We start from the raw sequence: 72,089 nt of genomic DNA, 5'->3' as shown, positions 1-72,089 counted from the left end.
TAGTGGTAACATGTCATTCCACTGCAATTCAGTGACCACATGCTGTGAACCCTTCAACTAGTGTGTTGTAGCTACAGTAATGCTCACGCACAATGTTTGGCTGGATGCAGTCCAGCCATATAAAGACAGTTCTTGAGACTGTCATATTGCCAGTGTTGTTATGGAGGATAGGTGGTCTTCCTGTGTATGGGAGGGTTGTGTGTGCCAGGCTATGAACCAGATGGCAGTCCGACACACTGTTAGCTGCACATGATTAGGCCCTGATGCTTTGTGCTGTGCTAACAACCTGGAGGTGTGTGTATCTGTGGTGCCTTGGGATACCACCCCCCTGTCCATGTGTGTTACATGTGTAGGGGATGACAGGCATGGTATGGGGCATAACCTGTCAGTGATGGGTAACACCTGTGAGCCATGAATCAGGACTCTGGTACTGCACAGACATTGCAGTTCACTGTGCTGAGGACAGTGTCCAGTGCATGCATCTTGCGGTGTACACTGCTGTTGTTGTGTAGCAGCACTGTTAGTGTCCTAACCTGTGTGATACCCATGGAGGTGGCTATGTAAACCGTGTCCTGCAGCATAAGGCAGTATGTGTGTATCAAGGAGCTTTGCCAATATACATCGGGCCATGGGTGTCACGTGCAAGATGACCCTTGCACATCATTGTGGCTTCCCTAGCATGCAAGCACACGTTGACAGCCAGCGGATACCCTATGAATGACATTGGAGAGTGAGCAGAATGTAGACATACAACACCCTTCCCACATATAGTGGTAGCATACCTGGTGAGGGTATGTTGGCAACCAAGATCAGGCTCATACTGGCCTGTGCCACATGCTGAGAGATCCATTCTATGTTCCCTATCATGTCGTCCAGGGAGGTATGTCTCAGGTCAGCCATAGTGGCATGGTCAATGAGTGAGTCATATGTGTCCATGCCTCTGACTGACCTGTATGCATGTGTTCTGTGGTGGACCATAGTGCCCCTGAGGCATATCACTGTGACCTTCACCAGATACAGCCTGTTGAGCGGGACCCCAGTGCAGCACCCAAGACAGGTACCTGACATGTCTGTAGCAGGTGTGTTGTGTAGCCCTACAGGTTGTGAGTGTGTGGCACACGGGATGTGTGTGCCATGTGTGGCATGTGCTCTGTTCCGACGGAACATATGCCTGTGTGCCAGCTGCGGAGGTGTGTGATGCTCAGGCAGGATGCTATTCTGAGTCACCACATATGCCCCAGTGTGTTCAGCATGCTGTCAGTGCGTGTCAATGTCTGACTTGTATTGTAGTCACTGTAATATTCTTTATTTCTTTATTTATTTATCTTACATTTGTTGACCGGGATAGTCTGACTGGATGCATGTCCATTTTCAGCGGAGGCCCGGGGAGAAAAGCTCCAAGGGTAAGCAGATACAACATTACATAATACCAGCATTACATATTACAAACAGATTATTTACAGAGATTACATAAGTAAGCAAATTAAACAAGTTCCACAGGTTAAAGTTAGTCCTGAGCACAAGTCAGGATTAAATTAAATTACACAGTAAACTGGTTAACAGATTTTACACATTTGAGTTAGCCAGGCTTGATACATTGACATAGCCAGTTAAGTGACAAATGTTGTTTGAGTCTAGTTTTAAATTGACCTAAGGTGGAAAGTAAGGTAATATCAGCTGGAAGTGAGTTCCAGGATCTACTTAGAGAATTTGCAAAGAGAGAATCTCCGGCTGTGTTATTAATTTTGCTAGTCTGAATTAGTAGTTTGTTAGAGGATCGAAGCGGTCTAGGATTGTTATAGGGGGTGATAATATTTTTAAGTGCAGGAGTATTGTTCGGATTATAGAGGAATTTATAGGCCATAATCAGTTGGTTATACTGTAGTAGGCTAGGTAGTTCAAGCCAACCAAGCTGATTTAGATTGATGCAATGATGTGTCCTAAAAGGCAGCCCAGTGGCAAACCTGGCAATGTGGTTGTAGCAAATTGAGTGTTTGTTAAGGACAGTCTTGTTCATATTCGAGAGTAGAGGGGATGCATACAGAAGGGTTGAAAGAAGGTGTGAGTGAGCTATGGCAAATTTAGCTGGAGGGGTTAGGTAGGCTTTTATTCTGTAAAGTGACCCTAGTTTTTTATTGATGGTTTTGATAGTTTGGTTAACATGTAGGTCACATTTGAGATTATTGTCTATGATGACAACTAATAGTTTAGTAGATGGGTCAGGGGAGATTATTGTGCCATCATTTGATTTTATGGTAAAGGTGAAAGCGGTAGACCTACGTGTTGGTGAAATAACAGCAGTTTAGTTTTTTTGGGATTTAGGATCAGACGATGTTCAGAAAGCCAGTTTTCTATTGTATTAAAGGTGGTCTGGGTAGCTGACCATAACTCTACTGGAGATGTGGCTGAGCAAATCAGAGTAGAGTCTTCAGCATATTGGATACAGCTGACTTTTGGGATGACAGTATAAAGGTCGTTAATGATGATGGAGAACAGCAAGGGCCCTAGTATAGAGCCTTGTGGTACTCTGAGGGTGTTAGGTAGAAGGTTAGAGAGTTTGTTCTGCCAGAGGCCAGCCTGCTGTCGACCATTCAGGTAGGATTGAAACCATTGGAGGGCTCCAGTATCTAGACAGAATGTTTGCAGGGTGTGGATTACAAGTTGGTGATCAACCATATCATATGCCTTGGAAAGATCCAAAAAGAGGGCTGAGGATATATAATTATTGTTGCGATTATGGTTTATGGTGTTAGTAAAGGCTAGGAGGCCTGAAGTAGTGCTGTGATGAGGACGGAAGCCATGCTGAGTGTCTGCCATAAGGCGATTTTGGATTAGGTGGTGCATGAATTGTCTATGAATACATTCTTCCATAATCTTTGCAAGTGGAGAGAGTATAGCTATTGGCCTATAATTGGAGAATTCAGTAGAGCTGCCTCCTTTGTGAAGTGGGATTACAAAGGATATTTTACAGATGGTGGGAAATTTAGCTTCTACCATGGTTCGTTTGATTAGTTTTGAGATGGGGTAAGCAATAGCATCAGCTGATTTTTGTAGGTACCGCAGAGAGTTGATCAGCAGAAAGTGTAGTGGGTTTTAATTTTTCAATCAAGGTACGGATAAGTGAAGTGGTGACTGGTTGGAAGCTGAACGCAAGTAGGTTTCTAGGGGTGCTACTTTCAGGACCAGGGGAGCTAGGAGGTAGTTGGCTAGCTAGGGCTTGAAATGTCTCAGTAAAGAATTGGTTAAAACTATCAGAAACATCTTCAGGGGTTTTATCAATAGTAGCAGCAGGGATTGGGGTTGAAGTTTGTCCAGGATGTAGTATATATGACATGCTACCTGACAGGGTATGGCATTACTGGGTTCAGAGAGCTCAGTCCCCAGATTGGCTGTGTGGTGGCATCCCACACATGTGTATTACGTTCCTGGCCAAGGGTGATGGCTGACTGCATACATGTGGCAGCTGTGACATTGCCACATGACTCACATAAACCACAACTGGACCATACAGGTGATTCACAGGTTACCTTTGCACATGCTACCCTAGTAGTGTGATTGCCATGGTGAGTACCAACACATAGGGCCAATGGGGAACAACACACTGAAGGTGTGTATGTGTGGGTGTACTGCTACTGTTTCATAGCACTGGCATATATGACTGCACACGTGGGTAAATGCCAGGTAAGACATGTGCAATGTGTCACAGGCAACGTACATGCGTACAGGACAGACAGTGACGTTCTGTCATGTGTAAACTTGACATACGTGACGCACTATGCAGATGTCACTAGGAGTCTACAGAAGCACTGTAACTCTGCATTGCAGGTGTAAGCAGTGTTCCAGGGAACCCCAAGCGAACATGCATGCAAACAAAGCTACAGTAAGCAGGGCTGGAAGTAGTGCATTGTACAACAAAGAAGGGGTAACAATAACAGTAAGTAACAATGCAAATATGTAGGCACTATCAACATGTACCCAGGAATACACAGCGCAGATGCCCATGGTAGAACTGATATTATGTCATAGTTAATTGTGATTTGGAATACATTGGTACTGCACACATATCAACATGCGCAAACATCCACATTGCATAGTCGTTGTGGGCAACTTGACACCATTACTGTACATGTCCACCATTGCATATCACTACCTGCGTTAGCTTCCCCCCTGTGCTACACATGTATGCGGCTATCTGTTGACATCCTTACCACCGGCATGCAATTATGTGCAGCTATTACACTTTGGTATGTACTATGGGTGCAGATAACAATTCAGCACATTCATACGGTTACTGCATCAGGCATGCTGGGATATACACACAGTCATAGCAGCACACTGTACTGTTACCAACATGATACTACTAATACACTTCTATGTAGTCACCCTGTGCATCAGCAACGTGTTTACCTGTTCCCGCAATGATATTGGAGGTTGCAGGAGGTGTCACAGTGTCATCATATGCACAGGGTGTGAATTCGGTATGCCTGAGTCAGCCACTGATACCACCAATTGACATGTGTGTGTATGTGTGTTGGTGAGGGGCAGCAGTTCAGGGTGGGGCAGTGTTGGTGCAGTGTGTGCGTGTATGTGTTCACCCTAGGTGTTAACATTTCACATGTGTGTATGCACGCACACAGTTCCACCTCATGGCTGCCATATACAGGGGTTTGCGGACAGCCACAGACTGCACCTGGCAGGTCATACAGATCAGTGTCTGTGGGCACGGACAAGGTACCTGTGCCTGGCAGGGGTGCTACGGACCGTATCCAGTACTAAGCCAGACTGGGTACTGTCATCAGAAGCGGGAGTGTGTTGACTGGTCACAGGTCCCTGTTGGGACTGTCCAGAGCCACGTGCACGTGGTCTCCTGGGGCATTCCGATGACAGCACAGACCCAGCATTGCTGGGGCTGCTGCTGGCACTATGGGGGCATGCGCAGGCCTGTTGTCATCCGCGCCGACTGCCAGCTGCTGCTGTTGCTGGCATACGGGCACGTCGACTCCGCAAATGCCCACCATTGTCCTGGATCATGGACATTTGGTTGTGGAACTGCTGTAATATGTCCCCACAACGTCTGTCTATGACATCGGTGAAATTACAGATAGCATCCGCAATGTCACGCATACTGTCAGTCATGGCTGTGCAACATGCTCTCAGCTCCCTCAAACCCTGTCTGGTGTACCTTTCCATATGCGACTGTGCCTGCATGACAGCCTGAAACATAGCTGAGGTTGACAGACCTCTTTGGGCACGTCTGCCAGAGGCAGTACGCCCACGGATGCTCCCACGAGAACCCATGGGCAACTGTCTGTGTGGTACCATCGCAGGACCCTGCCCATGGCTGCTGTGTGGGGATGCATGTGCCACAGGTACCACATTACCCTGGTCAATGCCCACTGTATTCTGTCCATCACCTAGGGACAATGGTGACAAAGGATGTTCTGGCAGGATGACTGTGAGCAATGATGGGATTGACAGCTGTGTACTGTCAATTGGATGACCAATGGCAGACCCTGACACACCTTCCTGTACCATTACACAAATATCATCATTACCAGTACCTGTGGCACCAGATTCAGGTTCCCTGCTGCAGGACACCAGAGCAGCACCAGAACCTGTGGGAGGAAGACAGGAAACACAGTTTACAGTCTCCACACATTGTTACCAGTGATGCACTTATGCACACATGCACACTTGCACACATGGACACAGGCACACATGCACACATGGACACAGGCACACATGCAGACATGCACACGTGGACACATGCACACAGGCACACATGCACACATGCACACAGGCACACATGCACACATGCACACATGCAGACATGCACACATGGACACATGCACACGTGGACACATGCACACATGCACACATGCACACGTGGACACATGCACACATGGACACATGCACACATGCACACATGCACACGTGGTCACATGCACACATGGACACATGCACACATGCACACATGTATACATGCACACATGCACACGTGGTCACGTGTACACATGCACACATGCACACATGCACACGTGGACACAGGCACACATGCACACATGCCTCCAAAGGCAGACGTCCTGTCTGGTGGACCCCAGCCATAAACAAACTATACAATAGAAGGAGGAAGCTACTAAATGATAAAGCAAAATCCCAAAAAGGGAAGGCATCACTGATCAGTATTAGCAAAAAACTACGGGCACACATAAAATTGTCTAAGGCCAGCTTCGAGAGAAAAATTGCACAGGACACTAAGGATAATCACAAGGCTTTCTTTAGTTATGTTAGGAACCTGGGTGGTAATTCCCAGATATGCTCAGAATTAGTCCAAAATGACAAAAAATACACCAAACCCACAGACATTGCCAACATCCTAGCTGACAGGTTCAGCGCAAACTTCTCCCCTCCGCACCAAAGGGCAAATATCTATCCCAGCAGAGTGCTGCCCCTGACATCTCAGATGCTCAGGTAAGAGCCGCCTCTCCAAAGCAAAAACACAGCATCAATGGGACCAGATGGTGTCCCGGGCTGCCCTACATGAACTCCAAGAAGAGCTAAACCCAAACATAAAACTACTGTTCAATCTTAGCCTTACTACAGGATATGTGCCCAAAGAGTGGCGTACAGCAACAGTGGTCCCTCTCCATAAAGGTGGTGCCTCAACGGATCCTGGAAACTATCGCCCCATAAGCCTGACTAGCTTGGTCTGCAAAGCTATGGAAAGGATCATCATGGACCTCATAAATAAAGATATTGGGGACCTACAAACACTGGATCCTACCCAGTTCGGCTTTGTTAAAGGCAGATCCTGCCTCTTAAACCTGGTTGATTTCTTTGAAACAGTCACCAAGGCCATTGACGAGGGAAGGTGGTCCACACAGCCTACCTGGACCTCGCGAAAAGCCTTCGATACAATACCCCGGCATTATAGATAAGCTCACCAGCTTAAATATAAACCCCTATGTCACTAGATGGATTGCAAACTGGCTCAAGGACAGAACCCACATGGTTAGAATTGCTGGAGCCATGTCAGACTCCAAACCAGTTACAAGTGGTGTCCCACAAGGCTCAGTCCTGGGACCTCTCTTGTTCGGTATATATTTCTCGGAGGTACAGGCCAACACAGAAGGACTGTGGCTGACCAAGTTCGCAGATGACTGCAAACTGGCGCCATAATCGACTCTCCAGCCGACACAAGCATCCTCCAAAAGGGCCTCATAGAAACAGACAACTGGTGCCAGAGCCATGGCCTCAAGCTAAATGCCAAAAAGTGTATAGTAATCCCCTATGGCAAAAACAAAGTGCTCACAAATTACCACATAGGTGGAAATCCATTAAGTACAGAAGAAGTAATTAGGGACCTGGGGACCCAAGTTGATAGCAATCTCTCATTTGACAACCCCATGGCCAAAGTGGTTAGAAAAACATTTTATATAGCCCACCTAATCATGAAGGGATTCACATCTAGATCAGGGGAGGTCATCGTGCCTCTTTACTCATCCCTCATCAGGCCCATAATTGAGTACAATGCCCCTTTTGAGATGTACCTTACCAGACACCTGCAGCAACTGGAAAGACCCCAAAAGTACCTCACCAAGAGGATCAAAGGGCTCAAACAGATGCCATATGCTGCCCGTAAAAGAAACTCCAGCTCTACTCAGTGGCATACCGCCTGTTCAGAGGCGATCTGTGCCTGACGTATAAAGCCATGTCCAACCCGAAATTAATGGACATGCTGCACCTCAGAAAATCCAAATCCCATCGAACTACGCGCTCGAGAGACTTGAACCTCAGCACTGAAATAAATAGGACATGCTGGAGGGACAGATTCATAACCCAGAGGCTCCCTTCACTCTGGAATAAAATCCCAGTCCAGGTTAGGCAGAGTCCCTCATTGACTCTCTTCAAGAGGAATCTTGATGAGTGGATGGGAGATCATAGGTTTACCCCGGGTATCACTTCTGTGACACTGTTAGACAGAGGCACAGTATACTAACCTCGAAAAAGGGCATAGCAAAATAAATTTAAAATGGGTGGCGAAAGCCAAACACATTCTGGCTAGGCTTATAAATGCCCTAGGGCAGATAGCCTAGTATGAACCTATGAACATGCACACGTGGACACAGGCACACATGCACACATGCACACATGCACACGTGGACACAGGCACACCTGCACACATGCACACATGCACACATGGGCACAGGCACACCTGCACACATGCACACATGCACACCCCACAGTATACACACAGAGCACTACTGAGTTACACTACTGTTACTAGCACTATCAGGACTATTATAGGTATTGTTAAACACACTCACCAGCATGGATGGCCTGCCTTGCTGTAACCCCGGAGGGACCTGCAGAAATGATGAGATTAATGTCAGTGGGCACAACTGTGCCATTGATATTGCATATGATACAGTGCAGTAGTACACCAGTTGCCTTTCACACGTCAGCTGCTGATATTGCCAGTATCACAAATGCACAATTACATACTATGATGACAGATACATACCACGGACACACCTTACACATGCATAAACTAACAGTGTACAGAACAGTCAAGTGTACATATGGCATATTACCTGCACGCTCCATGTCATGCTGCTGTGTGGATCCAGCCTCCATCATGATGCAGGTGTACTACTGTTGCTGTTCCGGGGGGGCCACAACACTTAGGAGTAGCCCCTCCAGTCTGGTGAGGGGGGATGTGTGGCCACCCCACCTCCTGTGGCAACCTGTTGCCTGTGGATATCTGATGCACGCTGACGGACACTTCTGATTAAATCACTGCAGTGATGTCGTACCTGCTCATATGTCCTATTATGCGTGCCAATATCATTTACCCTACGGACAAGGTCTTACCACAGTGCAGCCCTCTCCTGCTGATTCTGACTGGTGCGGGAAAACAGGATGTCATACTCCCGCACCAGGCTCTGGTGTATCTCCTCATCTTCCGCTGCAGAGTAGGCGGGATTACGCTGACACGCCATCTCCCTGGAAGAGAACACAAACAGGATATCAGCAGACTATGTCAGCAATATATGGCACACATACTATACATGATACTCATGTGTCGTGATATACTACTACTCCCATATGTTGCATGTGTGTGTGTCGTGGTGGATACACAAGTACATGGCCAGATATCAGTGCTCAGCCAACACCTGTGCAACAATACCTGCCACATTCCACACAACATAGTAGCATGCCCCATTGGTCAGCACACACTGACAGGTCCAATGCACAACCTCTCTCTGGGGGTTCAGCCCAAGGTACTGTATGTGGGACGCCATCCACTAGTGTGATGTGGACACAATTTACTCGGCCTGGATATACATATCCCACCACCACCACCAGCACAGTAGACTACTTTGATATGTATGTGATTAGACAGTTATTCACTTGTTAGGACTGAGATGGTATCCATGCAGCACACTGGGCCAGTGGAAGCCACAACCCACACTGCTGACCCCTTTGCAAATGCTTACCACGGACATGCCACAGATTGCATGGAACTTGCACACACATTTCTAACCCAGACCCTATGCACAAAGGTTAGGCATCCTGTCCGGTGGACCCAGACAGAGGCAGATTGTATAACAATAGCAGGAGGCTACTGCAGGACAGAGCAGATTCACATTAAGGGAAGGCATCTGTGGTCAGCAGTGGTACTATGCTACGGTCCCTCATAACAATGGCCACGGCCTACTCTGGGAGGGTAATGGCCACAAATACTATGGATAACCACAAGGCCTTCTTCAGTTATGTTACACATATGGACCAAATGCCTCAGATATGCTCTGTGTTAATACACACCTACTTAACATTCACCAAACACACAGATATTTGCAACATTCTTGCAGACAGGTACGGTACATGTATCCCCCCTCCTTCTCCCCCACCAGTTGAAATAGTTATCACAGCTGTATGTAACCTCCCTATCATCTCACATGTCCAGGTGAGGGCCGCCCTCAGCAAAGCAGAACACACAGCATCACTGTGACCTCATGGTATCCTTGGATGTGTGCTACCTGCACTCCAAGAGGACATACATCTGCATATAAGACTAATAATTTATCTTGGCCGTACTACAGGATATGTACCTGGACAGTGGCATACAGCAACAGTGGTCCCACACCACTAAGGAGGCACCTCGACTGACCCTGGGAACTACCACATCATATGCATAACCGGCCTGGTCTGCTAAGCTATGGAATTATGCAGTATGGGATGCATATGCAGTGATATCGGGTACCTGCAGACACTTGTTCCCAGCCAGTGTGCCTTTGTGATGGACTGATCCTGCCTTTTGAACCTGGCTGACCTTTCAAAGCAGTCACTACAGCCATTGCTGAGGGCACCGCACAGACAACTGCTGCCAGGATCATGGCCTAACACTGATTGACATGTAATGTATAGTCATCCTCTTTTGGTGGAACTACGTACACACAACATATCACATGGACATACCTATAGATACAGACCTATGACACATTTGGGGGGTTCACAGTATGCACACTATTAACCTGCTACTTTGCATTACCTGTGTTTGTCGCAGCTGGTTGCGTTACCACTGCTTCTGATTCCTGCTGCTACTGTCACTGCTGACAGCTTAGAGTCACAGTGTGTAGCGTGTTGTTTTTTTTTTTTTTTCTCTCTGTCTCGGTTTGTCTCTCTCCCTCTGTCTGCTTCCAGACAGTGCAATGAATGTATTGCATGTGTGGAGTGTTAGTACAGGATGCTTTTGTAGGTATCTGCATAGGTCCATGTGATGGCCTCTGCACCAATTGTAAGCCAGCATTTGCTAATTGCATACAGCCAGTTGTGTACTGATTGCAGTTCTGACTGTGATTTCAGAACAGTGCTATAAAAGGGTATGTGAGATAGGCATTGCCCTTTCAGATTGTAAGAGCGGGGACCATGCTGGTATGCTGTGGACACTGTTCTGTGAGTGTAAAGGTTAGTATCTCTCTCATGATTCAGGCTGTGTTGTAGATTCACATTTCTCCATTCCTCTCTCCTGTTCCCTGTAGTAAGTGTGTATGCACAATGACACCTACAACTATATATAGATATATATTTATATATATATATGTACATATACATATACATACATTTATATATGTACATTAACTGACATTATTACCTACAAGCTACCAACTAGCATGGCTGTTTCTGTTCACACACTACTATTATGGGAATCCAGTAGTTTTGACAGTAATTCTAAATGACATGCTTTGGGTACTACACATCCTATATTCCCTTTACATTCATCCCTACTATTACATGTTATATTTATTTTAGCACAATGTTCTTGTATAAGAGTCATGGCTTAGTGGTAGGTCATACAGACTACTGTTTCCAAGGTCCTGCGTTCGGGACTAACAGTGGGATTTTATTTTGCTTTTGAACTGAGTACAGGACCTGTCAATCAAAGTGACTAAGGCACTTTTAAGCAGTTGTAACCAGGTTAGCGCTGGTTTGCGCGAAGCTCACGCATGCGCACTGGCAGTTAGCTCCGCGCACACCTGCTTACAACCGCTTAACAGTGCTTACTCTGGCGCACACCCGTGCTATTTTCTTTGAAAGAAATGAAAATGGGGAGACGGGAAAGTGGTGAAAAAGGGGTCACAAAGAGGGTAAGACAGTAGGGAAACAAGCTTGGGATTTGCAGGAGGGATGTAGGTAAGGCCCATAGCTGCCCATTTCTTCATCAGCAACAGCTGTGCATATGTATGTAATTTGGTGTGACATTTGAAACCTTCCACCCCTGAGAGAGGTGTCAGGACAACAATAATACTTGTTGTACAGCCAATTGAAATTGATAGTTTCCATGTCCAGCAGACATGTGTGCGGAATGGGCAGCTATGTATGGGGCGTAATTTTTTTCTGGGTACAGAGTGCCCTTTTTTTTTTTTTTTTTTTCAGGTGAGAGTGGTATGTCAGGTGAAGGAAGTCGGTACAGCTGGGGAGGTAGGTTGGGTAGGTAAACAGACAAGACAAACAAGACGCATACAGGGGCGGTGTATGACACATGTGGGGGGGTTACACAATTGACGGGGATGGAGGTTTGGATATCCAGAGCCCATGAGCCCACAGATGGCAACAGTGGAACTGATATCCCCACCCATAGGCAGTTGCCACTGTTCCTTCACTGCCCAGGACGGGGCTGTGCTGGGGGCTGTGTAGGCCAGACAACAGGCATGCCCATAAGTTGTGCCACCCGTGCCTCAAGCTGGTGTAGGGGCTCGAGAACAGAGTCCCGAATCTCCCTATGCACCACAGTCCGGACGCTATGGAGGGTGAGTGGTGGTTCTCCTCCGGCCACACTTGCAGAGGGGAGGCGAGCCCCATCCCCTGCAGCGCTTCCACCTGCAGGTGGCACAATGCCACCGGAGGAGGGTCCAGACTGGGCACTAGTGCCAGGTGCACTCGCCAGCTGAGGTGGGAGAGGTGGGTCCGCTGGAACCCGCCTTCCCTATCATCCTATGTTTTGCATTATGTCATGACAGTTTGGGTTAGTGACATATAATACCATTCACAATTAGTTGTAACAGCATGCATTAGTATTCCCATTAACCAAACACCCAGATATTCACACCATTGAACAGCGAGCATAACACATGAATAATTTGAACAGCAATACACAGTCCAACAACATGCAGGGTTGATTGATGGCAACAGGCCATCAGGTTTGGATGTATGAACAGGGCAGATGCATCAACGGACATGCAAATATATATGACCCAACAGGACAAATGTCCAGGGGTGTTAATTGTGATTGCACATACCATTTTCACGTGGAATGGGTTATATGTGGTTATAGGGTGGGGTGAAGAAAATAACATTAACACCTTCGAATACCAATACATATGCTGTACATTTCTAATAGCTGCACATATATACACACTACTGTTCTAACTACAGTTTCCTATAAGATAACTATTTCAACTTGGTGATAGGACTGTTACTGCAACATCAATATACATTTTATTGTTCTTCATACACATTCATATCTAGCTTTGTTCAGCTACATCATCCTGCTACATTTGCTTTATATAGCTGTAGGCAAGTGTGGATGTTTGGTATATCAGACAATCATACTATCTGCATATTGCAGACTGAGAGCAACATATCCAGATTTTGGGATACACATTCCAGATGCAGCAACACTTTAAACAGATTTCGCTGTTTGGTTTTGATTCTCACATGCATTTCATTCTGTCTTGACTGCAGTATACTTTATTCAGGGGTTATTACTACTGTATTGCTGGATTGGATTATATGTGGTTATAGGGTGGGGTGAAGCAAATAATATTAACACCTTCGAATACCAATACATATGCTGTACATTTTTAATAGCTGCACATATATACACACTACTGTTCTAACTACAGTTTCCAATATGATAACTACTTCAACTTGGTGATAGGACTGTTACTGCAACATCAATATACATTTTATTGTTCTTCATACACATTCATATCTAGCTTTGTTCAGCTACATCATCCTGCTACATTTGCTTTATATGGCTATAGACAAGTGTCGATGTTTGGTATATCAGACAATCATACTATCTGCATATTGCAGACTGAGAGCAACATATCCAGATTTTGGGATACACATTCCAGATGCAGCAACACTTTGAACAGATTTTGCTGTTTGGTTTGGATTCTCACATGCATTTCATTCTGTACTGACTGCAGTATACTTTATTCAGGGGTTATTACTACTGTATTGCTGGATTCATGACACTTTCTCACACTCTCTCACTTATTTTCATTTTACTATTCAGGATGGTACTTACTTCTAGGCTTTATTGACATGTTTTACCTGTAGTTATTACAATCCTTTCCAGCAGTCTCACTTCTGTCATGTTTCAGTATTTCAACAGGGATATATTTCACACATGTGATTTCATCATCTTCTGCAGCTATACTTTTCAGCCTGCTGCAGGTTGTGTACTATTTTCTTACAGGTGGGGCATTTTTATTTCAGAATTTATGTCAGACATTTTCATTTTTCTGTTTGGCTTGCAGGCTGTAACACACTTTTGTAATCAAGCAATACTTGCAAACACTTTCACACTGTTACTTGCACATTTTATTACTTAGTGACTACACTGCACTCTTTTGCTGACTGTCATACTTTTATATTTCTTTACAGTTACTGGTAGTGGATTACTGACCTGCCTGGTGGCACAACCGCACCAGCCTATCGCCATAGGCTCTGCGGTTCACAGAACGGACACCTGCAGCTGTAATATAAATGAAGTAATATTGGAATACACATCTCCATAATATCAGCTAGTTTAATTTCTTACATACATAATTAAATGTAACTTACTCAGTAGTGGGGCGTTGGGCATTTGCCAGGCCTCCTGGATCCAAAGGTTCAATTGGTCCTGCTTGCATCTCTTCAGGTCCGCATGGTGGTGACGGACCTGCTCACCAGTCCTTGGAATCCCTGTGGCACTGGTGAGATCATGAGCCAACCGGTCCCACGCCTCAGCCCTGTATGCTCCCCACAGGACCTGGCCCTGCATGAGTTGGGCCTCATGATTGTGGACTAGGAGCCAGACCATGTACCTGGACTCCTCAATGCCCCACCTCTGTGCTCGAAAGCAACTACCCTCTCCTAGTCCTGTCATTCTGGCTGCAGTTCAGTTCTACAATCGTTTATGCTGTGTATTCCTGCCTATGGGGCTTATATAGTCCGTTTTTCCTGCACATATCTGTGATTGGCCATTTTGGAATTGTATCAACTTCAGTAAACCTGCATTGTCATGCTCCAGTTTGTATTCATTCCTATATATTAGCTATTATTGCATGTATAGGTACTGCTGTCATGGCTTAGTGGTTCAGTACCTTGACTATGGTGTATAGTATCCTGGGTTCGAACCTGGCCACTACTTTTTATTTTTTATGACTGTCTAGACAAACTGAGGGGTGTGTCTGTGTAAAGGCAGTTTTGATACGGCTTGCTCAACGTTGCCCGTCGGTTAGCTTGTTTGCACGGTGCGCAGCTCCGCGCAAACGGGGTACGCTGGTTTAAGCCTCATTTGGCTATCAGCATGCATATTACGCTCAGCTCAGTTAGGGGCACATAGATTTAGCATGTTAAACCACTGCTCAGCTATGGGCACTCATTTTGCACCAGTTAAAGCACTGCTCACCTACGGGCAGATGCACTCACCCTTTTAAACTGTAGCTCAGCTATGGGCACATCTGGCATTTTTTATTGTTTTGTTACCTCACATTTCTTCAATATAAATGGGCTATTTCATTACATTTTACATAAAATGTGATTTTATGTGTACATATTTGTCAGGGACTTGTTTCGTGCTTATTTTGCTAAAAATAAAAAATTGGTGTTGTGGGGGATCGAACCATGAATGCCTGCTCTTCAGCCAACATCTCTACTGCTACGCTATTGCTTCTTGGCTTACTTTGCATATTTAGTTCTTATATGCTTTCCCACTGACTGCTAACTGTAGCTGTGCTACGGGCACGCCCGCGCAAATGAGCGCACTCACGGTTAAACATCTTTACAATTTAAAAAAAAATTATGTGATGTTCATTTGTACATTTTATGTTCGTAGTCTGTGGGGACATGTGTTGTGTTGTGTTTATTCACATTTCCATGAACTCTGTCGTGGGTGTTTACTTTGGGCACTTTTACTCTTCTGGGGGCGTGTCCGCTTACAGGGCTCGGCCTACGGACATGCCCCCTACTGTCTTACACGGACCGTGTTAGCCTTAGGTGTGATTCAGCATGCTCTCATGAATATGCAGAGCATGCTGACATCACTCCGTTTAACTGCAGCCTCCGTGTATGAGTTTTAACTCTTACACGGAGGCTTCGTGAATCCTGCCCACATTGTTTTAAGTTTCAAGTTATAACACAGGTAGTAGCTACTAAGAGTTTGGGTGATGTTAGAAATGCTACTGAAAGCTTAGAGAGCAATTGGGTAGCCAGGTTAAGGGTTGATTATTGTTCAGGACTAAATGAAAAAGTTCCCCTTAAACCTTTGTTACAGACACGCTCACTTTTTAGATGAATTTTACATATACTTATGTGCATTAATTGATTTTAAGTTCATCTCTTATTTTTAAGTTTTAGTACATTTATTGTTTGTATCCTTTTAATACTTGATTGGTTGATTTACTAGATGAATTTTTGTATAAATTGTATATGTGACTGAATTTCTATACTGATATCTGAAGAAGCAGCAAGAGCTGTGAAAGCACTTATTTTGTTTTAAAATAAAAGATTGTTCATTTTATGGTGAGAGCCTGGTGTGATCTCATCATTCTAGTTTTTTGGAGTGCTTTAATTTTTTTTTGTAATACGTTGGATACAGCTATTGTGAGTGGTTGATGGCATAAATTGTCTTGATCTTAGGTAAAAAGATTCCTGGTTTACATTTATGACAAAGTTAAGGGATCAGAAATCTATTCCTGTTTAGTTCTGAATAAAATTCTGAGTAATACATTTTGACTGAGATAAGATTTTAGTTATGTTAGTATCTTCTTTTTTTGTTTTAAGGTATTGTATGTGGAATTTATGTAGTTTTGTCCTGTGGTGATTTTAATTTTCCACATTAATTTCTCCAAGTCTTTTGGATTTCTAATACCATGATGGGAATTGACCCCATTCTTAAGTCAACGTATGATTAAAGTTCATGAAATTAGTATTGTTTCAATCTTTGATGTTAGCCAAAAGTGCTCTTTGTAGCACCCACAATGTGCCCAGAACTGACACCTTCTGCAATTCATATGGAGTTACATGTATTGGTAGCATATCTGAATAAGACTGTTGACCTCATCTGATCTTCTCTAGGAAAGAGGCATCATTTTTTATGAGACCCGTTTCTCCTACTACTATTGGAACTGTCTGGGTATCCTTCCACATTGCCCTCATTTCTGCCCACAAATCCTGGTATTCTATGACTTTGTATCTTTCTGTACATAAGATACTGTCATCATTGGCTCAAGCAATTTCAACGATCAATGCTACTTTTGTCTTTTTCCATAGATTAGTATATTTGGTTTTCTCACATCTATTTCTTGAACTGTTGGTAATGGGTGATTCCATGTGATATAAATTTCATCATTCTGTATAATGTTTTGCGGCTCATGCTTCCATTGCTTCTCAGCTACTTCAGTATTGTAACATTTGTACAATCCCAAATGCAATCCCTCTCCTTAACCATTCCTGTGTCAGATCCTGATCGACGAGGTTGTTCCTGGAGTTTTCTGTACTTGCAACTATATTTATGCCTTTTCCACATTTTTTGCCTTCTCATCTGAACCCTTTCCTTATATTCTTTTTTTTAGCACATTCAGTTGCTGCCTAATTTTTGTCTACTTCTGGTTTGTTTAGATTGTCACTTAACACTGATATGCCTCTGTGAAACTGAACAGAGGAGTCATCTTAGATTTGTTCTGCACAGGTTTCAAAACTTTCACTATGTTTTGATCTGATGAGGTCAACAGATACATCTACAGCTCTACGACTGCAGATCTATACATGTAATAATTTTTGAGAAGGCTCATACCTCCTTCTGAACAAGGAATATACAGTATAATGTTGGCATAACCTAATTTTTATATTTCATTTGACAATTGTGAAGCATTTTTCTTGTTTTCCTGTTCAACTGATCCAATAACTTTTGCGTCCAGTCAATTACCCCAAATATGTAAGTTAGAACAGGAAGAGTAAATCGGTTTATTGCTTGAACTTTGTTCCTAGATGTCAAGGCTGTTTTCAGTATTATTTTTAGTGCTCTAAAATCTTAATTTTTGAGATTTGTTTGCATTTGTTCATGCTTTATTGTCAATCCTTCATCAGTTCCCAAGTATTCATACACTACCTCATACTCAAGTTACTTTATATCACATTCTTCTCCAAGACTGATTTTTTTGTACTGCAACCTTCCTGCTTTAAATGTTACTCTTGTACATTTATCAAGACCAAATGACACTCATATCATCTGAGAAAGTTTTGACCACTTTCAGTTGTGCTTTAAGTTCTTCATCTGATGGATGAACTATACAGTGATAAATCATCCACTAAAGGAAGATGTGAAGTCTTTACACTTTATTGTTTTCTGGGACCCTAATTGTAACCATGACTTAATATGTTAACTAGATAGCTTCATGGGTTAAGGTCAAGATAAAAGAGCAGTGGTGACAGTGTCAGCCTGAAATATCTTCCTTTTAATTTTTATCCCTGGGATAATAATTTGTCCTGTATCATAGCTTAGCTGCAAAATGGTTTGCCACTGTTTCATGCTCAATTGCAATATAATTGATCAATGTAGGGTGTATCTTATACATCTGTAAGGACTTACTTATCCATGAATGTGGGATGCTGCTTAATGCTTTTTTGTAATCTATCCATACCATACTTAGATTCTTCCCTTTTTTTACAGTTCTCCATTATGATTTTACTTAACAACAAATAATCCTTTTTTCCCATAATACTTTCTTTTGCTACTATTTTGTTCTATTGCCGAGATTGAGTTGTCTTCTAAATGACTATAAACTATGTATACATAAATTCCAGTGTATAGTTTATATATCATCAAAGGGCAAGTTTATTGGTCTATAGTTTTTAGGATAGCTTGCAAGGTCACTTTTAAGGAGGATTATTTTTTTTTCTGTTGTTAACCTGGTTGGTGTCTGTTTAGGATGTGCATATAAGTAGTTTTTACTCAGGACTAATACATTTTCTTGTAAGGATATTAATACTTTTAGTCAGAAGTTACGTACTGCAGCTGGGCCTAAGGTTTTCCATTTTGGAGCTTTTCTTAATTTTGTTTCAGTTTCTCTGGCTGTTACTTCATCCCATTTCATATCTTGTTCAATTGAACTTCTCACTGTTTCTTTTACTTGTTCTATCCATTCAGCATGTTTATTATGTTCCACAGGGTCTTCATAGATATTTCTACAAAATGTGTCTATTTCTTCTATTTTTGGTGGTGTTTTTATTCCTTTTGCTTTGTTTCCCAATTCTCTAGAAAAAAAATTTCAAGTCATCAATGAATTGCTTATTTTGTACTTTTCCTTTATATTTATCTGCATATCTTCTAAGTTTTTCTGCCTGTACTGATATTTTTAGTTTATTATTTGCAGGTGTGTGCAATAGATCCTGATTTGTTCTAATACTGCACATTGCTTTTATCATGTCTATCTTTCTAAGTACTTTTGTTGATCTATTCTGTCTTCTATACTCTTCTAACAGTGACACTTCTTGTCTTAATTGCTTTATAGTTTTCTCTATTCAATATTTCCATGATTGCATTTGATTTATTCCCTTCCTTTCCCTTATTGTCCTGTATTTTTGTGGTAAAACTTTATTTGTTATTAATTTAGTTGCACAGTAATATATCCTATTAACTTTTGTTATGTCACATGAATTTCTGTTAATAGTCTTGATTACTGTGTTAATTTGTTTTATCAGACTTCTAACATTTTGGGTCTTATTGACTTTCTGTCATCTATTTCTTTCATTGATCTTAATATGTCTATCCATCTCTATTAAATCAAGCAACTCTTCTGTTAGATCATTTCTTCTAAACTGAGGCCACATTCTTTGTTCTCCATTTCCTGTGGGCATTCTACAGAAAGTTCCAGAACATCTTCCTGTGACATATTTTCTTCAGCTATATCCTGCGTCATCTGTTAATCTTTCCTTTGGAAACTCACTGGCCAATAACGCCACAACATTGATTGTGTCAGAGTTGCCAACGTTTCCTGTTCTTTCACTTGCTGTGCAACTCCAACTGAACTTTTGTACTGGGTTCCTACTGAAAGCTCCAGAGAATCTTCATGTGACAATTGATAAGATGCTTTCTGTTCCACCCATTTTCCTTAATTTGGGAACTCACTATTCTATCATGCTGTGATGTTACCAGAGTTGGGTTTTCTACATTAAATACTTCACTTAGCAGGTAATCCATAACTTTAGTTTTTATTTCTTTAACTTTTCCATTACTAATCCTGCTTTCTACTTTCCCCCTTTATTTTCTTATTTTTATACTGTAAAATTTTCCAAATCCATATGCCGTTGCCTGTCCATCCATCCATCTATAACCCCATTTTTCCATTTTTGCACATGGGGTCAGGATATCACCAGGTGGCTAGCCCTGCCATGGTAATTCCTATACATGACATATTCACACCTTTGGCCAATTTAGAGTGTACAATCCACCTATTGCATGTCTTTGGAATGTGGGAGGAAACCAGAGCACCCGGAGGAAACCACATGAACACAGGAAGGACCTGCAGACTCTGCAGAGAAGGCACCCCAGGTGAGAATTGAACAAGGGAACCTCTTCCTGTGAGGTGACAACACTGTCCACTGTACCACTGTGCCTTTGCCTGTGCTTCTGTTCAAATATCTTTGGTGCTGCTTTTTTTGTATTGATTTGTTTTGCTTTCTCTTTTGCTTAAATATTGCACCATAATGAAACTCTTTTTTTTCTTTCTTGTGTCCATGTTTCTTCTTCAGATGTCCTCCACTCCACCTGTTTCTCCTTACTTTGGGGACTCATTGTTCCATCATCCTGTGACTATACCATTTGTTAGACTTTGTATACTAAATCCTTCACTTCACAGGTATTCCATAATGTCAGCTTCTATTTGTTTAACTTCTTCTTTACTAATCTTCTGTTCTCCATTCCCCCCTTGTGATCTTTTTTGTATTGTGAAATTTTCCATAACTGAGTGTCTTTGCCTGTATTTCTCTTCAAATATCGTTGAAACAGCTTTCTGTATTGATTAGTTTGGCTTTCTCCTTTGCATAAATATTACACTATATCAGATCTCTCTTTCTTTCAATTGACCCTGTTTCTTTTTATACCTTTCAAATCTCTAAGGTTTGTTGTTTATATTTTCATGCTTCCTCAGTTGCATCTTTTTTCAAATGGCCTAAGATTTCTTGGTCTATATAATGTTTTTCATGAATCTGTTGTATTAATGAATGTCAATTTGCATTTGAAGCTTTTGACAGTTTTTATTGTGCAAGTATTTTTCTTTCTTCTAATTTCTCTCAATCATTTTGAATATCTTCTATGTGGGAATTCTGGGCATGTTGCATGTTACTAAGAATGCATAATTTTCTTCTTTTCCTTAACAGTCCACTCTGTCACCTTTATGGCTCTTTTTTAGCTTGTTAGTTTTTGTGTTTTTATGTGGGTACTACTTTCATCTACAACAGGGGGACATGCTTCCCCCTGAGCCTGGCCTAACCCCACTTTAGGAACTTTTCCATGTTATGAGGATTCTACATTGTCACTGTTTTCCAGTCCTGGCACCAGGATTGGACTCTTTTATTCTGGGGCTTGTGCACTCAGCTGTCTTTTTTTATTTTTTAACCCACTTCTGTCCATGATGTTTGCTATAAAAACTGCAATCTATATATCAGTGTCATCATGGTGAGATTTTTTAAAAATAAAGTCCACCTCATGAAGATACACACCCAGAATTCAGGATGAATTCAATTCCAGCAATACCACTCTCCTTTGCTTGTAGATTTTATCATCCCTCCATCTGGGCCCTTAATCTTATGTGAGAAAGTAATCATGTTATGGTAGCATTGAGTAATAATTTGTTTATTTGTTTCTGCGTTTGTAAACCAGGGTAATATAATGATCCACATGGACTATTTTTAGGCTCAGCCTAGATTTAAAATTACACAAAAAATAAATATGAATATATAATGAAACAATTCCATGCACCATATGATATGAAATGAACAAATGACTTTGTTGAGTATTACATAATAACATAGCAATGGCTTTTAACAAATGAAGATCTGTGCAGCACTGAATTCATATAATGTGCAATAAGAAAAAAAGCTCAAAGCATAAAAAAGTATTTACTAATACAGTAAGATGATAGTTGTCATCTGAAAAGTGTTTACAGCTTTTTAGGTGTATAAACTGTGGATGTGCAATATATTGGTCTCTTTAACAATTAAGCAATCCCATAATGCATCAAGTCTAGTGTGCCATTTGGTGTACTGCTTGAGAGGTTATATGAAGCTGTTAACTGTCTTTCTGCAATAATGCCATTGTGTGTGTCGTTAAAGTTGTTGTTGTTTTACTTCAAATGCTAATAATCCTAAGCAGACCTTGATTACCAGTCACTATTTTCAAATTATTTGCCAAAATGTTCTGCAAATAATTTTGCACATATGTTACACATAATGGAACATGAAATACTCTAATAAAAGAATTCATACTATCCTGTTCAAAGGTAGAGTCTGCATGTGTGGAGGTCATGTTGGATGTCCACTTTCATGCTCAGCTCCAGCATCCCTGGATGTGAAGCCCTCCAAGGGTCATTCCCATTCCCACAGTGGCTCACCACCCCTTTCATCAATGGGAACTGTGCTTGACATATGTGAGCTGCATACCCCATGCCTTAAGCACAACTCATGAACACTAGCAGGAAGAGCGTTGTGATAACAACAAACCTATGTATGAAAAATGAAAAAAAACCCTGTATTTACCTATGGAAAACTCTTCCTGCTTATGGAGAAGAACAAAAAAGAAATTAAGAAAAAAGGTAAGAAAAACCTGTCTATAATTAGAAAGATCTATACTTAGTTTGACAATTACAAGCCCTTCTCATGCAAGGGTAGTGCTAAAGATATTGTCCATGTCACATCTTCACACACATAATGAGGGTGCTTCTGCATGTCAGTTTACAGTACATTTACTGAAACATGCCCTGCTGCACAATGCCAGCCACAGCTCAGCCCACCTCCCCAAAGTTGTCCGTGCACTGGGTATCTCTGTCCACTGACAACCGTGCAAATGATTATGAATGTGAGCCTGTCAACTATGCATTTATGCATGTTGTAGGGGGAGTATCTGATGCACCATGTGAATTTACCATGCACTGAACAGCACAGCCTAAATTTTACACAGCATGTGACAATTGATAAGATGCTTGTAAGTTTAGTTTTTGTCAAGAAAAATAGCTGTGGAGTAGACACCACAGCTTCACCTGCTTTGTGGAATATCACACATGAGCCTGTCTGAGGGGGTGCCATGCTACTGGCATCACCTGCTGATCACAGTTGTCCTCACTTCTGCTATTTCCAGATGCTCTATGTGAGGGAGTTGCATGAGCAGTGATGGATCCCACAGACAGTATTAGGGGCACTGGTGCACTGGGCTAACACTGAATAATAGTGTGCAGCATGCAGCATGTGAATTGTCTGCATACAGTTGCTGAGTTCTACTGCAGAGCCAGCCCCAAAACTAATCCAGGCAATGGGCGTATTCACTCCAATGGAGCTGAGAATGTTTGCACTGTAACTTCCAATGGGTGGAGCCTAAGCCTTTTGACATAATCAAATTATGTCCTCAAATTTCAAACAAATGTTCATATCTCTGGAATCATAGGGCTTATGAAAGAAGTATAAATGGCAAACCCTTCAGCACAAACTATTTTTACAGTGACAGTATTCTTTAGATTCCAGGTTTTAAACCAAATTTTATAACTCACAATAAATACAATAACTATTACATTTGTAATATTTTGTAAACAACTTACAATATCTCAGCAACCACTCAAGTTACACACATACTGTCAGCAGCATTTTATTCATCTAGCTGAGAGCTTTCATATGTGGCTAATGAGTTCTTTCAGTGTTACTTGGTTGTTGAGATATTTTAAAAAATGTGAACATTATATCTATATAAATTAATATCATAAAAACAACAGTTAATATCTATTTGCCTGCACTAAACAGAGGTCAAATATTAATGAAGTTGTGTTTGCTATTGTGTAAACTTTAAGTTTAAATCTTTTTAAACCTTTTATATAGCATGGTTTTGGAATTATTTATGCAAATATGAACAAGCAATATTTGATGCCTAGAGGCATCAGTAGGCGTTAGCTGCAGATGCACCTGGAGGCGTCACTCAGATGTACGAGTTAAGCAGACCAACTTCCATTAATAATGGTGTGATGGGGCAGTATGTAGCACTGCTGTTCTACAGCTCCCCTTTGGTTCTATGCTGATGTTATAAACCAGGCATCTGATGTACTTACATAGTAGGAGTCCATAGGGCATCCATCTATTCAGGAAGTGGTGGTACAGTGAACTTGTGTATCAAATATGGGAATCATGGGCACTACCAGGACGATGGACTGAGACAATGGGGATGCACCCATATATATCACATATATATCACATACTACCTGGCAGTTGCTTGAATGGTAGCCTTTGCTGTTATACTACTTTTCTCCCAGTGGACCACGTGCACCCTTATAGCTACATAGGTGCAGTCTGTTGCACCAAGCACCTTATGGAAGCATGGCATATCCTAAAAGGTGTGTATAGTGGTACTTCTCCACTGTGTTGGAGGGGTGGGCATAATGGTTAAGGTATTCACTTTACACAAACAAGGTGCAGTGTTTGGTTCTGACCTCTGGTTATTGGCTAGGCTAGTAATACCCTACAGATTGATTGCCTAGTATTTAAGTAGGTATTGGGGGTTAGCATAATGGTCAAGATGTTTACCTCAGAGACACAAGACACAGTGTTTAATTTTCACTTTTAGGGAAATTGACTTTGCTTAAAATGACCATTAGGACAGCTAGCCTAATTCTTACTTTTAGGGGATGGGGTTGGTATGATGGTTGAGGTACTTGTCTTGCAGAGAGGGGGTGCATGGGTTGATTCTGGCCTTGAAGGGTAGGTTAGCTGGGCTTGGAGTGGCCCATTGGGGCAGCTAGCCTAGTTCTTGCCTATGAACCTTTTAGAACACTTACAGGTAAATAGTCGGTTTTATATATATATATATATATATATATATATATATATATATATATATATATATATATATATATAAATATATACATGTATAGGTTTACTATCAAGATCACGAACATTGGAATAAAATCTGGTCATTCGCACAACTCATATCTCTGAAAATCAGCACAGGAACTCAGGCACTATGTTGAATATAATGCTGAATTTGAACAACTGACATTATTTGACATATGCCATCCCCTGCAGTTTACTCAACACCACCAGAAGTTGAACTTGTAAGCAGTACATACATACTGCACAACACAGAAATGCCCACCCCATGTGGGGGGCCGTGTCCCCACACCCCCTGCAAATAATATATTCAAATTCTGAGATTGCACTACAGTGGGAAAAGGGTAATTTCCTGATCCCCACTGTACCATGATCTGCATTCATAATGCGAATGACAGGTGTGTGAATGCACTGTGGCATTCGTGAAACTGAACACTCGCACTGGTGCAGGTTAGACAAAACAGGAATCATCCAACTGTTGTTCAGCATTCCCATTTTCATCTAACCTGTACTCATAATTTTGATAGTAAACCATATATATATATATATATATATATATATATATATATATATATATATATATATATATAACAGATTACATGAATTAACAGATGATACATCAATAAACCTTACACTTAGCATAACTGAAATATTTTCTTTAAAAAATATACTACTATGGAAAGAAAAATAATTAAGAAGTTAAAAAATATGTTAAATCCTTTCAAGTTAAATTTAAGTTTTAATAACACCATTTAAGACTGGCACTTTGTCAGATGCATCAGCTGTCTGCCACCTGACTTCTTTGCATTCCGACATGTTTAAATCCCCTATAAAAATAGTTCCTTCCACATGATCCAGTACAAAATATAAAAATTTTTGAAGTTTGAACACATTTTTGCATGTTTTACCAATGAATTTTTGCAATCTATATTTTTAATTTTAATGTACACCACAAATCTTCAATGAAAAATCTATATTGCATTAATAAATTACATCACAGCTTGATATTTAGAATATGCTTGTGCAGCAGGTAAGGGTGATAAAGTACTCACAAGCAAGGACAGTGTGTTGAGCAGATGGAAAGAGTACTTTGAGGGGTTGATGAATTAAGAGAATGAGAGGGAGAGAAGGTTGGATGATGTGCAGATAGTGAATCATGAAGTGCAGTGGATTAGCAAGGAGGAAGTAAGGATAGGTATGAAGAGGATGAAGAACGGAAAAGCTGTTGGTCCCGATGATATACCTCTGGAAGCATGGAGGTGTTTAGGTGAAATGGCAGTGGAGTTTTTAACTAGATTGTTTAATGAAATCTTGGAAAGTGAGAGGATATCTGAGGAATGGAGAAAAAGTGTTTTGGTACAGATTTTTAAGAATAACGGTGATGTGCAGAGCTGTAGTAACTACAGAGGGATTAAACTGATCAGTCACAGCATAAAGTTATGGAAAAGAGTAGTGGAAGCTAGGTTAAGAAGGGAGGTGATGATTAGTCATCAGCAGTATGGTTTCATGCCAAGAAAGAGCACTACAGATGTGATGTTTGTTCTGAGAGTGTTGATGGAGAAGTACAGAGAAGGTCAGAATGAGTTGCATTGCGTCTTTGTGGATTTAGAGAAAGCATATGACAGGGTGCCTAGAGAGGAGTTGTGGTATTGTATGAGGAAGTCAGGAGTGTCAGAGAAGTATGTAAGAGTGGTACAGGATATGTACAAGGGTAGTGTGACAGTGGTGAGGTCTGCGGTGGGAGTGACAGATGTGTTTAAGCTGGAGGTGGGATTACATCAAGGATCAGCTCTGAGCCCTTTCTTATTTGCAATGGTGATGGACAGGTTGACAGACGAGATCAGACAGGAGGCCCCGTGGACTATGATGTTTGCAGATGACATTGTGATCTGTAGTGAGAGTAGGGAACAGGTGGAGGAGACCCTGGAGAGGTGGAGATATGCTCTAGAGAGAAGAGGAATGAAGGTCAGCAGGACTAAGACAGAATATATGTGTGTGAATGAGAGGGAGGATAGAGGAATGGTGAGGATGCAGGGAGTAGAGGTAGCGAAGGTGAATGAGTTTAAGTACTTGGGATCAACAGTTTAGAGTAATGGTGAGTGCGGAAGAGAGGTGAAGAAGAGAGTACAGGCAGGATGGAGTAGGTGGAGAAGAGTGTCAGGAGTGATTTGTGACAGACTAGTACCAGTAAGAGTGAAAGGGAAGGTCTACAAGAGGGTAGTGAGACCAGCTATGTTATATGGGTTGGAGACAGTGGCATTGACAAAAAGGCAGGAGTCAGAGCTTGACGTGGCAGAGTTGAAGATGTTAAGATTTGCACTGGGTGTGACGAGGATGGACAGGATTAGGAATAAGTATATTAGAGGGTCAGCCCAGGTTCGAAGGTTTGGAGACAAAGCCAGAGAGGCAAGATTACATTGGTTTGGACATGTGCTGAGGAGGGATGCAGAGTATACTGGGAAAAAGATGCTAAGGATGAAGCTGCCAGGTAACAGAAAAGAGGAAGGCCTAAGATAAGGTTTATGGATGTGGTGAGAGAGGACATGCAGGTGGTTGGTGTGACAGAGCAAGATGCAGAGGACAGGAAGGAATGGAAACAGTTGATCTGCTGCGGCGACCCCTAATGGGAGCAGCCGAAAGAAGAAGAAGAACAATACAAAATATATACCACAAATCCCATATCTAGTGAAGCAAAGCCTTATCAATATATCCATATCTATCTATCTATCTATCTATCTATCTATCTATCTATCTATCTATCTATCTATCAATCTATCTATATATAAGGATTCCCAGTTTTAAACCTTCAAACTGCAAATGGTCAAGACCATAAGATCGAAGTTTTGAAACTTTGAACGTTTTTAATGACGACTGATGTACAGTGCAAAATGAGAAATTTACTGTTTTTCTCACTGTAGTGCGATTTCAGATTTGGAAAATTTATTTAGCAAGGGGGCTTGTCCCACTGAAAAAACATAAACATTTTTTTTATTACAATTTCAAAGTTTCAAAACTTTGAGCTTGCAAAGTACATCGATATATATATATATATATATATATATATATATATATATATATATATATATATATATATATATATATATATATATATATATATATATATATATATATATATATATATATATATGTATATATATATATATATATATATATTGGTTAGAACTACCATCAACTAACATAGATGCATCTTCTTAACAACTATAAAATTATCTAACATCCATTTGCTTGTCCAGTGACCAAAATCTACTGTCTGTCCACAAACCTATGAAATCTACTGGGCATTATCTGTACTTGTACCATGTTGCTAAGGCCTGGAACTCCTTGTCTGGATCCATCAATCCAGTACCCTCCCTTTCATCTTTCAAAATCATTCCCAAAGACTTCCTAATCAAAATCTGGCTCTATTCTTGCTCAACATCAGAATAAACTGTATCCCTAAATATGAACAAGTACCTATTCGTACCTTACATTCTTCCTTCCATACTTCTATCAATTTCTCTCCTCTGGCTTTCTCTCTAAATATACCATAAGCCCGATTTTCCTCTCACTTCATATTGCAGTTCCTGTTTATATTAAGCTGCCTTACCTTTAATTTCTCTATAAACAAGAAAAAAAATCTCTAAATAAATCTTTGACATAGAACTTGTATCTATTCTTATTTACAAATTCTTTCATATTATGTCTAATTTGGCATAATTAATTAAACTGTAGATGCTTTGTATTAATTTTGAAGATTGTAAAATTATTGTTTGTAAAATGTTTTGTAATACTTTCAAGCTTTTTTCTGGGCATCTACTGAAAATGGGATCCTACCCAGTCAGTCTTTCCTGGTAATCAAATGTCAATAAGTAAATAAACAAATAAATAAATAATATGAAAAAATGTAGTCTTTATCACATTCATTAAATAGATGAGTATTATTTCCACAAAAAACATTTTTTTGGCTGCCCACGGTATTTTAATATATTTCTGCAGCCTGCAATAAAAGCAATACTAGGTGAATGCAAAATATTTTCATTGTCAGATTACAAATAACTTCACACTCCCAGTGCCATTCCAGATATGTCTACCATCAGAAAAAAACTAAATGAAAACTCCAGCCAAGCTAGAACTTCCAATGAGTGACCTCCCAAACCTCCTGTAACAGAGGCACATGGGATATATGCAAATGACCCTTATGAATATCAGGTGTTATTTCTTTACACATTTCTTTAAAAAAAAAAAACATCATCCTGTTCCACTATTTCTTCTGATCTAAACTGAATATAAACATTTGTATATATTTGCAGTTTCTGTCAAGTAAAAATACATTAATTTCAGGGATGTTCATTTTTCGTTTTTTTCATATATGTGAAATTTTTTTCTAATAGATTTGCATTCTCAGAATTGCATTGCAAATTGACTCTTTTCCCAAATGAATAAAATATCTCACATCAGTCACCTTAACTCATTCACTCCAATGGAGCTCAAGAAGTTTGCACTGCGACTTCCAATGGGCAGATCCTAAGCCTTTTGATAAGAACAAATTATGTCCTCATATTTCAAACAAATATTCATATCACTGGAAGCATCTGAGTTATGAAAGAAGTATACATAGCAAATTCTTCAGCACAAACTATTTTTATAGTGGTAGTATTCTTTAGGTTCCAGATCTTAAACTGAATTATATAAGTCACAGTAAACACAGTAACTATTATGTTTGTAACTCAAGTTACATACATACTGTCAGCGGCATTTTATTAATCTAGCTGAGACCTTTCATATGAGACTAAGGAGTTCTGTCTGTGTTACTAGATTGTTGAGATATTTAGAAAAATGTGAACATCAGATCTATACAAATTAATATCATAAAAACTACAGTTTTAACTGCACTAGACAGATGTCAAATATTAATGCAGTTGAGTTTTCCATTGTGTAAGCTTTGAGATGAACTATTTTAAAAACTTGTACATAGCATGGTTTTGGAATTATTGATGCAAATATGAACAATCTGTATTTGACACCTAGAAGAGTTAGTAGGAGGTGACTGCAGATGCACCTGGAGGCATTACTTGGATATAATGAGTTAATTCCCATTGGGAAAATTATTCTATCCCACAAAAATATCTGTCTATAATTTTACCTATTCTAGTTGTTATCCTCACCATGGGTCTTGGCAGTTTTTGCAAAGAATGCTTTTTTCCTTTCCTTTTTTTTTTTTCTATTCTACAACTTGTATATGTCTTTATTTTGTTTGCCAATTGCAAATAGCCCGCCTGTCCTTGCCATGTTTTATTACATTTTTTCAGCACAGGCCATGGAAATATTTTGGAAAACTAATCATAACTCCACTTACTTTCTTCTGTGTCCTGCTCTACTGCTGCATATGTCCTCAAATGATTTGCTGACTGCAAATCTTCCTTCTGGCTAATTTATAAATTCCACCCATATCCTCCTGTCTGACTTCCTGTCTGAACCTTTCTGCTGCATCTCTCCATAAAAGCATGGAATCATCTCTTGAATCAGATTTTTCTATTAAGTGCACCAAGTACTCATTATGCAATCCTCCTGATCTGATCTCAGTGATTTAAATCTCATCTTCACTGCTGCCAGCAGGGTGCCCTGCAGAAAATAATTTGCTTCTACTCACTATTAACTCCAGTTTTGCCTTTTATCTCTTCTTGCCACAAGCTATAATTTCTGATCCTTTATTTTCAACATTTTGAAGTAAATTCACCATGTCTCCATGACTCAAAGTTATTGAGTTTGAAGGTGCCTCCATGATGTAACCCTTACTAGCAGCTTTTGCACCAGGATCATGAAGAGATCACAATGATTATGGGGTCTTTATAAAAAAAAAAAGTACAATACTATTTACAAACTTACAGTTTTAAATATTTACAACTGTATACAGTGTACAAATTTCGATTCCTTTCCATTATTGTCATATAATCATAGATGCTTTACTTATTATTATGTTAAAATTCTATCTGCATTATCTTATTTGAATGCCATGCCTTACTTATCATTATTATGTTAAAATTCTATCTTCATTATCTTATTTGACTCCCACTCCTTTTTCCACAACCTCCATCTATTTTTTCTTAAAATTACTCCTAGACTCCAATTACTATTACATATGATTTAATTTAGCCTTTCATTCCAGATGGCCCACACAAATCAAATAATCTATTTTACTAACATATTCCTTATTTTTATGGCTATAATATCCATACATAACCATATCCATATTTATTTCATCTACCTCCTTTATATTTTTAAAGAAATTTTTTTACACATTTTTTTCATAATTTTTCAACCCTCATACATTGCAAAAAAATGTTCTGTTGTTTATTCTATACTATAATATATACAGACTCTACTGATTTTTATATGGCATATTTCCCTTTACTGATAATTTATTAACCAGTAATCTCCATAAAAATCTCGACATCCTAATTGCTTATTATACTATGCTTTTCATACTTTTATAGCTTTAACATTTTCATTTACTAGCTTAGCCCAAGGATTAACATAATAATATGTTATCATATTTTTATACAGCACTTTCCTCTCATTTTCTGTTTCATCACTTTTTATTTTCCATAAAATAATTGTTTTCTTGATAACATCTCTTTAGTTCATTTAAACATACTTTTCCTCTTTTTTAACATAGCTAGATGCCACTTATATTTGTATTTTAGTAAATTTACCACTAAATTTTCATTTTTATCATTTATTCAAAACAAAACTTTATACAAATTCAAGGAAGTGGCATAAAAATTGCATGTATTAATCCTAAACCTCCATCTTCCTTGTCAATGTACAAGACTCTTCTTGTCACTAGATTGAATCTTGAACCCCATATAAAAGAAATAAAAAACACTTGTAGTGTTTCTTTTTCATAGAAGACTGACAACATATAGACACAAGATAAAGATAGTCTTTCCAAGTATAACCAAATCAATCAAATAAGCCTTTTCATTAAATGATAGCATGTATGTTTTCCAAAAACAGCAAAGCTCCTTTATTTCATCTAGTATCCTATTCCATCATTCATCACTTACATTTTTACCCCGACTGTTATTTCTATCACAGAGATTTATTTAATCGAGAAATGTACTTCTCCTATCTTTACTGTCTCACCCAGTCCTTTACTTCTTTCTTAATTTAAAGTCATGTCTATTATATTTAAACATTGATGTATATAATATATAACTTCTTTTATCTAGACTTTGTTTCTCATAACCAGTATAATATCTGCATGAGTAAACATGACTGGAATGTTTATCCTTCCTTAGCAATATAAATAGAACCTCTCATGTGCACATTCACATCTCTGACTAATACATTCACAACTAATTAAAATAATACACTACTCATAGGACATCCCTGACCTATGCCATTCATTTTACCCATTTCTTTGCTTAACCATTCATTCACCAAAATCTTACTTTATTTTTATTATATGAAGAACAACATACATTGTTAATGTTCTTACTAATGTTATACTCTTCCATAATTGTTCACAAAAGTTCATGTTGTACTATATAAAAAACTTTATATAAATCTCCTATCATGATCTTAGCCTTATCAATCATGTTTATAACATCATCTACAATTTCCATTGCTATGAATGATACTTCCTGACATCCATTTCCCTTTAAACTATATATACTGTCTTCCATAATACTTTTCATTTTACGTTCCATTCTGAATTATTTTCATAAAAATTTTATAATCTGTATTTTTCAATAATATAGGTCTCCAGTTTTCAATTTTATTTTATCTTCCTTTTTTCTATACAAATTTAAGTATGCCACTGCATAAATCTTTATACATAAAACCTTAATTTAACCACTTGTTCATAACTTTTAAGAAGTATTTTTCTGCCAATCCATAACATTCTTATAAAATTGGTATCCTATTCAATCTGATCCTAAAACTGACTGTCAATTAACTTGTCTATGAACCTTATCTGATTCACATAAGAAAATCTTGTTTTCCAATTCCTTATTTTCCTGTTCTGCCAATTTTTAAGATGCAATTTTTTGTACTTTTGTCTATCTTGAAACATTTTCTTTATATAATTTATTGCAATATTCATAATTTGTTCCTGAGATCTTCTTACATCTCCTCTTTCATTTATCTGATTATACTAGTATTTTCTCCAACTATGCATGTCAAATAAGCTGATACCTCTTAATTTTTACCTTGTAAATAATATATTTGCTTAAATAATAATTTTTTAAATTTTCTCTTGATTCTTTTCATAAATTCCCTATTCCATCACATAATACTCTCTACCGTTCCTTTCCAAATTCTTTAAAGCATCTATGCACATTGTTTTTTAATTTATTTTTTTCACTTTTCTTACATCTGACAGACATTCTAAAAACATTTTGTATATTTTTCTTTCAATGTTAACCACCACTCAGACAAGTTTTATAACACAGTCTAGTGGAAATGTGATCTTTCCATAAACACATACTTATTTTTTCCATTTTCATCCTATCATTTCTTATTCTTTTTATTCCTTTTCCCACTCTGATCTACTTCTTATTTTCCTATATTTCTATCCATATAGGTGAGTGATCTGAAAGCCTGTTACAAGTGTCTCTTCCTTAGCTATATTTAAACTTTGTGATAAAATAAATAATCTCTTTCCTTCTCATATATATCTTGACTATATGTCCACAAGTTATTATTCCAAATCTTTAAATTGCTACATTTTATAACTTCAAAAATTTTCTTAACATCATTTTCTTTATTCTTTTTTCATCTTAAATCACAATTAAAATCTCTCACTATTATAGTCATATTCATTGCTTCATAATCTAAAACTTTATGAAATACATGCTCCCTTTCTTTACTTATGACATAGGAATACAATGCTACAATTTTATATCCCTCATTATGACATCTGAGCTCTACAATAGTTAATCTTCCTATCATTGCCATTGTTATGTTCAATATTTCCGCTAACGTTCTACAAAGTACAACTCTGCCTGATCATAGTTACTTTCCTAGATTCCATATTGTATCTCCTTTCCCAAGCTTCTTTGTTTGTCATCTCTCTGCTTGTGTCAAAAATCTTACATCTTCCAATATTATTACATCAGCATTTCACTTACTACACCATTGTAGAATGCCTATTCCTCGGCATATATTCTTGATGCTATTTACATTTACTAAAAGCACTCTAAAGTTATTATGTTTACATTGTAGCTTACCATAAATTGTGTAACTTTGAAGAATTTATCTCAGTTGCATTATCCATTTCTTTCTTTTTCTCTTTTACACATATCCCTTTAAACTTTCTTTTTTTGTCTCTTGCTCTTTTGTCAATAGAATTATTTTTACCTTTTGCTATTTTCCAATTTATAAGTTTCTCATTAATTATTTCACAACCTTCCTCTATATTATTTTCTGTTTCATTATTTTATTACTTATCAGTATCTTTATTTTTACCCTGGTCTTGCTTCTCTACTTCCTGTTTATCTTTTATTGGGACCATGTCTTCTATTTATATACTGTTCTCACTTTTGTTTTCTTTATCCTTTTTCTCTAGATTACAACCCATTCATAAATGCCAATTTATGTTATATTTATAACATTTCAATTCACACTTTTTTGCATCATGCCCTGTTTCCACATAAATATAACAGTTCCTCTTATCACAGTTACTTATCAAATAATCATATTTTCTACAGAGAAAAAAACATATTTTCAGTTGTCCCCAATATTTTACATCTCTGTTACTTTCTACATTTATCATACTTGGGATACAAACAATTTTTTTCCCATTTTCAGTAAAATATGACAGTCCCATCCCCCAGTCCATAATCCACTGTTATCATAGACTTTGCTAATATTCATAACTTCTTTACAAAGTTTGCTTAAATGTCTCTTTAAAGTCTATTTTCAACTTCAGTTTGAAATTGAACATGTATTTTCTTTTTTGTTTCTCTGTGAAATGCCTTAACCACATAAGAATTCCATGGATTACGGTTATTTTCTTAAAATTTCCATGGATGACAGTTATTTTTCGTCTCATACTCCCCCCCCCCAATTTTTCCAGAACAGAATCAGTCTCAAAAATTATGTCAGAAATATCTCTTTATGAATAAGAATAACTAGGTCTTACCTCCTGAGCTTTCACTCCCAATGGGAAGATTAAATTATCCCAAATGTCATACCTGTACATTTCTTTTTCATCTTTGTTCTGAATTCTCACCATAAATTTCCTTGGAATTGACATTTTCTTTCTTCTGTTCATCTCTCATCACTTTCCTTACAGTTTCTTTAACAGTCTCGGCATATGTTTTTTTTTTGTCTGTCAATCTTCTTTTAAAATAGTTTCCAATTCCTCTGATTGAATTTTGTCCATAATTTCACTCCATGAAACATATTTTCCACTGCCCGGCTCATTCTGCAACACCAGTTCACCTAAAATATAATCCCACAGCCCTCCCAACTGGAATGTTCTAATAACACATAAAGCATTGTTTTGAATGTTTTCTTCAGATGAAACAAACAAATTCTGCTGAAACAGCTCCTCTGCATCTTGTAGAGCTTCAAACACTGCACTAGCATTTGCCTCTGTGCTATCTGCCATCTTGTGTCTCCTTGAGTGCTGTTCTGCCAGCCACCACTGTACTAAGAATGGAGCAAGCACTCCCCTAACAAGTAGTTTTTTTTTTATTTTTAAACATTCACTTAACTATACAGTACTTATTCTGTACATATTTACAATATTTACAATTACTTACACTTTATACATTGCAACTTAAATTATTAAACATTCCCTCCACCCTTTTTCCATAACCAAAAATGTATTTTCTTTAAAATATCTGCCAAAATCCATTTCCATTGAACTTAATTTCATTCAGTTTCTCAGTCTATAATGTCCGTGCAACAAAAAGTATTATTCTATCAATTTTCTTCATTTGTTCTTGTTTTTTATCACCATAAAACTATATTAAATCATGTCCATATGAATTTGCTCAATTTTTGTAAAACCTTTTAACATTTTACTGGTTCATATTTCTTCCCACAACTGTTTAACTCTCTTACAACTCAAAAAGTCATGCTCTGTTGTTTCATACTCTCCCCAATTATTGCACATTCTATCTTGTTTTCTTTTATATGGCATGTTTGTTTTAACAGGCAATTTACATATTGACAATTTTCACAAGAAATCTTCACATTCATGTACATTCTTATACCATTTGTATCTTGTTAATATTGCTTTCTTTTTGTCTATTTTTAAATGCTTCCATGGATCAATAAAATAATATTGTCTCATAATACTTAAGATACCATTCTTCTTTACTTTTTCACTCATTTTCACATTAAATTTCCATAATAAAATTTTATTTTGATATTCCTTAATATTTTCATTCATAATACTCTTAGTTCTTTTTCCCATTTCCATGTTATCCCCAAAACATTTATATTTATGTTATAAAATGGTTTCTATAAGAGTCTTACATTCCTTTACATACCCCATTAAAGCTCTATATACATTTAAAGAAGCCACATACACAATTTGATTTATTAGGCCCAATCCACCTTAATTTTCCTCCATATACAAAACTCCTCTTTTGACTGGATTCAGTCTTGGTCTGCAAATGAATGCAGATATGACTGCCATAATTTCTTTTTCATTCTGAATTGGTCTCATATATGTATCAGCTAAATATGCTATTTTCCCTATTAAAATTGAATTTATCAAAAATACTTTCTTCCTATAGGATAATCTGTATGTTTTCCCAAAAATTACATGCATCTTTTATTTCTTGCACTAGTTTTTCCCATTGCTTCTCCTTGTATTCATTCAACCCAAACCTATTCCTAATATCTCTATAAACTCTTTCTTAAATTTTATATTTCCTATATGACCCTTGAATCCAAACTCCTTATTTTTCTCATTATTTATACATAAACCAATCTTCTTTAATGAACTATTTAATTTTCCACTTATTTCTTCCATCCATTCTTACTTTCTTATTGTTAACATAATATCATCTGCATTTGTATACATTATAGATAGTTGTATTTCACTGACCATTTTCCATCCTGATATACGTGTCATTTTATTGATCTTAGTCAATATTGTATTCATAACTAAAGAAAAAAATATGCTACTGGATGGACATCCCTGTCTTAAGCCACATTCAATTTTTATTTCTTCACTTATTCATCCATTTACATTTAATTTAAAATAATTTCTTTCATATGATGACTTAATTACCTGTATTATTTTATTGCTTATATAATATGCTTCTAAAATATCCCATAAACATTTATATTGTGTTTTTTCAAATGCCTTGCTTACGTCTCCTATCAGAATTTTAGTTTCTACTTTTTTATTTATAATATCATCTATCACTTCTCCAGCTATCCATAACAAATCTTGGCTTCCTTTTCTGTTTCTACCAAACACTGTTCAACCAAGTAATTTATCTAATTTCTTTGTTAACCTCTTAGCTATTATTCTCATTTGTATTTTATAGTCTGTATTATTTAACATTATAGGTCTCCAATTATTTATATCACCCTTATCTCCTTTTTCCATATTAATATTATTATTCCTATAATCATTTCCTTTTTCATCATTCCCAATTTTAACCATTCAATATTTTTACAAATATAAATTTCTGCCAATTTTACATTTCTTTATACATATGGTTTTCAGTGTCATCTAGTCATGCAGCTGTATTCATATTAATCTCCTTTAGAGCTTAATTTAACTGTTTTATATTTATATTTTGTTCCAAGTTTTCATTATCCTCTTTACTTAATTTATTAACATCATATTTTTGAGTCTGTACCTCATCTTTCTTAGAAAATAAATGCACTATATACTCTTTAATTATTTAGCATATTCCTTCTTGTGTTATTACTTTATTTCCTTCTTTATCTTTCAATTCCCTTATTACTTTATTTTCTTTCACTAACTTACTTAGCTATGGTGTGACTTCATTTTTACCCTGTAAACAATATCTGTTTATATAATAAACTATTAAACTTTTTCTGATTTAGCTCATATAATTATTTTTCTTTTTCATAGAAAATCCATTTGTCATGTAAAAATTCTCTTAAAAATATATCCTGACTTAATGTTTTATATTTTAGTTTTCCTTTTTTTCTCTTAGCCTCTATACATTCCAGGAAACATTTTTATATTTTTGTTTAAAACAAATCCACCTAGTCCAGTTTTCATAAAATCCTCTCATATTTATATGATCTCTCCATAATGTATTTAATTCTCTTCTATCATCTTTCTCAAATTCTTTTTTCATTCAATCTTTTGATTCCTTTTCTTATTCTTATATGTTTCTCATTCTGGTGTATTTTAACCCATATTGCTATATGACCTGAAAATCTTGTTCTTTTTGTTCCTCTTTGTCTAATTATTAAGTTATCTGTTATTAAAAAGTAATCGATTCTGGCTCTTAGTGTCACTTATTTTATAAGGGCATTGTTAGTTGTCCCATATATATATATATATATATATATATATATATATATATATATATATAAATATAATTTTCCACTTCTCATTATTTCATTTATTATCTTGATGTCACTGTTATTCTTTTTACCTGTTCTTAGATTACAACTAAATCTCCCACCAATATTATATTCGTGTTTATACATAGATAATCAGGATTTAATTTTAAACATTATCAGTTTGTTTCTTAGTAACATAAGCATATATATCAATGATCCTATAAACATTTGTATTCCATCTTAAATCTGCTATTGTTATTTGTCCTAATTCAACTATAGTAATATCAAGTATTTTTATATTTTTCTGACATAATATATATATATATATATATATATATATATATATATATATATATATATATGAAAAAACGAGCAGGCAATGGATTCTTCAACACTTTATTCTTGTAAGTGCTTTCACTGACACCAGTGTATCAGCTTCTTCAGACTAAATGAAACAACTTGCTCACAGTCTCCTAGTTTAAAACTTCCTCAAAAGGTACAAAGCCAATAAACTGATAGCCACAAAAATGATGTCATCATATACATTCAAAATTAAAGCAACATTGCCTATTTTTAAAGTTTAAAGTGCTATCTGCTATAAAAAACATTCCCATTATGGGAAGGAAATAAAAAACTTTTACAGACATTATTTAAAATCAGAATTAAGCATGTACTTCTAAGTCAACAAGTTCTGTACCACCTAATAAATATTAGCACTCTCATTGTACAAAAGCCATATACAAATATGTATATATTATTAAACTCTAAACTCTAGTAAGTTATGCACCATGATATTAAAATCTGATCATGTATTAAATTCATAAAAAGAACTAAATGAATATGCTAAATGTAAATAAACTCACAAATTATGTGTCTTATTGGTAAAACTAAAACACATATTAAATCTATTCTGTTACATGTAAAAAGTATAAAATCATATACTCAGCATTGTGTTATTTCTAAAGTCTTCCACATATTTATACATTCTATTAAATAGAGAAAATCCCAAAAGAAGTTTGATTATTATTATACTACACAAAAACCACCAAAGCCCAAAAATCAAGCATGTTTTTTGTAAACACAATCCAACCTCATCGAGACAGAGGGTGTCATCAGGGGACCATAGTATTTGTATGCATATTACAGAAAATGACTACCTAGTGAGGGCCTTCAGTTTTAATAAACATTTAATAGATAGAGCCTCATTCGATCCAGGGAAAATATGCACTGCTGTTCTAACTGGCCATTCTAGTTCTGCTTCTTCCAATTTGAGTTCCCAAGGTCCACCTCTCTGTTTAAACTCCATTTGTGTTAATACCACAAATGTAAAATGGTGGTCAGGAAAAACTGAGCTGGGTCTAGCTAAAGCATTAATGTTTTTTTATTAGTAATGCTATACTGGTGTTCATAAATCCTTGATTTTATTTTCCTCTCAGTTTTTCCTATGTAAAATGCCTCACATTGGTTGCAGGTAGCTACATAAACTACCCCCCGAGAATCACAATTGAATCTACCATAAATGTGATATTCTCTGTCCCTGATTTTTACTTTATTTGTTATTTTTATGTGCCTACATTGATAGCATCTGCCACAATTATACATGCCCAACTTCCTTCTAGAAGTTCTAGAGGACCTTTCAACTAAACATTTCAGATTCAAACCCTTTCTAAAAGTCAATTGTGAGGTTGACCTTAAGGAATTTCTAAGCTGGGTATCGTCCGAAATGAAAATCCAATTTTTGTTAATAATCTCCCTAATGACACAAGCATCTATTGAGAAGGTGGTTAAAAATCTGATGGGTTGGCTAGGAGCCTATATGCTTCTAGTACCAAGGGGAAAATCACTCTGTTCTACTATGGAACTCATGTCATAGCCTTTACGCAACAAGGGTCTAAAATGGCCCGAGACGACTCTTTTGCCAATGACTTCCTCAAAAATGAATTCAATAAAGGCACTTGGGTAGCTTCTCTTACAAAACATAGTTTTTAGTAGTTCGCATTCTAGAATAAAATCATCATAGTCTGAAACCATTCTGGCTTCCCTCACTGCTTGTCCTTTGACTACTGCTTTTTTTGGTGCAGTGGGTGGCAGCTAGTAAAATGTAGAAATTAATTAGAGTATGTGGGCTTACGGTAAATGGTGGTTCTAACCTGGTGATTGGAATGATCCTTCCTGAGATGTATATCCAAAAAATCAATTTGCTCGGTCCCCTCTTGAAAAGTAAAATCCAAAAATGTGTAAAGGATTTAATTTCCATAATAAAAGACTGGATAAGAGCAACCTCCCCATTCCACCAAAAGAACATGTCGCCCTGGTACCTAATGTACCAGACAACATGTTCCTTGAATGACTGGTGGTTAAATAAAAAGGATCTTTCCCAGTATGCCATCACACTGTTTGCAAAACTACTACCACATGAAGCTCCCATTGCCACCCCACTTTTCTGTAGAAAAAGTTGATTATTAAAATAAAGGAAGTTATTGGATAATACTATTTCTAAAAGTATTTCTATGTCATAAATCTACTGGTTATCTAAACCTTTAAGGTGAAGAAACTCCCTAACCCATTCAATGCCAAGTTGTTGGGGTATTACAGTGTATAAATCCTTGACATCTACCATAAGAACAACTAAATTCTCATTAAATTCTAAAGTGTTGATAGACTCAAGGAAATGCCAAGCATCATGGCATATTTGATCTTCTAAATTGAACACTGGTTTCAATTTAGAGTCAATGTGTTTGGCACATGCATAAGAAATGGAGCCACTACCATTAACAATAGGTCGAAAAGGTGGATTAACCAAATTTTTATGTATTTTAGGAGCCCCAAAAAGCACTGGAATCATAGGTGCAGGCATGGTTAGGTAGTGGAACGTATCTACATCAATGCTCCCTTCCAGAAACAAATCTGAAAGGATAGCATTTATTTTCATGTAAGCTCCATGAACCTGACTGAGGCTAACCTTTGTATATACTGCGCCATCTAACACTAAATACATCCTCCTAACATAATCATGTTGGTCCATAAACACTAGTCCTCCACCCTTATTGGGTTTCATGACTCGAACTTGGCAAATATTCAGTAAATCAATAAAATACTTCTCTTCAGCCGATATGTTCTTATAATTGTTTAAATGACAACTATTGTTAAAAAACATTCTTCTGAGATCAATTTCACATGCTTTTTCAAACTGACACAAGATATCATTTAAGGGAGGGTTAAACAAGCTTGAGACCCTCAGACTGTCTGTAAGTGTTGAGTGGGCTCCCATCAACATCTGTAAATTCAATTTACAAACAAACAATTTCAAGTCAATGATAAGCTTAACCAGATTAGCTCTCCTATCCGGCATGAAGGTTAAACCTTTAGAAAAAAAGTCTACCATGTCTTTCCCCACATTTAGGGAACTAAAGTTGAAGATTTTAAAGTCTTCTTCGGAACTAGTAAGAATGATAAGGAGCTCTGGTGTTATCTCCTTCTCCGGTTGTGGCGTTTCCTGTTCTGCCATTGCCTCCTGTTGTTCCCCTGTCCATTTGAATGGAGTTGTTGGGTAGCATTGGGCTCCCGAAAATCCTGCTGTTCATTGGTATTCCCGTGGGTGCCCATGTCTTGTGTTGGATGTTGGGGGTCATGGCGTTGTAGATTATTCCTTATACGCTCACTGCGCCTAATAGGTTGTACCGAATCCATAAGCCCTTCATTTATCGAATCATTGATGTTATCAGGCTGGTTTATATTAACTACCTGAGCAGCAGTATTAGGACCAGAAGGGAAAGCCACAACTGGGGGAGGGGCTGGATATGCAGTACCTTGGGAATAGTCTTTGAGGTCTCTCAGTATCTTTTTCTTTTTAACTTCAATATATTTCCCCAAACTAGCTTCAATGCTGTTAAAAATTTGTGCATATTCAAACCTATATCTATCGTAGTCATTGTCGTTCGTAATAATTTGTTCTAGGGCACCCAACAGATTTCTGTAAGATATAATTTGAGTCTTTAATTGTTAATTAATAACGCCAAAGATTCAAGCCCTTGTTTATCGAAAAGGGCCATCAATTCCAAATGAAAAGGAGATTTATTAACAAGCCCTATAGGGTATCTCTACTGATGCAGACCTTTTGGTATGATTTTTTGTTGATACATTCTTTTAAATAGGAAACTTCAAGCTGAAGTTTCCTGCATTTAAATAGCTTCTCGTCGATGCATTAAGATGGTTCACAATAGAGTTATCATTAGATGCACCATTATTTCCATTAAAAGTTTCTGCTGATGCATTAGTGTTAGTGACAAAAGAATCATGTCTTAAGAAAGAATCCATAGTTGGAATATCACTCACCCAAGCAGTATCACCCGATCTCCGTCAGCCATGACCTACGTTCTCAAAGGCTCCCAAGCTGCTATTTCCATTCCCTTGGTTCAGTATACCTCGTTCAAGATTAACAGAGGCATCCATTGGCAGGGAAGGTTTTATCTGCTGCTCGCCCTGATGAGTGTTACTTTGAGGTGCAGATACCACAACACTTCTTGAGGTAGCTTGCACAGTCTTTAAATCCATGTGTTGCAATAGACTGTTAAGATTCCTCATCAATTCTTGTACAAGCAGGGTTAAATCACCCACAGCATTCACTTCCTGGCCAATATTTGTTGAATTGTTTAACCCTGCATCCTGGAAAAACAAAGGTTGTGATGATGGAACTGAGCCACTCACCATGAAGACAACGACAAGAACAAACCTTTAAATGCCAAACAAAGTAAACGAAAAAACCAGCAGGCAACGGATTCTTCAACACTTTATTCTTGTAAGCGCTTTCACTGACACCAGTGTATCAGCTTCTTCAGACTAAATGAAACAACTTGCTCACAATCTCCCAGTTTAAAACTTCCTCAAAAGGTTCAAAGCCAATGAATTGATAGCCACAAAAATGATGCCATCATATACATTCAAAATTAAAGCAACATTGCCTGTTTTTAAAGTTTAAAGTGCTATCTGCTATAAAAAAAACATTCCCATTATGGGAAGGAAAGAAAAAACTTTTACAGACATTATTTAAAATCAGAATTAAGCATGTACATCTAAGTCAACAAGTTCTGTACCACCTAATAAATATTAGCACTCTCATTGTACAAAAGCCATATAAAAATATGTATATATTATTAAACTCTAAACTCTAGTAAGTTATGCACCGTGATATTAAAATCTGATCATGTATTTTATTGATTTACTGAATATTTGCCAAGTTCGAGTCATGAAACCCGATAAGGGTGGAGGACTAGTGTTTATGGACCAACGTGATTATGTTAGGAGGATGTATTTAATGTTAGATGGCACAGTATATGAAAAGGTTAGCCTCAATCAAGTTCATGGAGCTTACAGGAAAATAAATGCTATCCTTTCAGATTTGTTTCTGGAAGGGAGCATTGATGTAGATACGTTCTACTACCTAACCATGCCTGTACCTATGATTCCAGTGCTTTTTGGGGCCCCTAAAATACATCAAAATTTGGTTAATCTACCTTTTAGACCTATTGTTGATGGTAGGGGCTCCATTTCTTATGCATGTTCCAAATACATCGACTCTAAATTGAAACCAGTATTTCATTTAGAAGATCAAATATGCCATGATTCTTGGCATTTCCTTGAGTCTATCAACAATTTAGAATTTAATGAGAATTAAGTTTTTCTTATGTTAGATGTCATGGATGTATACACTGTAATACCCCAACAACTTGGCATTGAATGGGTTAGGGAGTTCCTTCACTTTAAAGGTTTAGATAACCAGGAGATTTATGTCATAGAAATACTTTTAGAAATAGTATTATCCAATAACTTCCTTTATTTTAATAATGAACTTTTTCTACAGAAAAGTGGGGTGGCAATGGGAGCTTCATGTGGTAGTAGTTTCGCAAACAGTGTGATGGCATACTGGGAAAGATCCTTTTTGTTTAACCACCAATCATTCAAGGAACATGTTGTCTGGTACACTAGGTACCAGGACAACATGTTCTTTTTGTGGAATGGGGAGGTTGCTCTTATCCAGTCTTTTATTATGGAAATTAAATCCTTTACACATTTTTTGGATTTTACTTTCCAAGTGGGGACCGAGCAAATTGATTTTTTGGATATACACCTCAGGAGGGATCATTCCAATCACCGGTTTAGAACCACCATTTACCGTAAGCCCACATACTCTAATTCATTTCTACATTTTACTAGCTGCCACCCACTGCACCAAAAAAAAGCAGTAGTAAAAGGACAAGCAGTGAGGGCAGCCAGAATGGTTTCAGACTATGATGATTTTATTGTAGAATGCGAACTACTAAAAACTATGTTTTGTAAGAGAAGCTACCCATGTGCCTTTATTGAATTAATTTTTGAGGAAGTCATTGGCAAAAGAATCTCGGGCCATTTTAGACCCTTGTTACGTAAAGGCTATGACATGAGTTCCATAGTAGAACAGAGTGATTTGCCCCTTGGTACTAGAAGCATACAAGCTCCTAGCAAACCCATCAGATTTTTAACCACCTTCTCAATAGATGCTTGTGTCATTAGGGAGATTATTAACAAAAATTGGACTTTCCTTTCGGACGATACCCAACTTAGAAATTCCTTAAGTTCAACCCCACAATTGACTTTTAGAAAGTGTTTGAATCTGAAATGTTTAGTTGAAAGGTCCTCTAGAACTTCTAGAAGGAAGTTGGGCATGTATAATTGTGGCAGATGCCATCAATGTAGGCACATAAAAATAACAAATAAAGTAAAAATCAGAGACAGAGAATATCATTTTTATGGTAGATACAATTGTGATTATCGGGGTGTAGTTTATGTAGCTACCTGCGACCAATGTGAGGCATTTTACGTAGGAAAAACTGAGAGGAAAATAAAATCAAGGATTTATGAACACCAGTATAGAATTATTAATAAAATAAGCACTAAAGCTTTAGCTAGACCCAGCTCAGTTTTTCCTGACCACCATTTTACATTTGTGGTATTACAACAAATGGAGTATAAACAGAGAGGCGGACCTTGGGAACTCAAATTGGAAGAAGCAGAACTAGAATGGCAAGTTAGAACAGCAGCACACATTTTCCCTGGATTGAATGAGGCTCTATCTATTAAATGTTTATTAAAACTGAAGGCCCTCACTAGGTAGTAATTTTCTGTAATATGCATACAAATACTATGGTCCCCTGATGACACCCTCTGTCTCGATGAGTTTGTATTGTGTTTTCAAAAAACATGCTTGATTTTCAGGCTTTGGTGATTTTTGTGTAGTATAATAATAATCAAACTTCTTTCAGGATTTTCTCTATTTAATAGAAGGTTTAAATATGTGGTAGACTTTAGAAATAACACAGAGCTGAGTATATGATTTTAATATGTGTTTTAGTTTTATGAATAAGACACATAATTTGTGAGTTTATTTACATATAGTGTATTTGTTTAGTTCTTTTTATGAATTTAATACATGATCAGATTTTAATATCATGGTGCATAACTTACTAGAGTTTAGAGTTTAATAATATATACATATTTGTATATGGCTTTTGTACAATGAGAGTGCTAATATTTATTAGGTGGTATAGAACTTGTTGACTTAGACGTACATGCTTAATTCTGATTTTAAATAATGTCTGTAAACGTTTTTTCTTTCCTTCCCATAATGGGAATGTTTTTTTTATAGCAGATAGCACTTTAAACTTTAAAAATAGGCAATGTTGCTTTAATTTTGAATGTATATGATGACATCATTTTTGTGGCTATCAGTTCATTGGCTTTGAACCTTTTGAGGAAGTTTTAAACTGGGAGACTGTGAGCAAGTTGTTTTATTTAGTCTGAAGAAGCTGATACACTGGTGTCAGTGAAAGCACTTACAAGAATAAAGTATTGAAGAATCCGTTGCCTGCTTCTTTTTTTGTTTACTTTGTTAGGCATTTAAAGGTTTGTTCTTGTCATAATATATATATACACCAGAACATGTGTCTTTTCTCATATTCCAAACAATTGGTCCATCCCATAATTTTTCTGTTTGTAATTGTTCTTCTTTAGTCAGTGATCTTATATCTACTAAAACAATTATCTGAGAATCCAATGAAACACACCGTTCTAAAATACAGTATCTCCTCTTTACATTCTTCATACTATTGCCAATCAAAGCCAAAATATTCAGTTAGAAAAAAAACAATTATAGTAACCTCCTCATCCTTTTCCTTTTTACTGTCTTTTCTACCCCTTCTTTTACATCTAATGCAATATCTTTATTTTCCTGTATTTCACATAGCTTTTCTTGTTCTATCTCTAAATTTATTTCCTAAATTGCATTGTGTGTATCATGTTTATTTATACATTGCACATTTTCTTCACATTCCAACTATATGTGTCCAGTATTTCCACATTTCTTACATTTCAAACATTTTTTGCTTCATGCCCTGTTTTACCACAAATAAAAGATTGTATTTTATCATATTCACTGATCAAATGACTCTCTTTCCCACAGAAAAGCAAGTTTTAGGTTGTCCTCTATATTTTATGAAACCTCTATTACCAATTACATTAATTACACTAGGAATGTGTACCACAAAATACTTTTCCATTTTTAATATAACCTCACATTCCCATCACCCAATCCATAAACCTGTCTCATCAAAAATTTTTGTTGTATACAAAACATCTTTACAAAAAGTCACTGACTGCTCTTTTAAGTCTTTTGCATCAGTTTCAGTTCTGAGTTGATCAAATAGTCTCTTTTTTGTTTCTGTATAAAAGGATTGAATTACATACTCTGAGAATAGATTATTGTTCTTTTTCTGTTCATATTTTCCTAGAAAATTCTTCATAGCCTGTCCAATTAGAAAATAATATATCACAAAATATGTCTTTGTTATTAAAAATGAATGCTCTTAGCTCGGTGGGTGAAACACTCAGTGGTGCAATTAGTGAGTCCCAAACTTCATATCTATCTAGTCCGTTTACTCTTTTACTGGTGATTCTTGTCTCTTTAAACTACTCAGCTTTCTTTTTTCCTTCCTTTACTATATGATTTCTTCTCTAATGTTTCTTCCATTACTTCTGCTTCTTGTTTTTTTTTTCCATTTTCCCACCCTAGGATGCTGCTACCTCACTTTCTGGTTCACTTTGGTTGATTAAATCTTTTAAATAATCATCCCGCAACCCTCTAAAAGGTTGTGATAGCACATTCCTTCTGGCTTTCCATCTCACCCTTGAACAGTTTTCTCTGAAACAGGTCCTCTGAATCCATTACCTTTTCTGCTGGCTCCTCTGGTATGTTTTTGCTCTCTGTTTCCTCCTTCTCCTCTGATATAAATGATCTCTTTGCCCCTGCTCGCTTCTCTACTGCAAAATCCACAATCTCCATACTCCCAATTCCATTCTCAATAGTTTTTTGCTGGCTAACAGATGCCATTCTCCCTCCAGTTTCTCTGGGCTGCCTTTGTGCCTGGAACAGAAACCGGAAAAAGAAGGCATCATACACAATGCTTCCCCCTATGCCAAAGAGTAGGAGAAACTCCCTGGTGTTCTAATTAAATTCCATCTAGTAGAAAAGAGGTTATTACTGGTCAACAAAAGATAAAACTAAAATAATTAACCAACTAACTAAATAAATGTTTGTAGCCACCTCTCTCACCAGGAAAGGTAAGGAGAACTATTTCCTTTTGCTGCTGTCCTACCACACTTCAAAATCAGAGGTTCTTTGTTTTGTTTTGTGTTAAGGTGAAAAGGCAATAAAACCTTGACTCCTAGAAACATTTAAGTTCATATGTTGATACTAGGCTAATGATCAGCAGGGTCCTTACAATCTTAGCTGTGCAACCCAACCCAAGTTTGTCCCTAAGTTCCTTGGATGCCTATATGGTGGAATATGTTAGTAAAGAGGCAGCCAGGAGTTATGTGTGGGAGGGTTGTTAGTTGGAGGATTAACTTACTTACTGTTGACCTCTGACAATCAGAGACACAGAGGTCAGACCAGGGGTGAATTTGCAGTTTCCCATCCAATGAGTGAGGTTTCTTTTGAATAGGGTCAGAGATGAACTCTGCTTTACATATATGGGGAGCTTGCTCCATAGCATGGGGATCTTTTGAGGCACATATTGGTCCCTCCAGCATGTTCTATTTATGTCATAGGCAAAGTTCAGGTCATTGGATCTAGTGTTTCTGGTGCTGTTTGTCTTATGGGAGTGCAAGTGATCCATCAGAGCTATGAGGATGCCTTATATGCTAGGCATAGATCAACTCTTAGTAACTTGTAGAAGAATGAGTACAGAGATAGGACCCTAAGGTGATTTGTCTGGGACTGTGTATTCATACCCTGGATGTTCCTGGTGAGAAACCTTTGAGAACATTCCATCTGGTTCACGTGCCTGGTTAGGTACATGACAAAGGGGCATTGTAATCAGTGGTGGGTCTGATAAGGGCTGAGTAGAGTGGTACTATAACTTCCTTGACCTGGATGCCATACTCTTGCTAATGATTTGGGTGACAGAGAATTATTTTCTTACTATCTTGGCTACATGTTGGTTGAACACCAGATTACTGTCTACATATGTTCCCTGATCCCCAACTATTGGGTTAACTCTTAGAGATGTTTTATCAATGGAATAATTAACTTGGGTGGACAAATTCCCAAAGGGAACTATAATGCATTTCTTTGCATTGAGTTTTAATCTGTGGTTTTTGCACCAGTCATTTGTTTGTGTAAGAACCTATGATCCTCTTGTAGGATGTTGGTGTCATGTGGGGAATCTATGATAGCTCCCAACTTACAGTCATCTGTGAACTTGGTGAGCCAGAGGCCTTTGACATTAGCCTTGACTTCCAAGAAGTAGAAGCCAAACAGCAGTGGGCCCAAAATGAAGCCCTGGGCTACTCCACTGGTGATCAGTTTCGTGGTGGAGGTAATATGACTGATCCTGACTTCTTGAGCCTAATCTGTGAACCAGCTGGAAATCCACCAAGTTATGCCTAGTTTTGTGGGTAAGGTTTGTCAACAATACCTGAGTGGGGTATTGTACTGAGTGCCTTGGCCAGGTCGAGGTAGGTGATATGCATCATTTTCTCCTGATCTATAGCCATGGTGACCATCTTGAAGCAGTCTACCAGGTTATGTAGGCAAGACCTTTCCTTAACAAAGGCTTTCTGGGATCGGTCCAGTGTCTGTAGGTTGCCAATGTTCTTGCTGATCATTTCCATGATAATTTGTTCCATGGCTTTCCATATTATACTTGTCAGACTGATGGGTCTGTAGTTCCCAGGGTCATTTGATGGTCCACCCTTATGAAGAGGGATGACTGTTTCAGCCCTCCATTCACCTGGAACATAACCTGTTTTGAGGCTGTAGTTGAAGAGTATCTTAAGTGGTCCTGATAAGTCACATTTTAGGTTATTTAGGAGGCAACCAGGGATATTGTTGGGGCCCACTGAAGCAGTGTTTATGGCCTTATTGAGCACCTACAGGACCTGCTCCCTGTTGATAGTTAGGGGGATATGCTAGAATGGATTTCATTGGGGGTATTAGGGGGAGTAGGGACTGAAGTTAGAGCTAAATCTATCAGCCAGTAGATGTACTATGTCACTGTGGTTAGTAAAGGTTGTGCCATTTACCACCAGTTCTGCACACTGTTGAGTATTACCTTTAAGGTTCTTGACACAGTTGAAAGAGCTTGTGATTTTTTTTTTTAGGTTTTGGGGGGGGGGGGGCTATCCTAACCCTGCAAGTGACATTGTTGGACTTTATTAAACCTCTTAGTTTCTTGTTTATTTGAACCAGATAGCTCTTGTCTCTATAAGAGAGTTGTTCTTCTGATTTTGGCCATGACTGTTTTTTCTTTTGTTATATATCCTGTTAAGATAAGGATTCCGCCAGTGTGGTTTGTTTTTGATGTTAGTTCTGGGCTTACTTCAGGTAGGGAAAGCAGCCTCAATGTAGCCATTTGCATGTTTGTACATGTTTGTTGTAAACAATTTGACATGTGTTTTCAGGGTTTGGGGGTGTCATGAATTTTTACAAACTGTCACTTAATAAGATGTAGTTTGCTTTAGAATAGTTCTTAACTGTTATGAGTTTATTTGTTTTTTCCGGGTTGATTTTTATTTTTAAGGAGTCAGCTTTGTGATCCATTTGCACTAATAAGAATGTGACATGGGGTGTGCAATGTTCTCCTATGCTTTTTAAATCTATTTTATTAATTTTTAAAATAATAAACATGAACAAAACTATATAAAAAAGAAACATAACAAAATCTTAACTATTTACAAAAATCCATAACAAAAAATGTATAAATTAAACCAAATCATTAAAATGTTTATAGTAAATCACTTAATTTTAGCCAAGATCGGGTTTATATCATAAAACCGAACACCTAATGAGTGACACATAAACGACAAACTATGAAAAAAGCGAAGGACGTAAATATTGAAAACCGGAATGTCAAACGCAGTTTAAACAACAGCGCCACAAAGGTAAGTAAAATCTACACAAACAAACTTCATTAATCACACTTTTGCAGGGCCCCATGTGGGGGACTGCGCCCACCCCCCCTACTTATATATACCAACTTCGAGATCACACTACAGTGGGGAAAAGGATATATTTCCTCTTCCCCACGATCACCCTGCTGGCCACAGAAATATGTTCGGCATTCCGGTTTTCGTTATTTATGTCCTTCGCATTTTTCGTACTTCTGCATTTATGTGTCGCTCATTAGGTGTTCGTGGTTGTGGTTGGTCGATCATCTAATATAGACCCCCAAGATCTATAATGATACGTAACATTAGGAGTTCATTTTTATGGCTGACAGTTCTTCTTTACAAACATTTTTTGCCAAACAAAGATATTCAGTAAAAGATAGAGTGGTTTCACATGTCCAGTGTTTTGTAACAACTTTCCTTGCTATAGCTAATATCAACCAACGAAAAGGCACTTGTAATGTAGGGATAGAATTTTGGATTAAAGTATTAAATAATATTAACTATACAAAGACCCCCATTAATATTCCAAAACATGCACGCTGATTGGTCAGCGTGCCCGTTGTAAATCCAACTTATACTAATGGAAAAAGGTCCGGTCGCCCGGACTTTTTCCATTAGTATAAGTCTTTACTTTTTTTGTGTTAGGCAGCAATGGACAACGGAAGAGCTCTGTTGCTGTAATCTCACTATGTTAAATGAGTTTAATACAGCGAGATATCTTAAAAAAAAGCAACGGAGATCTCCTTTCTCCGTTGCTTTTTTTAAAGCTTTCTCGCTATGTTAAACATAGCGAGACAGCTTTAAAAAAAGGGAACAGAGATTTTCCTTTCTCTGTTGCTTTTTTTAAAGATATCTCGCTATGTTAAACTATTTAACATAGCAAGACAACTTTAAAAAAGCAACGGAGATCTTCCTTTCTCCATTGCTTCCTCTACACACTGCTCTGATGCACTGCATAAGCATACGCATGCACAGTACATCAGAACTGCTTCAGGATACCGGACAGCTGCAGAAGGGCAGCACGGAGGCATTATACAATGCCATTATTTAAGAAAAGTAAGTATTATTTTTCTTAAATAATGTCATTGTATAATAGCAATAACCCACTTCTGGGTGTAGGTAATGCTGAATTTACCTACGGTTGTCTTTGTTTGGCCACTCAGGTTTCACTCTCTTGACCAAACCACACCAACCATGGGTAAAGCCAGCATTACCCACACCCAGGCGTGGGTTATTGCTTAATAATATTATAATGTTCTCCTGTGTTGGTGTGTACTATGTCCAATATGTCTGATCCTCTAGTTGGAGAGTGCACTATCTGGTTCAGGGTGTTTGTGTTGATAAAGTCTAGGAAATGCTGTGCCTGTGAGTTAGAGGAAGTGTACATTTCCCAGTCTATAGTAAGATAGTTAAAGTCTCCCATGAATACAGTATTTGGTTGGATGGTGAGCACCTCTAGTAGGTCCAGGTAAGAGTTGTGAGCTTTGTGGGTCATAGAAATCAATCTGTAGCTGACCAGGACATGGTAAGGAACCTTGTCTACTGAGACCTGGATGTGAATGAACTCCAGGGCATCATCCTTTTTAACCAACCTGGAGTTGTGTTTGCTGATAACGTAAATTGAGACGCCTCCACCTTTAGCACCTGTCTTTGCTGCTATTGATCTAAATGTGTGGAAGACTGTAACCTACCACTGCTGGATTACTTTCTGTGGCTTTATACCAAGTCTTAGTAACAGCATAGATGTCTATATTCTGCAGAGTGAGGAGAGCTTATAGGGTGTGGAGTTCTTTGTTTAGGGTCCTAGAACTGAGCAGTTCAGCCACTTTAAACCTAGCATTCCCACCTCTTGCCTGACTTTTCCACATGTAGAGTTTAGAGTGGGAAAGATGGACTGTTTTACTGTGTTTCAAACCAGATACTTTCTCAAATAGTTTAAAGTATTCTACAATTGTACTAAGAGACCTGTGCGGATTGGATTTAGAAATTGTGCAGCAATCTGCAAACAAAGTGGATGAAAATGTTTTATACAATCAAAATACCACAGAAGGAACCAGATTCCAAATAGGCACTTAGCCTTGGCTGGCCCCTTTATAGGAACAAGTGTGGGATAGCAATGCTTATTGGTGGCCACCAGGACTAAGGGAAATGTATACAGTTTGCAGTAGCCAGTACAAAATGTACCTAATTCCAAAGCTTCTTCAAGTCTTCCATATAAAATCTCAATATGCCGAGTGGACGGTGTTATTAAAATCAGCAAAGAAAACAGTTGTGGGGGGTTTATTTCTGTTTGATATAATCTATGAATGTTTGGAAAGAGATGAATTAGATGATTATTGTCCTGATGTCCTTTAATGAAACCTTTTGTATGACATTTGGACTAATTGAAGTGCCACTTTCCATAACTTTTTCTTTTGAACGTTGAGTAGAGAAATGAGTTTATGCTTAGTAGGGACCTACTATCATTTCCATGCTTTGAGAATGATATTACTGTGACTGAAAGACATTATTCCCTTTCCTAGCATTTCCATAAATTATGTAGGTAGATGCCTACTCCATTCCTCCTTATATTTTTATAAATATTTATGGGAACACCACACAGACTCAGGACTTTAAATATAGGTATCAATAGCTGTAAACATATCCTTGGATAACAGGATGATTAAACATTGTCAGCTCTTCTGTAGAAATATTTTAACATTATATTTAATTAATAAAAAAACTAAAATAAGCGCCACTTTCCATAACCTTCTTTTGAACATTGGCAAGTATCTTAAATTTAGTAGGGATAAGGGAAATGGGTCTTTACTTATTAGGGTCCATGCTATCATTCCCATCCTTTGGGAATAATATTATTGTGGCTAAAATTACATCATTTCCTATCCTAACATTTCCCTAAATTACGTAAGTAGATGCCTTTTCAGTACCTTCTTATATTATTTAAAAATATTTATGGAAATACCATACGGATTCAGAGTTTTAAATATAAGATATCAATAGCTTTGTAAACATATCCATGGATAACAGGATGATTAAACATTGTCAACTCTTCTGCAGAAATTTATTAACATTATATTTAATTGAAAAAAAAAGTTCTCATTCAACTGGGTTGGTCTGCTTCTCACTGATATACAATGTTATATAAAAATTCTGCTTTATAGTTTTTTTTGGTTATGATGGGCTAGATACTAGGATTTATAGAAAACCTACCTATTGTAATTCCTATTTGTTCTTTTTTTTCAAAACAAGGGCATAATAAAGAGCCAGCTGATCCATGTGTCCAGACTAACGTCTGATGATTCACATTGTCTAAGAGAGTTTGCAGTGTTGATGGACATGTTCTGTGAACATGGTTATCCTGACTCGGTCTTGTCTCCCCTGCATGAGATTTTGGCCGGAGGCTCCTATGCACCAATTATTAAATTTGGCTTGCAAGGTGCCATGACAACCCATTCTGAATCTAATTTTGACACCAGTGCCAGCATGGTACTATTTTACACCATGGATACTAATGACATTGAGCAGGTTATACACAAGAATTGGTTTAATTTTCAGCACCATGACGAGACGAAGAAATTATGGGTGAGCCAGCCCACTTTTTCATATAAAAACAAATTCAATATTAAAAATCTGTTAGAGAAACCACTGGTGTGTCAAGAGAGGAATGATATTGAGATAACGAAGTGTGGAAGGTGCAAACAGTGTAGGTTTATTGAAACTGAATATACTGGGCAGATTTACAAAATAATTGGCAAAAGCTTGAGAGGAGGAATGATTAATTGCCTGTCAGACAGAGTGGTTTACCTGGCTTGATGTGCCACCTGTTCAATGTTCTATGTGGGGAAAACTGATAATGCCTTGAATCATAGCATATATCAACACAACTACAGTATCCAACAGAACTACAGTAAAAGTGATCTAGCTAAGCATTCCATTTTATGTGTTGATCTTTGGTTCTTTGTTTTCTCTGTGATTGAACTGATCAATGAAGGAGCCCTTGTAGGTGATTGGTGGACAAGACTTTTGAATCATGAATTATTTTGGCAGCTTAAGTTGGATGCCAGTAACCCCCCCCCCCCCGGTTTGAATGAGAACATTTTGATTTTTAGTGAGTTAAATTTAAAATCCAATAAACTTTTACACTGTAGCTCAGGGGTTAGAGTGCTGGTCTCCTAAACCAGGGGTTATGAGTTCAAACCTCATCAGCCTGTCTGACTTTTTCAGTTGACTTAATTATCATTGGGTAAAATGTTACTGTTGCCCATATTGTTGGTCCTTGTGGCCTTTTTTACTATTGGTCCATTTTACCATTCTGGACCTTTGACTGGGTAAGATGTAACCTATGGGGTTTATGTATTGTTCGTCTGTATAATAGTTTTTGTCACTGCTACTATTGGTTGAATTGTCAAATTTGCTTTTCTCATTGGTTATCACAAGTATTGTGATTATTGGTTATATTACTGCTAGTATATTTTAATAGGATGTATGTACTTCTTATTTGAATATTAGTTTTAAGTGGTCATTTTTGAGGGGTGTGTGTTTTTGAAAACCTATTTTAAGCTTACTGTGTTTGTAGCTAGCGGTTCCGAAGATGTCAAATTAACAGATGAAAGCACTCAACCATTTAGCTTTTATTTTGTGGTATTTTTTAAAGTGTTTTACCAAGTTTTTCAGTGGAATTAAAAGACTTGTGTACCTGGAAGCCGCTTGCCGTGTACTGAGTTTATTTGGATTGTGGATTTGTATTCAGTATCTGAGTTTGGTTCTTCATTCACTCCAATGGAGCTCAGGAAGTTTGCACTGTAACTTCCAATGGGTGGAGCCTAAGCCTTTTGACAGAATCAAATTATGTCCTCACATTTCAAACAAATGTTCATATCTCTGGAACAGTAGGGATTATGAAAGAAGTATAAATGGGAAACTCTTCAGCAAAAAATATTTTACAGTGGTAGTATTCTTTAGGTTCTAGGTCTTCAACCAAATAAGTGACAGTTAACACAGTAATTATTACATTTTTAATATTTTGCAATATAATTGTAAACATAAATAAATACATCAATCAATCAATAAATAAGTTAAATATCCATTATAGGTGAGAATATCTCAGCAACAAATGTTCATATCTCTGGAACAGTAGGGTTTATGAAAGAAGTATAAATGGGAAACTCTTCAGCAAAAAATATTTTATAGTGGTAGTATTCTTTAGGTTCTAGGTCTTCAACCAAATAAGTGACAGTTAACACAGTAACTATTACATTTTTAATATTTTGCAATATAATTGTAAACATAAATAAATACATCAATCAATAAATAAGTTAAATATCCATTATAGGTGAGAATATCTCAGCAACTACTCAGGTTACACACATGCTGTCAGCAGCATTTTACTCATCTAGCTGACAGCTTTCATATGAGTCTAAGGAGTTCTTTCTGTGTTACTTGGTTGTTGAGATATTTAGAAAAATGTGAAAATTATATCTACATAAATTAATAAGATAAAAACAACAGTTAATATCGATTTAACTGCACTAGACAGTGATCAAATATTAATGCAGTTTAGTTTGCCATTGTGTAAGCTTTAAGATGAAATCTTTGAAACCTTGTACATAGCATGATTTTGGAATTATTGTTGAAAATATGAACAAGCAATATTTGACACCTAGAGGCATCAGTAGGAGTTAACTGCAGATGCACCTGGAGGTGTCACTCGGATGGAATGAGTTAAGGTAACCACCCCAGCTGCATATTAGTAGAGCTAGCTCTAGATTAAACACAAATATATGACAATCACTAAACTAAACTGAAATCATACTTAAGCTCAGTTAGTTTTGTTCAACGTGATTTGTAAATTCTATGTAGTGCACATTTTTTTCAGACATGCAGGCTTTTTCCCAAGTTTAATCTGGGTCAATCACCACCACGAAAATCCGTTAGGCACCACTAAAGACCTGCTCCAATATATATATATATGTTTTATATACTCTTTTTTATTTTTATTTAACCTATTTGTTAACAGTCTGGATAAGCACACTGGACACAACAATCCATTTTCAGGTGTAACCCAGGAGCACGGTCTGGTTAACTGACTTGCTCAGAATAAGTAGGCAAGTAAAAGTAGAAGTAATCAAATATCCTGTACCCTAGGAGGAAATCCAGCTTATTAACAGCTCAGAGCTTTAGTCCTTTACGCTAACTGCCAGTCATGTTCATGTCTGATCCTTGTGCTTTGTCACATCAGCTACAGTTCTAATTAATGTTTCCTTACTATTAGCTTTGTCTATCAACTACAGCTCCTGTGGTGAGGGATCCAGGGTACAGAATTCCACTTGTTTTGCCTCCGAGGGTACTTAATTGACCTGGGCCAGTGGATGGTAAAAAAAAACAAACAAAAAAAAAAAAACTTGGCTGCTTATCGTCTCCGAACCTCTTCAATATATAAACTCATACCCACTGCTTCCTCATCTTCTCTATCTATTCCCTATTATATATCTAATATCCATATTTCCCCTTATTAGTTCTATTATGGTTCTTAGTATTCTACAGTTTTTACTCTCTTCACTGCTAAAATTTCTCTCCACACATGTATATACTATATCCATTCTTTTGGCTGGACCACATTTACCTCACCTATAACACCTATATTTTGCATTATAGGCTCCTGATCCTATTTCTTTTTCAATTGTGTTGTAAATATATGTATATTTTTTATACCTAAGTTATATCACTATACTCTATAATTATATTATACCTTTAATCTTAGATCACTGTTGTTACGATGTATGTAACCTGGGTTGAATCTGCAAATGGTCAGATTTGAACAGTGCTCTACCCTTGTAAACATAAATAAATACATCAATAAATAAGTTAAATATCCATTATAGGTGAGTGTAGAAAAAGAAAATTTCTGTTTTGCAGTTTGAACAAAATTCAGCTTGTCAGTAGTTTCCAAAATCTTGTTCTGAGATGTATCTAATCCCACTCCGGTGTCTTAACTGGCATAGCAGATCTCTGCTTTCTTTTCATGTGTAACATTTGGAATGGAGCTATTAATCAACCATCCACTATGGGAGCTGGAGGTTGAGATTTCTGATTGTGTAGAGTTTGCAGATACTCTTCAGCTTCCAATGGGTATGCAAACAATAAGGTTTGGAATCCTTTTCTAACCTAAAACTTGAGTGGGAAGGCCACCTTGACTTGGTATCTCCTCTCTTTAAATCTCTTCAGTAGAGGGACAAATAACTTCCTTTTCCTGAAGAGTGCCATGTTGCAGTCAAGACTAAAGGGACTGTAGTGTCTGCCATCTTGCATAGTTGTCCCAGATATCAGCATCATTTCAGTACTCCTTAATGATCCATAGACGTTAAACATTTAATAATGAATTGCTGATGCGCTGCAGATCTCAGCTTTGTTTGAATGCATTATGCTCTCTCAATGTAAAAGACATTGGTCTGTATAGGACAGTTCTTTCACTACAGGCTAAGGTTCGTCCCTTATTAAGAGCTTCAAAATGCTGAAGGTGTTTACCTCTCAGTCAAAAGAGATACCAGGTTTGATTCTCACCAAGGGAAATTGGCTTAGCCTAAAATGTCCCACAGAGACAGCCTAGTAGTTACCTATGAATGAAATTGTTCCTGTGGGGATATTTTCTCAAGGCCATCAGTCTTTAACTCAAATTTTCCTTTCTATTCCTGCATTTCTTCCAATTATTGTACATGGGACTCATTGATAGCTTTATGTTCAGTAAAGGTCACCTTGTGCTGGTCTACCCTCTGCCCAAAGTCACCAATTATTTGTGTCTGGCACTTCAAGTTAGTTTTATTGCAGAGCCCTTCTGTAGTACCCTTATTCATATGTCCTATCCCTAATCCTAACCCATGAAAACTCTACAGATAGTAATTTAGACATTGCCACTCAATTTAACCACCACTTCACAAAATCCATCAGGATCTATCCAGCCAGCTAACCAATCATAGTCCATCACATACCCAAACCAATCAACCAGAAAAGACTCCTTCCTTTACACTATCACCTGTCCCCACCTCTACAATTAAGATACTCCTTCTGAAACTTAAACCCACCACCCTTGGCCTCTGACTCTCTATCTTACCCCATCTCCATCCTAATCAACTGCTCCATACAGGAATCCTACATTCCCAAACTCTGGAAAGTATCTTATATTATTCCTCTTCATAAAGGGGGTAACTCCTATGACTTCACAAACTACCGACCCATTGCCATCTTATGCCCTCTATCAAAAATTCTAGAGAAATGCATCCATTTGCAAGTCATGAAATTCCTGAAAATACATCAGCTCCTCTCTACTACACAATATGGCTTCTGCCCTCATCACAGCACAACCACTGCTCTTCGTTCACACTCTAATCTAATTAACCTTCACAGGAATGACAACAAATATACATCAGCCATTTTCTTGGACCTCTCAAAGGCATTTGACATGGTCTCTCACTCCATTCTGCTAGATTCTCTAGTCTCACTATCTTTCACCGCATCTACCATAGCCTGGTACAGAAGCTACCTATCTGACAGGCAACAATCTGTCCAATGGCAAGGAGCACTATCCCACCAACTTCCAGCTACCATAGGAGTCCCACAAGGCTCTTTACTGGGCCCACTTCTCTTTTCTATTTTCACTAACAACTTGAATAGCTCTACCCAGCATGGCACACTTATTCAATACGCAGATGATTCAACCCTGATCTGCGCTGCCTCATCTCCCACCATTCTACAGCAACTTACCCAGGAAACCTTTAACTCTATGGAAAAATGGATCTCAGGTATCCAACTAATCCTAAACCCCAATAAGAAAAAACTACTACTATTTTCTCCTAACAAATCAAAAGCTCTCCCCTCCTTTTCCATCACCTCTAAAACGGCACTACCATCTCCCCTTCTGACCACACCAAATTTCTTGGTATTGAAATTGACAACAATCTTCACTTTGATATCCACATCTCACAAACCATCAAACTGGTTCACAAAAAAATGGGCGCACTATATAGACACAAATACTTTCTCTCACACCAAGCAAGAGTCACCCTGGCCCAGAGTCACCTTCTGTCCACACTACTGTACGCAGCACCTATTTTCACCCATATTAGAAAAACTGACCTAAACAAGCTAGAATCCTGTTACAATAAGATAGCCAAGTTTGCTACGAACTCCAGTTACAGAACACATCACTGTGTTGCACTAAAAGAACTAAAATGGCTGGAGTTACCACAACTACTTAACTACCACCAGCTAGCTACTGCATATAACATCCTTAAGTACCCTGAAACCCCCCCCACCTATATCCAATCTTCTTACCCATTACACTACAAACTGGCATCTCCGATCTAGTGACAAATCTCTCGTCTGCATCTCCAGGGCAAAGAATACTGCAGGCAAAATGCTCTTTTCCCACACCACTGCTAAAAACTGGAATTCCCTCCCCCATTCTCTGACCACTGCCTCTACCACTCCACAATTCAAAAACTCCCTCAAATCACATTTACTAAAAACCTGGTTATGTCCTTGTATCACTTAACCTTTACTCTCCCATCTCCCCCTTCTTTTTCCAACTTCCAAGCTACTCACGTTAACCCTCTACAGTATTAAACCCAGCCAATAACTCGGGCTATTAGTTGCTACTTCTCATAGTGGGCGATTGCTCCTCTTTTTGTAACAATCATTATACACCTGCACATTAAATGGAATTCCTGACCGTTTCTCCTGGAAAATGTCTTTTTCCAATTTATTTTATATATTTTCAGTGTTGTATAATTTAAATGACCTCTGTATAACACTGTATAAATTTGTTTCTCTTGTTTTTTTTTTTTTTTTTTTTTTTGTAACAATGTTCCAGAGCTTTTTTCCCTGGGCCACCACTGTAAATGGACCTGGTCCAGTTGGAATTTCCCAGTTAACAAATGTAAAATAAAATAATAAATAAAAATGCTCCAACCCTGACTCCAACCGAATCCCTAATACTAACCCTACCCCTATCTCTGATTCTAACACTAACCAAGATGCACACAACTTAACATTAATCCTGTTCCTAAGCCTAAATACACACACACACACACACACACACACACACACACACACACACACACACACACACACACACACACACACACACACACACACACAGCTGCACTTGGAATACCAAACAAATTGGTATTTCCAAACTTCTGCTATTCTGACAGACTCACAATTCTAACTTGTGAGATTCTGTGATAAGAATTGTGCCATTTAGTTGATTAAACTTCTGTGTACTGTAGCTACTGTTAGGGAACTACATATGTATATGTATCTATGTATATATTTACACACATACAGATATTTATCTATCCACATCTATAGCTATCTATCTTATACTGATGGATAGATAGATAGATAGATAGATAGATAGATACATAGGTGTGTGTGTGTGTGTGTGTGTGTGTGTGTGTGTGAGTGTGTGTGTGTGAGTGTGTGTGTGTGTGTCTGTCTGTAGGTACCTGTGCAGCAGCAGCACTGCATATTTTGGTAGGGAGAAAAAGAATAGTTGTTGTAAAATCTTACCCTAATGATAGATGTCATTCTCTTCTCTGTTGCAGTATTCTTAATATGAGGAAGTTTTCTGCTGTAGGTGACCCATACCTCTCAACCTCTTAGCCCAAGAAATCTGGACAAAGCCCAACAAAATGGGGGGGGGGGGGGGGCAAAGGCCCAAAAATAGGGACACATTTTAAATATCAGTCTTATAAACTTAGACAGTTGTTAGAATAACATGATTTGTGTTAACATGCATTTTCTGAAGTTATGAAGTCTGAAAATCAAATACATGCCATTTTTTAGTGACTATAATCATTCGATCATCACAGTGATTTGTCAAAAAAACACAATTTTTAAGAGGAACAGACCAAAAATTTGAGGCAAAAATCTGGACATTCTGCAAAAATCTGTACAGTTGAGAAGTATGACCCGACGTCAGCCAGTATCCAAAAGTCTTTCACTACTGTAGGATGCATGGTATGTCGCATGTAGGCTGCTGTCATATGTTGGCCATAAAAGTGATGTACACACACATCCACCTCAGAACTGACTGCTCCAGGATGGAAGCCAGCCTAAGGAAGGTCGAGTATGACTGTCCAATGAAAAGAACCAAACCACCAGAGGGAATGAGGGAGGGACTGGAATACTGCAATAGAGAAGAGAAGGATATCTATTGTTATGGTAAGATTTTACACAACTATTCTATGTCCTTCTGTTCATCTGTTGCAGTGTTCTTAACACGAGGGAGAGTACAAAAGCTCATGCGGAGAGGGTGGAGGCAGAAGAAGATGAGCTCTCCAAAAAGTAATGGTGTATGTCTCTGGTAAAACCTGCCCTAGACTTAGAAATGCCATGCAATTTGTAATGGTTTAGTGAAGTTATGCACAGAAGTCCATGTAGCTGCATCAAGAATAGAACTAGTGTCCAATACCTTGAAAAAAACATTTGATGAAGCTACAGCCCTAGTGGAATGGGCCTTTACAGAAGAAGCAAGGGTCCTACCATGCATCACATAACTGAACAAAATAGACTTAGAGATCCAAGTAGAAATAGTCTGCTTGGAAACAGGCAATCCTGAGCCCTGGGATGATAGCAGGTAAAAAGCTGGTCTGATTTTCTAACAGAATGGGTCTTGCCTAAGTAAAATCTAAATTGTTTATGCACATCCAGGGTGTGCAATACCTTCTCACTAGAATTTTGTGGAGAAGGAAAGAAAGTAGGTAAATGAATGGATTGACTGAGTGACAATTCGTTGACTACCTTCGGACTAAAGGAAGGGTTGGTACGCAAGGACATCCTGTCTTTATGGAAAACCAAAAAGGGAGGAAATGCCATTAGGGCCTGGAGCTCAGACACATGTCTGGCTGAAGATATAGCTAGGAGAAGTATAGTTTTCCAGAAGAAAGGTTGTAGGGATTCTGATGAAGCTGGCTCAAAAGGGGTGAGAGTCAGCTTTTCAAGTACAAAACTAAGATCCCAGGGTGGAGGGATAGGTTTCCTGGGAGGTCTAATGTGAAGGACACCTTTAAGAAATTGTTTAGCCTCAAATCTGCTAGCTAGGGGGTAGAGGCAGGCAGGCAGAAATAGTTGACATATGGAAATTCACTAAAGAGTAGGTCAAGCCAGCATTGAGCAATTCACACAAATAGGACAGAACCAGGGGGACTTCCACTTGACTTGATAGTGGCTCCTGGTTTCGTGAGAGACACCAATGTGAAAATCTCTTCTACTTGAATAGGTAGGATTTTCTGGTATTGGGTTTCCTGACTTTCTGCAGGACCCTTTGCATGTCCTCCAAGAACAGGTGTCTGAAAGGAATCAAAACCTTATCACCCACAGTCAAATAAAGGGTAGACAAGTGGGGATGGATAAAAGTTCCTTTGTCTTGTGTGAGAAGGTCCACCCTGAGAGGTAACTTGTGATGATTGCCCTTGGTTAAATGCAGGAAAAGGGGGAACGGATGCTGTCTTGGCCAAAAGGGAGTCATCAGCAAGATTTTTGGTTTGTCCTGCTGAATTTTGAACAGGACTTTTGGAATGATCAGATTGGGGGGGGGGTGCATACAGAAACATCCTCTTCCAGGAGAAAGAAAGGGTGTCCACATTCCAGATTAGAGGCTGTGGGACTCCGGCACAAAACTGTGGAAATTGTCTTTTCATGGGGGAAGCAAAGACATCTACTTGAGGTTTACCACACCAGTGGTATTGGATTACCAGCTCCTAAACCTGAAGTGCCAGCCTGCACAGTAGGTAGGATTTGGGTCCTCCCTGCTTGTTCATATTGTCTGTAAACAGTTTTAAATATCCTAGGAGGAAGAGAGAATGAAAGGTCTGAATGGCAATTAGCAGCCCACTCATCTCCCTTACACTGATACAGTCCCTTTGTTGACAGGGGGACCATACCACTTGAGCTTTCATGTTTCCAAAACCTGCCTCCCAGCCTACATCCAAAGCATCTGTGAACAGCTCCTGGACTGGTGGCAGAGGGTGCAAGGAGAGTACTAGGTTGAGGGACACTTGTTGGATCTACCACTGTAGTTCCCTCTTCATACAGGGATTGAGAGGAAGTGGAAAGTCCAGAAGATGTGAATGCTGCATCCAAACTAACTTTAGGAACAACTGGAGTTTTCTCATGTGAACTTTTGCCAAAGATAGCATTGGAATAGTGGACGCCATGAATCCCAAATCCCCGAGGAACTCTCTGGCTCAGATGTAGTGAAGAGGCAGAAGATTTTTGAAGTAGGATGTGAGGTTTTATGCCTTCTGAGGAACAAGAGAGATTCTCATGATGAGGTCTGTCTGAATCCTGCACCCTAGAAAGATGTGATCCTGAGAGGGGAAGAAAATGGATTTTGTAGCTTATAATGAATTTGAGATGTTGTAGAACAGAAATGGAAAAAAGTATGTTTTGCTCTAGGGTCTCAGGGGAGGTTACCATAATGAGGTGATTGTCCAGGTAAGGGAAAATGTGGCTGTCCTGAAGCCTGCAGCAGGCAATCACAGAAGCTAGACATTTTGAAAATACCCTTGGTGCAGTAGAAAGTCCAAAGGGTAAGGCAGAGAAAGTACAGTTTTGTACCTACCATAAATGTAGATGTTCGAGTGTATATACTGCTGCAGTCATCACACTTGGGTTATCCTGCCGTCAGGCGGTCCCGCAGTTGGCCGAATCCCAAAGTCTTGGTCCGACATCGGTTGTCGTCGCTTCTTCCCTGACATCAGTGCAACAGGGGGATAAAAGAGGCAGCCAACGCCATTTTCTTCAGTTTTTCTTGCCCCAGATGTCAGGTGCCCCCAACTAGGAAGGCAATACAAATAACTATGCAAAAATACCTTAGTAGATAAACAATAGTATTAGCTGTTAGCAAATACACCATATAGGCATACATCCAATAGATTAATGTACATGGAGTTATAACTAACACCCTGGTATGTAGAGGGGATGGTGGGAGGGTAACCTGGACTGCAGCAGTATATACACTCGAACATCTACATTTATGGTAGGTACAAAACTGTACTATGTTCATCGTGTTATACTGCTGCAGTCATCACACTTGGGTTGAATCCCAAAGCTATGGATGGGTGGCTGGTACTAAACTGGGTTAGGTGAAGCTAGGATGCCCTGCAGAACAGCAGTGGCAAAAACAGCTCTGGTTTGTGAGTATAATGGAAGGTGGTAGTGCTTGGTAAAGGTGTGCATTGAACTCCATGTAGCTGCCTCCAGAATGTCCTTGGTTGGAACCCCTCTGAGAAAGGCTGCTGAGGTTGCTGTAGCCCTGGTAGAATGGGACCTAATATTAACAGCCACTGCTTTCCCATGGTGCGAGTAGCAAAAGCGGATACAATGTGCTATCCATTTGGAGATGGTCTGTTTGGAAATAGCCTTTCCTTGTGAACCTGCAGCATAAGATACAAAGAGTTGGTCAGTTTTTCTGAAGGTCTTTGTCTTATCCAAATAGTAATGTAGCTGTCTGTGAATGTCCAAAGAGTGAAGGAGTCTTTCTCCTTTATTCTGGGGGTTTGGATAAAAGGCGAGTAAATGAATGGTCTGATTCAAAACTACACTGGATACTACCTTTGGCATAAAGGTAGGGTTAGTTCCTAAAGATACTCTGTCCTGATGGAAAATGATGAAAGGTTCCACTGCCATAAGTGCCTGTAGTTCTGAGACCCTGCATGCTGAGGTGATAGCCAGCAACAGAGCTGTTTTCCATGACAAGTATTATAGTTCTGCTGAGAAGGCTGGTTCAAAAGGAGGCAGTGTTAATTTTTCTAAAATGAAGTTGAGGTCCCAAGCTGGCGTTGGGGGTTTTCTGGGGGGGTCTTATATTCTTAGCCCCTCTGAGAAACTGCCTTAGTAAAGGATGTGAGAATATGGGAGGATCCATATTATATTGAGCTGAAAAGGCTGAAGCATGGATCTTAATGGATGAGAAAGAAAGGCCTTTGTGTAGCATCTCAGTTAAGTATTGCAGTATTTGAGGAATGTTTGGTATCCAAGGATTTTGGCCTTTAGCCTGGTTCCATGCACAAAATCTTTTCCATTTGTCTGAGTAAGTTTTTCTGGTGCTGGGCCTCCTGGCCTCCAAAATGACATTCAGGACGTCCTTTGACAGAAGTGTTGATTGATAATTCAAGGTATTCTCCATGCAGCTAAATTTAAAGTCCTGAGCTGACTGTGAAGGATCTGAGAGTTTTGCTGAGTTAACAGAAGTGGGAATTGAGGTAAGATCCATGGAGGGCTGTGAGTCAAGGTCCTTAGTAATGGGCACCAGTGCTGACGTGGCCAGTCTGGAGCAATGAGGATCATTTGAGGTCTCTCTGATCTGACTTTCAGTAATACCTTGGTCAAGAGAGGTAGTGGTGGGAAGGCATAGACTGTCAATGCTGCCCAACTGAATGATAGGGCATCCACTTTCCAGGCTAGGGGATGATAAGTCCTTGTGCAAAATTTCTGTAGTTGGCAATTGTTGGGGGAGGCAAATAGATCTATGTCTGGGCATCCCCACCTTTGAGTTATCATTGAAAATACTTGTGGGTGTAGTCTCCACTCGTGAGGATCTGCCAAATTTCTGCTTAATTCGTCTGCCAATATGTTTTCCTTTCCTGGCAAGAATTGTGCTTGCAGTTGTACTTGGAAAGTCAATGCTGTGGTCCATAAGGTCATTGCCTGTCTGCATAAAGGGTAGGAGTGTGTTCCTCCCTGTTTGTTTATGTACCACATAACTGTGGTGTTGTCTGTCCTTATTAGTAGTTGTCCTGGATGCAAGAGGTCCTTGAAGGCTGTCAGTGCATTTTGCACAGCTAGCATCTCCTTTTGGTTGATGTGTAGATGCATTTGTTTGGCGGACCATTTGCCCTGTATGCACTGTCCTGCCATGTGTGCTCCCCAGGCATAGTCTGAAGAATCTGTTGTCATAGTTTGGTTTGCTGGAGGTAAGACAAAAGGAAGACCCTTGTTTATTTGACATGCTTGAGCCTACCATAGGAACTCTTTTTGAAGGCAGGGAATGAGAGGTATACTTGTTTCGAGGCTGTGCCTGTGTTGAGTCCATACACTTTTCAGGTACTATTGTAATTTCCTCATATGCAGCTTTGCATGTGGAATTAGTTGAATGCAGGATGCCATGAACCCCAATGCCTGCAGGATTTTTCTTGCAGTGAGCTGGGTAAAAGTTGCCATCTTTTTGAAGCATTGAGTCAGTTGTTTTTGTTTGTCTGGCGTGAGATAAGCCATCTGGGCCATTGTATTTAAGCTGGCACCCAGGAATATTATGTCTTGTGAGGGTATTAGCTTTGACTTCTTTTTTGTTTACTGTGTACCCTAAGCAACTTAGCAGCTTTGTTACAAATGCCAGATGCTGTAATAGAATGGCCTTGCTGTCCACTTGGATCAGGCAGTCGTCCAGATATGGATACATTTGTATTCCTCATTGTCTGCAGTATGCAATTACTGATTCCAGGCATTTCATAAATACTCTGGGCACAGTAGATAAGCCAAAGGGCAATGCAGAGAATTGATAATGCATTGTACCTGCCAAAAATCTGAGGTATCTTCTGCAATCTTGTCTGATAGGGGCATGCAGGTATGCCTCTTTGAGGTCCAATGTTACCAGCCAAGACTCCTTGCCCAGCATGGGAAGAAGCTGCTGTAGTGTGAGCATTTTGAATTTGGGTACCTCCAGGTAAGTGTTTAGAATTGAGAGGTCTAAAATGGGTCTCCAGGCTTTGTCCTTTCTTGGTACTAGAAATAGTCTTGAGTAAAAACCTTAACCTTGCTCCTTTGTAGGTACCTTTTGAATTGCTTTCATATCCATGAGAGCTGAAATTTGCGTTTGTGCCTCTGCCCATTGGTTTGGAGGCAGATTTGGCATGCCTCTCATCCGTGGTAAAGTGTGAAAATTAAATCTGTAGCCTTGGGTAATAATATCCAGAACCCATTTGTCCTTTGTTATGATGCACCAGTTTTGTGGAAATAGAGCCAGTTTTCCTCAAAAAGGTGCTGCCAGCGCAATTTTGCTTGGCAGGCAAAGAGGGAAGTCATTGTGTTTGTTTCCTGAAGGGTTGAGATCTTTCGTCTCCACCTCTTTGAGTTGTTGTATGCCATTGTCTAGGCCTGAAAGAACCTTGTGGCTGGCCTCTGCCCCTTGGGCATCTGTACCTACCCCTTTGGGGTCTGTCTGATGCAGAAAAGGACCAGTTTTTTGATGGCCAGTTTCTGCTGAAACGAGGAGGTTGTAACTGTAAAAAATTTTTAACTGTCTGCATAGATTTTGCCTTTTCTTCCATTTTCTTTAAAACTTCCTCTGCTTTGACACCAAATAACACATCTTTCTGCAATGGAGCATCCAATAACTTTGCTTTGACATGTTCTGGTAAGGCTTGCTCTTTTAGCCAAGCATGTCTACGTATTACAGATCCTGTGACAGCTGCTCTACATGAGGCTTCCAATGAATCAAAACCAGACTGTAAGGTATGTTTTCCCACCTGTTCTGCTGCATGCAGCAAATCCTGCATCTCTTTGAAATCAGGTTGATCTGTCTGAGGGATCATTTTCTGCTTTAACTGTGTAATCAAGTACTGCTGGTATTTTAGCATGTGGAATTGGCAGTTTAAAGCCCTCATGGCCGAAGTGGCAGATGTATACACTTTCTTCCCCCATCTTTCTAATGCTCTGGAATCTCTTTCAGAAGGTAGTGGATTCTTAGCAGTAGAGGCCTTAACCTCTTTGGGACCCTGGGAAATGGTTTTGGGGTCTGCAACAAGGCTTTTATATAGAAACTTATGAGAATCAGGAACTTGGTAGTATCTGTCTGGTTTAGCTGGTGCAGGAGGTAAGGAATCTGGGTTTAGACTAGATTCGGTATAAACATCATCCAAAATGTCTAAAACTGGAGGAATTGCAAGGGATCTATGCTGTGGGAAAAGAAGAAACTCACGGATTCTTTTCTTAGAGTCAGAGTAATCTTGGCCTTCCCAGTGGAAGTGTTCCCTCATGGTGTGTAAAGTTTCCCCAAAAGAGTAGTCTTCGCGGGGGAGACAGATGGAATGGACTCTTCAGCATCTGAGTCTTCATAAGGAGGGAAGGAGTAATCCTGGTCCTCAGAGTTAGCTGAGGAAATGGATGCTTGGTCAGAGGAAGGATAATCTTCCTCCAGTCTAGGCCTTTTGTCAGGAGGGGGTTGTGAACCCCTGATAAGGGTAATTAAATCCTCAGCCATCTTAAGCATCTGTTTTTTAGGCATAGGGGCCTGTGGGGGGGACTGTGGATCTGGTTACCTAACTTTTAAGGGGGCTTTAAGTTTAGCGTAAGACTTAATAGAGATAGTTGTCAGTTTGAAGACACCTTCAGAAACCGAAGGCCTGTCCAAAATCTCCGGATCACCGTCAGGGTTGGCGTCCGAGGGGTGAGATGGAACCGACTCCTGAGGCCCAGCTGATTCGGTCTGGGAGGCCGTCTGAATTTCTAAATCTGCAGTAGTAAGGGGCTGCGTAGGCGCCTCGCTGAAAACCGGAGAACTGACGGCAGGCCTTGCTGAGGCCTCGGTATCTGGTCTTGGCCTTGGTTGCCTGTCCTTATCCTTGCATTTTTTTAATCATTGCTGATGTCGGTTGCTCTGACGACATGCTATAATTAAATTTTCTGCCAAAATAATGTCGGGCAAAATCTGCCCGACGCTTGATTGTACGTTTGTTGAACCTAGCACAAAACCGACAACCAGAAACGTCGTGGTCTGAGCCTAGGCAAGGAATACAATAAGAATGAAAATCCTTATGAGGTATTTGCTTCCCACAAGAAATGCAGTTATTAACTTTGTCTGACATTGGTCTGAGGCAAGAAAAGTTTCCCCAACGGGGTACTTAGCTTTAATGAAGACTTCGGGCTGAAATTTGATTCGAAAATCTCAGGAGCTAGCCGACTGGCACTTGCAAACTGCTTCTGCTTCGGGCACTGCGCGGCAAGAAAGACTAGAGAAAATGGTGTCGGCTGCCTCTTTTATCCCCCTGTCGCACTGACGTCAGGGAAGAAGCGACGACAACCGACGTCGGACCAAGACTTTGGGATTCGGCCGACTGCGGGACCGCCTTATGGCAGGATAACCCAAGTGTGATGACTGCAGCAGCATAACACGATGAACATCTAAAAATGCCAGGAACTCACAGAGAAATGTAAAACCTTCCTGCAGTTGGGGTGGTTGGGAATGTGTAGATATGCATCTTTTATATCCAAGAAGGCCAAAAAGGCTTGTGGCAGAGTAACAGGGAACAAGGTTTGAAGAGTTAACATACGGAAGGTGGGTACCTTCAGGAAGATGTTGAAATGATACCGATCCAAAATGGGTCTCCAAGGACCATCCTTTCTGGGGACTAGGAACATTCTGGAGTAGAAACCTTTTTCTTTTTGTCTTGAGGAACTTCCTGAATGGTCCCTTGTCTCCATAGGTCTAGAAGTACCTCTGGGAAGGAGGGCAGTTGTTCCTTTGCTGGTTGAGGGGTGCACCTGAAGGAAGGCAGGAATCCAATATCAGAAAGTATCCTTTTTGAATGACAGAGAGAACCCAGAAGTCTTGACATATACTTTCCCAGGCTGGAAGAGACAGAGAGAGAGGCACTGGGAAAGCGAAAAGTAGATGAGTTGGTTTGGGCAATCATAGGGAACCAGGCTTGTCTGGAAAGGGCTGCTTCTGTGCCAGAGTTTCAGGAGCATCCCTGGACTACTGGGGCCTCCTACCATCCTTTTTTGTTTTAGGTGGAGGGGGCAGGAGTGCCTACGTACAAAAGCAGTTTTTGCTGGGTAATTTCACTGAAATATAGGCACTGGAGAGACAAAAATGTGTTTCAATTCTTGAAATTTCTTTCCCTTTTCCTGCAGAAATTTAAATTAATTAATAGCACAACCAAGCAATGCATAGGTCTCCAAAGGGGCCTCAAAAAGCTTGGATTTGGGGGCGTGGCTAGGATGTAGACTGGTTGGCAGCATCTTTTCCCAGCTCTGCACTCAAAAGATATTTCTGACAGGAATTTTTAAAAACTAGATATTGTAGACAAACCTATTTTGTTGAAGTACTTCTACTAATATCACTAGAAGTCTACAGTGCAAAAAATTTAGCTTTAAACATTATTTTTCCTGTCAAAAACAAGAAGGAAGGTATCTGAATCTACTGAAAATGAGCTTTTCTAAGCATACCACACAGGACCAGATGATGAAAAAGGAGATACAGTCTTTATTAAATGCTATACAAGACTTGTCAGTGAAATTTGACAAAATGAATACCAAACTGGACACTTTTGAGGAGAGATCTACAAAACAAATACAGCAACTACAAGAAATAATGACACAACAGAAGTCTCAAATAGCTGACATAGAGAGATCCTTAAATGATACCGAGGGCAGACTCTTAGAACAAGATCTTCAGCTACATTTTTTATCACAACAAAATGCTTCATTACAAAATAAAATAGAGGATCTAGAGAACAGGTCCAGACGAAATAACCTTCACATCTATGGGCTACCAGAGAAAACAGAGGGAGATAACATGGTGACTTTCCTTACTACCTGGTTACCAGAAGTTTTAAAATTGCCTGAAGCTCTTTCTTATGGAATTGAAAGAGCCCACAGATCCTTAAGAGCTGCTTCATCAACCATCAAATCAAAAAAATCACCCGAGATCAATAATAGTAAAGTTTTTTTCATCACAGGACAAGGAACTTATTTTAAAAACAGCACGGTCAACTTCTCCAGTTAAATACAAAAACAACATAATCAGAGTTGATAATGATTATTCTGCTGGAGTTATAACTGCAAGAAAAGAATGCCTCCCTCTGATAAAGGAATTGAAAAAAAGACAACTTAAAGTCCACTTGCTGTTCCCTGCAAGAATAAAAATATTTTTTACTGAAGGTCCTAAAACTTTTGACACTCTGCAAGCAACAGTTTCTTATCTTTCAGCTAATAAAACCTTGGATAATGTGGAAGAAATGGATTTCTCCCAATTTGGGGTTAAGCATCACTTAGAAAAAAATGAATGGAGCACTGCTGACAAGAAGAAGAAGAAAGATAAAAGACATATGAAAAACACAAACATTATTGTCTTCTATTTGCTCTGTAAGGCAAAAAAGTTCTTTGAAAGCATTCATGCTTTACACATGTGTCAGTCTTTGAAACAATATAAATACAAGATAAGCAGG

The sequence above is a fragment of the Protopterus annectens genome, chromosome 2.part1 (genome assembly GCF_019279795.1).
Source record: "Protopterus annectens isolate FY-2018-M chromosome 2.part1, PAN1.0, whole genome shotgun sequence".
NCBI lineage: Eukaryota > Metazoa > Chordata > Ceratodontiformes > Protopteridae > Protopterus > Protopterus annectens.
Note: the sequence above shows the minus strand (reverse complement) of the source record.